The sequence below is a fragment of the Spermophilus citellus genome (genome assembly GCF_964194105.1).
Source record: "Spermophilus citellus genome assembly, chromosome: 15".
NCBI classification, from domain to species: Eukaryota; Metazoa; Chordata; class Mammalia; order Rodentia; family Sciuridae; genus Spermophilus; species Spermophilus citellus.
The window spans coordinates 53,005,345-53,077,433 of record NC_138195.1 but is presented as its reverse complement, the minus strand read 5'-3'; positions in this window follow the sequence as shown (position 1 = coordinate 53,077,433).

The window sequence follows — 72,089 nt, the reverse complement described above, 5'->3', positions numbered from 1 at the left end:
GCAAATATTTTATAGGTAAGCTTAGTTTCAGCATTATCCATGACTTGCCTCTTGATCTGAAGTAGACACAAAAAAGACAATCCATCCTGGGATGAATCACAGAGGTTATTGTACAGGTTATGAATGGTGCACAATTTCAAACTCACAACTGTCCTCAGAATTATCTTCATGTGAACCCAGGTTTTCAAAGTCTCTCAGCAACCTCTCTGCAACCTCTTCAATTAGACTGAGTAGAACCCCAGCTGCCCTAAGCACATTCCCACAGCTTCTTGATTTTTCTCAAGCTGTCCCATCAACACCCATTTATGACTCCATGTACTGTAAGATAATTCTTAATTTTCTTGTACTGAAAAGCCACAAACAGGACAAACAAAAGTCTCTGAAAACTACACAGTGCATTTTACAAGTGATCCTAATAATTGCACAGAACTCTAGTTTATGTCTTTTTCTCCTGCATCAATTCAGGATAATTGCAATGCCAGGCATAGTCCCTAAAGTTTTGAGGTGGGTGTTTAAAAATAACAAAATGCTTTACAGATAACGCGACCCAATTATCTAGGGGTGGAGAGGGGCACAGGCAAGAATATTTGGAAGCCTTTTGATATTTGATCAGAACTAGAACCCATCTCCAAATTCATAATGGATTTAGGTTAATATCTAAAAGAATATTTGATACATACTTAGGATGGTTAAAATTGTAACTATACATAACAAAACTGGTACCGCTAAACACATGCTCTAATTTTCTCTTATAATTAGACACAAAGAAATAAGGTGTGAGTGTTCTTAATTTTTTTTTTTAGAGAGATTGTGAGAGAGGAGAGAGAGAGAGAGAGAGAGAGAGAGAGAGAGAGAGAGAGAGAGAGAGAATTTTTTTAATATTTATTTTTAGTTCTCGGTGGACACAACATCTTTGTTGGTATGTGGTGCTGAGGATCGAACCCGGGCCGCACGCATGCCAGGCAAGCGCGCTACTGCTTGAGCCACATCCCCAGCCCCGAGTGTTCTTAATTTGTCAACAGATTCAGAGCAGTTAGCAGGTCAGTTACAAATGATAAATTCAAAAGGCAGGGTGTCCCTTTCTCATATCCAGACCTCCCAGGATCCTCTCCCTGACCATGCTTGCTTCTGCATCACATGGGCCCATTCTAAACAGTTTCACTGCTTTTCAAACAAATTTCTCTCCCAGTCATTTTCTTGTTCAGATTTTCTACATATTTGTATAAAATCATTGATTTGCAGAACCTGTGAAATGTTTCCAGTTCATGGAATTTGTATAATCAATAACTTCTTAGCTCACAGAGAATTTGTTATTCTTTTATTTTGCAACACTGTTCTTCTATCCCCCTTTCATATTTCCTCTAAGAAAACGTCCTCCTAGTCTCAAACAACTAATATTTTTATTGATACATGGATAATGACAGAATCAAGATATATGGAAAACTGCTTGAGTGTATATCAGGGCCATCCTAATATAGCAAAACTTTGTGCAGCTTTAACAATAATTCACAAAAATCATCAGAAATTTCCAAAACAAAATATTGGCTCATGTACCAAATGGCTACAAAGTACCTACTCATGCTGTGAGGTGCCACATGTGGGACATAATTGAACCAAGTCCTTTCTCTTGCACCCTAGGTGATCACCTCTTGGCAGTTTGATTGGCATACCAAACTTAAGAGATCTCAAGTAAAAACACCTAATGTCTCTGCCAAAAAACTGATCAGGACAAATTGTACAGCCATCCTTAACTCCTCTCATGGAATATCCAACATTTCTGCAAACTATCAGTTCTACCTTTAAAATATTCAATCTTCCTAGTTCTGTATAATTCCATAGCCAGCACCATGATCACGGTCCAGCAGGGATCCTATTCCGGATAATTACAGAGCATCTTAATTGGTGCCTACTCCTCACAATAATCCTGCCACACAATAGTTGATTTTTTACATAAATCTAAAATGATACATTCACATCCACACAGAAATGAATATGTAACAAGGATCAACAATGTCCTATGTGAAGAAATGACATGAAATTTTTTCAAAATTTTTGTTTTGTATTGTCTGTATCATCTACAAAGATATGTTCATGCAATTTTTGGACTTTTGACTTACATTGACTTCAGATATTTGGCAATTCATTTGCTTGGCCAGCTCTTTCCGGACGCTAAATTCTGGGTATGAATTCTGTTCAAATGATCGATTAAGAATCTCCAAGTCATGTTTTGTAAATTTGTGCCGTTGTTTTCCTTTTCCTCTTTCCTGTTTTGTTTCTCCTACTTTCTTAGGACTATCTTCAACTAAAGATGCTGAAAGTACAGAAACAGAAAAAAAAAAAAAAAGATTGTGGTTTGCCAGTAGCATTCAGAGAAAAAATATTATTTGTTCACCAAGATTTTTACAACATGGAGATGTGTCTCACAACTTATTCATAATAATAGAACCAACAATGGATTAATGGCTGATCCTAAAAATCTGAGGAAAATGGGAGAATATGATCTCTAGGATAGGAAAGGATTTTAGGCTAACAGAAATTTAAAATATATAAAAAAATGCTCAGCCAAGATAGTAATTGAAGAAGCACAAATCAACCATCTCACATCTATCTGATAACCAACACTTTAAATGGTTGGTGGAAGAGTAGGGGATGAATAAGATTGAATAAAATAGGGAGGAAGCATTGGGATCGGACAAGTATTGATTATTATGGCCACTTTGTTTTTTGATCTATACTATGAAGTTCAAAGTGAACTTATCAGGAAACATAGCATTCAAATAAAGGATCCCTGAAATTTTTGGAGCATGTTTACATGATCCTTTCCTAACACCTGTCCAATATAATGGCAGTCTTAAAACACTAGACATAGAGCATCAAAGATTCTGTGTGTGTGTGGGGGGGGGGTATTTGTTCTTGTTGTTGTTTAATGGTAGTGATGATTGACCAGGTCCTCAGGCATGCAAGGCAAACCCCCTACCACTGGGTCACACTCAAAATAGAAAAAGCAAAAAGGCTGTTGATGTAGCTTAGTGGTAGAGCTCCTCTGGCTTCAATCCCCAGCACAACAACAACAAAAACAAAACAAAAACGTACAGTTGGGGTAGAACTGTACAGGAATAGAGATTTTATGAGATTGAAGTTAAGGGAGTATTAACGTTAAAATAAAATGTTGTAAACATTAATTTGTTTTTCTGAAAGAAGAATAGCTACAGAATAGCACAAAAGGAAATGAAAAAAAGTCAAAACATGCCACTTCCAAAAAGAAAGAAAGAAACCAAATCAAAGCAATAAGAACAAAGAAGGAAAAAACACACACACAGGAGTAAGACAAACCAAACAAGAAAAATGGCAGTAGTAGCACTCTTCTCTCCTCCTTACCCTTCTCACCCTTCTCTCTGCCTCCAGTGGCTTGGTTTTTTGGTATTTTTTCCAAGAGCAGGGAATAAAACTAGCAGCTGTCCCACTGGCTTTACCACAGAGTTTATAAGTAGCCTCAAACTTGAGGTCCCCCTCCCTCAGGCTAAAGGAGGCACTGCAGTCACAGGCATGCACCCAAGTTGCCCACTACTTGTGCATTATTAACTCTACAAAATAATGGGATTCTTGGTGACAAGCTCATACATGTATAAAAATATGTTTCATTGATACTCTTGCCCTCTTTCTGTCCTCTCCTTTTCTCTGGGGGATCTAATCCACTTGTAAGCCATCAAATCCTCCACAGAAAACAAAAATTAAACATTTACAAATGGTGCTGGGAAAACTGGATATCCACATGCAAAGAATCAGAAAAATCAAGTAAAGGGTTGGATGCTTTACCCATAGGCAAAAATCAACTCATTATGGAAAAATAAAAGCTAAAAGAATGTATAAAACCTACTGCAAGAAAACTTAAGGGGGAAGTTTTATGATATTGAATTAGGCAATTCAATATTGATTGATATTGATTTCATAGATAGGTCACCAAAAGCACAAACAACAACAAAAAGAATTACATAACATCCAAATAAAGAATTGTGCATCAAAGGACAATATGAACAAAATGAAAAGAAACCTGTAGAATAGGAGAACCTCTTTGAAAAATCATATCTGTAAATGGGTTGATATCAAGACATAAAGAACCACAACTCACATAGAACTCTAAATTAAAATGGGCAAAAAATTTAAATAGACATTTGTTCAAACAAGAAAAACAAATTGTCATTAAGCATGTGGAAAGTTGTTCAACATCATGAATCACTGAGGAAGCCAAATCAAGTGCACACAGGGAGTTAACACCTCAGTCTCATTAGGGTGGCTACTATCCAAAAGCCAAAGGACCAAAACAATACAACTGCAGATAAAGAGCATAGACATTGGAACCCCTGATGCACTGTTTGTCGGTGGGAAGAAAAAATGGTATAGCTACTATGGAAAACAATATGGCAGTTTCTCAAAACACAATTTTCAACGACTCTATCATCCAATTTCACTTGCATGAGGAACCTAGAGTAGTCAAACTCATAGAGACAAAGTGTATAATGATATCTCCATGAACTCATGAGGGGATGGGGAATGGGGAATTGTGGTTTAATGGTTACAAAGTATAAGTTTTAAAAGATGAAAAGAGCTATGGAAAGTTGGTGGTAATGCTTAGAGGACAGTGTAATATAGGTGATACCACTGACGTGCACATTTAAAAATGGTGGTGAGGGTAAATTTTACATGAAGTTTAATAAAATAAAATAAAAAACTCAAGGAAATTATCCCAAAAGACAAGACATGAATCTATACACTTTAGATGAACACAGTTCACTTTTATAACAAAGCCACTTCAGGAGAAATGACATAGCCACAAAATAGATTTAATTCAGTTGAGCCCCCTGACCTTAAACCACACCTCTCAATACTGTTCCATTGGGGTTAATTTTTTCACACAGGAACTTCAGAGGGTTCAACATTGACTTCATTCCAGTTGGACTGAGTCCAGAGTTATTTTACTCTCAGTCATGTGCCAAGTAACAATATTGTGGTCAAGGATGGACTGGATACATGATGGTGTTGCCACAGATTATATCATAGAGTTAGTAGTGACATCGGAGTTATCTTAGTTTATGTAAATTCACACTATGTCCACACATCAAAAATCACCTAGTACATTTCTCAGAACCAGTCCCCGTCATTAAACAATTGGACTAATTGAAATCATTTTCATCTTTTTTGACATGATTTTTTAATAAGAGAAATACAATTTTCCCTAAAATACAGGTATAGTGAGTTCTATCTTATGGAGCAATAATAATAATCTCCTTTACATAAAAATTGAACATAGTATTAGTCATGACAGTGAGCTCTGGAGAGTGCATTTGAGCCTTTTCCCTGCCTCAGAGAGGCTGCTGAGAAGAGTAAAGGAAGCGGTGCTTTCAATAGCAGAACCCCATTTCATACGCAGCATCACTTTTCTATCTCCTGTCCTAGAGAACTGTCAAAGATGTGCAGCATGAGGTACTAACCATGAGACTGCAATTTCACCCAATGTTTGGAAACAACACATAAAGGGGGCTTTAAAAAATAAATAAATAAAAATAAAGCACTCTATTCACAGCAAAATCACAGCAAAAATAGGGTGGCCAGCTGAGGACAGCCAAGGTTCCAGGGAGATCCTGGTCTGTTGCTCCCACTCCCCACCCCATACCTCAATAAAAAATGTTTCCAATATTTCTGAAAAGAAAATACACATGCTTCAAAATTCTAAAGAGATAAGGTTTTTCAAATAAAAGCTCAGTAGAAAAAAACAGCACCCAAACAGACAAATCCTTTGGATTATTCTAGCCCCATGGTTAGAAGCAGGTCTCTGTCACCTGATTACCTGAGATCATGGCAGCTTTGTGGAGGTTTTTGCTTTTCAAATGGACTGCAGTTGAGCCATCACTCTTTGCGGGCAACTTTCCAGCACATTATTGCCTCTGAGCCCATGTGCCTAGTGGACTCCTGGGTCCACTACATACGGTTGGGAAGAAGGTCATTTATAAGTTGCAAGGCAGCAGAAGCTGACCCCACAACCTTCTCCTCTTAACTAGGGCTCCTCTAGAAAAATAAATCAGCCAGAAACAAGAGTCTTGCAAGTCTACCTCATCAAAAATCATGCGTGCAAAATTTGAAAATTTTCAGTTTATTTCTGAACTTCACAGAATTAAAAAAAATACAAAAATCAAACAAACAAATAAACATCACTTGTGAATTCAAAAAACAATCCCTACACAAATAAACATCCCTTGTGAATTCAAAAAACAATCCCTAGGACCACTCATTTAATTCTGCCAGTATACTTTCTTGGCCCTCCCCCACCCCTGGGATTCTAGAATCTATTCCAGAACATGGGGCATGCTGGGCAAGTACCCTACCATTAAAGGATACCCATGCCTTTCTTTCCTTTTTGTTTATTTGGTGGGGGAGGTAGCCAGATACAACCCAGGGCCTCATGAAGGACGCCTGTCCTGGCCATGCCTGACTTCCACATGTGGGGCTCTGGTATACTAGCCAAGCCCTCTACTACTGAGCAACAACCAAGCCTATGCTTCTGATTTTTATTTATTTTATTTTAATTTTCCCCCCAGCCCTTTACTGCCTCTGCCCCATTAACTCTTGTTTTTTTTTTATTTTTTATTTTTTTTTTTAAAGAGAGAGTGAGAGAGGAGAGAGAGAGAGGAGAGAGAGAGAGAATTTTTTAATATTTATGTTTTAGTTCTCGGCGGACACAACATCTTTGTTGGTATGTGGTGCTGAGGATCGAACCCGGGCCTCACGCATGCCAGGCGAGCGCGCTACCGCTTGAGCCACATCCCCAGCCCTGTTTTTTTTTTTTTTTTAATTTTTTTTTTTGGGGGGGCGGGGATGCCTGGTATTGAACTCAGAGGCACTGGACCACAGAGCCATATCCCCAACCCTATTTTGTACTTTATTTAGAGAAAGGGTCTCAACAAGTTGCTTAGTGCCTCGCTTTTGCTGAGGCTGGCTTTGAATTCGTGATCCTCCTGCCTCAGCCTCCCTCCTGAGTAGCTGGTATTACAGGCACATGCCACCAAGCTCAACAAACTCTTTAAATCACAGGAAAGAAGAAAAAGTACAAGAACATAAAGAGCTTATCCCTTGACTTCAACCCAGAGCAGTACCTGGACAATTTTATTGGATCCAACCAACCTTGCAGCTCATCTTTTTGAAGTGCTGCTTCATACTTCTCCCCACATTGGAAAGTCAGACATATGGTTTGGCCTGAAAATATCTCCCTATAGCTCTAAAATCTCTTTGCGTGTAACCACAGGCTTCCTTTTAAATATAAGAGCCTTTGGAAAAGCCCTGGTCCCCAATTGCATTGTGCAGCAGCCATAAACAGTTCCATCGGTGACAGGGGCTGTCGCTGGCCCCCAAATCTGAGCCTGCAAGAGATGAAGGCTCCAATAGCCCCACGACCAAACCTAGTGCACCCAGTCCACAGGCTGCCACAAAAAGACACACCTCAGTCCTCCCCAAAGAAACTCACCCTTGGAAGCCATGTGGAACTCTACTCCTCAGGCGTGCTCAGGGGTAAAGCAAGGAACTCCGGAGCAGCATCAATTAATGCAACTCACCCCAGACACGCCCTTGAGGAACCGCCCCCGACTGACACAGCGCACCTGGAACAGGGGCCCAAGGACAGCAGACTCGGCCCCACCCAAGCCAGTGGCCCACCCTAGACCCTGCTGCATATTCCAGTCCTGGCTTCCCTTCATGAGCACCCACTGAAACTAATCTTACTCAGTCCCTACAGCACCCAGATCATGTCGGTACTATTTTATCCACACCTGGAGTTGAGGACACAGGGAACAGAAATGTTAAAGCCACAGTAAGCCCCTGAACTTGAACCCGGGACCTTGTACTCCTCTCTATCACACTATCACTGGACACGGGCTCTGTGAGGACCACTGACTTGACTAAACAAAAAGAGCCACATGAGTTAATATAGTATTGATTAAGGAGTACTGAGATTTGAAGCAGGAGAGACTACAGACTGAAGGTTAATAAGGACATTATAAGACATAAGAGTAATGTTTTATGAACTTGAGATCATTTGCAAAAAAAAAAAAAAAAAAGGTATATATTTATTTTCTCAGTACTAGGGATTGAACCAGGGCAATCTACCACTGAGGTATATCCCCCCACCCGCTTTTTTTGAGAGTTTCCTGCTGATTTGCTGAGAGTGACATTCAACTTGCATCCTCCTAATTCAGCCTCAGGAGAAACTGGAATTACAGGTATGCTCTGTGCAGCCCACTTAATTCATCTTGTTCTTCTTAGAGTTCTGTGATAGGGCAAAAATCTTTATTTCACAGAAAACAGAAATTGCAGGTCTTTATTTTATTTTTCTATAACTCTGGGACTTTGTACTTTGCCACATGGGGGAGAGAAGCTAATACTTGGATAGGTTTTTTTTTTTTTTTTTTTTTTTTTTTTTTTTTTTTTTTTTTTTTTTTTTTTGTACCTCAGTTACAGAAAACGCAGCCAATTCTGGATAGTTGTCTATTATTCCTCTGAATCAGAGAAATCCACCCATCCCCCTTTCTATTGAAACAATTGTTTTGTTTATCTGTGGGTTTTTTGTTGTTGTTGTTTGTTTGTTTTTTAGTACTGGGGATTGAACCTACAAATGTGTGAAAGCCTAATCTGAAGCTGGAACAGATATTTTTCTATATTATTCCCCTAGCAGCCCTATGGGGATATACAAGATTTTGCAGATGATTACTCAAGCACAGAGAAATTAACTAATTTACCTGAAGTCAAACTCTGAGTAGACTGACTACAACAACATAAAGAGATGAAAATAAGGTCTGGTGGGTGTGGTGATGCAAAGCTGTAATCCCAGCAGTTTGGGAGGGTGAGGCAGGAGGAACACCATTTCAAAGTTAATCTCATTAACCCAGCAAGGCCTTTAACAGCTCATCTGGATCCTGTCTCTAAATGAAATATAATAAAAGGCTGAGTATGCAGCTCAGTGGTTGAGTGCCCTGGGGTCAATCTCTGGTTCCAAAACAATTACAAGTAAAAATAAAAATAAAGTTTCAACTGGGCAAGTAAATGGCAGCAGTATAGAAGTTAAATAATAATAATAATAATAATAATAATAATAATAATAATAGCTGAATGAATCTCATTTTCTAACTGGATTCCAGGTTAGATGGTGTCTCAACAACCAAAAATAAAGAAAAAGCACAAGGAACAGATTGATGGGCAGATAAATTCACAAAGGTCATTTCAGCCCCAGTCTCTTAATAAAATATTTTTTAAAAAGCTGGGGATGTTGCTTAGTGTTTAGGTGGCCCTGAGTTCAATTCTTGGTACCCCTCACTGAAAAAAGATGAAATGTTGCTAACAGTTAGAGCCCAGCACACACCAGGTCCTGCAGATGGAGCATGTGATGATGGAGCGTGAACAGCACAGCACAGGCTCACAAACATCAACATTTGGCTGAACTTTTAAAAATAGACATTCCCTCTTGGGCATGGTGGTGCACACCTGGAATCACAACTACTCAGGAGGCTGAAGCAGGAGAACTGCAAGTTCAAGGCCAGTCTGGCAACTTAGCAAGACCCTCAGCAACTAAGAAAGACCCTGTCTCAAAATTTATAAATAAACTAAAAAGAATTGGGATGTGGCTCAGTGGTAAAGTGCCCCTGGGTTTAATACTCAATACAAAAAGAAGAAAAGAAAAAAGTACCATATCTTTTTCTCCATGACCAAAAGTGAACATGTTCAATAAGTTTATTTAATATTCCTATCCAAAAGTTAAAACCCCAACCTATAAATTGGATGAATTTGGCATACTGATAACTCAGCAAATTGGCTTCTAGGACATAGAGTTTTGTTGAGATGATTTGATATCAACTGCCCATTTACCGAATTTGTATTTTCTTCACCTAAATTTTAGCTGCTTGCTTCAACCTCCAACATCACAGCATTTACTTCACTTAACTCTAATAACGCTAAGAAAACTACCAAATATTTTTGGGTTGATACTTTGATCCACCTCTAAACTCTATTCAGGGATATATATATCAGTATTCTTTAAGCCAAAATTCTGCACAAAATTTAATGATCAACATCATTATTCATCATTATTTGGAGATTTATTCCTTCCTTCTTCCTTCCTTCCTCCCTCCCTCCCTTCCTTCCTTCCTTCCTTCCTTCCTTCCTTCCTTCCTTCCTTCCATACTTGGGCATGAACCCAGGGATGTTTTGCTACTAAACCACATTTTCAGTCCTTTTTATTTTCTCTTTTCAGGCAGAGTCTCCCTAAATTACTGTCACTGGCCTAGAGCTAGCAACCCTGTCACAGCCTCCCATGTCCCTGGGATTCTAGGTGAAATTTGAAGACTTTTACTGAGAAAAATATCCTCTGGTGCCCTCTTCACCCACAAAGTCTCCACAGCCTACTGATGATCCCTTCATCCTTTCTTCATTAGTCAATGTCCTGAGGACATTCCTAGTCAGAATCCCTGAATGCAGAATCTCAGAGGATCAATGCAAAATAGACACTTGTCTCTAGTAAATCCCTATTATTGATTTTCCTATCAGCTGAACTACACTGTACAATCCTGAGAGCCCCAGACCGCATTTGTCTACAATTATATCTCTGGGATGAGGCATCAGCCCTGGTGTTACACTGGCCCTCAGAAAAATTTCTTCCATGTTTGGGGCAATGATTGGTGTGGCACATTTGAATTAAACCACTGGTCAGTCTTAAAGCAGGACATGAAACTTACTCACTGCTGTGGGTTAGAGGGCAGCAAGCAAGTCCCCTCTGCAACCTTCAACTCTTTGTAGAATGTAGGCTACATTTTTATAGCTGAAAACTCCAAACTACCAGTAGCTCAAAATCATAATTATGTAGGAAGTGGGTCTGCATGACTCAGTTGAGGGATGAGTACACCCAAGAGAAATGGGGACAATAAGGGGAACACCTTACATTGTATAAAAGAAACATTTTTCAGTGGCTATGTGTTGCTAAACAAGGAGTGCTAAGCAGAATGGCAGAGGCAGAGTATTCTCTTGGGAGAAGTATTTTTTTTTTTTTTAGAAGAAATGGAGTCTTAGGGTAAAATAAAATTTGTGTGGTCAAGGCAAATATAGTTTGGCCCATAACATTCAGAGCTTTTTTTTTTTTTTTTTTTTTTTTTTGAAATAATCAAAACTGTGATGTCTCTTGAATTTTGCAAGGGTTTCTCATGGCTATGTGTACATATTAACTTGACTGATGAGATTTTTATTTATTTATTTATTTGTTTATTTTTTAGCATCTTTGGCTTTATACTCTTAGCAAGAGGGAAAAAAAACATGATTAACTTTGTTTCAGTTTTTTCTTTAGAGAATGGTTGGGGTATTTGAGGGCTGTCCATTCTTTTTTAGAAAACACCTTTGCAGTTTTGACTCAGGTGTGATGAATAAGGTCCCTCCAGATGAGTGTTAGTACTTCTTTTTAGAAATTCAATCATACTCTCCGGGCTGGAATGTGTGTTGGAAGTCATCAGTCTCACAGGGCTGGTTCTCTCAAAGGAATTTATGAGCTTTAAGTTGAACCTGTTGGAGACACTTAGCAAAAGGTTGGATTAGAAGGAGTTTATCTTGTTAAGGGTGAATGAAAGGCCCTGGAGGCATAATATTTTAATCCACCAGAGGTGGTCTCCCAATTGATGCATCCAAACTGATCTCCATTTTTGTGAAGCAACCCAATTACCAAACTACTCTTACTGTCTTTAATTTTTGTTTTATTTCCCTCTTATTTTAGGTATTCCTTACTGCTGTAAGAAAAATGGCAATGAAATGACATGGCTGGGGCAAGCACTTTGGAGCCCCCTTTTTGAAATTTACATATACCTGCTGGGACTTTTAACTCTGTACACTTCTTTTCAGTGATGACAGAAAGCAGTTTTAAAACTTTTTTACTTACTAAACACATGTAGACATGAAAACGCACTGGTGTACATACATATACAAAACAAACAAAGATCTTGTAGCTTTTCAAAAACCTATTAGACTGAGAGCTAACACTTGTAAATTGGCCTCTGAACCAAGCAATATGTGTAAAAACAAAAAATCAGTAGTTGAATAAAATCAGATTGATCAGAAAAACAAATTAACGTAGACAGGACAGATCAAAATTATGAGCTCAAAAAAATATGCAATTTGAAAAGCCTTCCTGGCCTCTGGCCTAATGAGTCCTCAGATATAAAGAGAGTTCAAGAAGAGAAATGAGAGTTTGTGGGCACTCAGACAAAGAAAGATTTTGATTTAATTGTAAGGAATATAGACAAAGGCCATGATTCTAACCCTTCCTGAAAGAATTTCCCAAAGAGGCAGCAAGGGAGGCTGCTTCCATCAGTTAAACAGTTTAACTTTTGGGGGAGAGTGGTCTCTGTTAGATTGGAGTCCCATTGCAACTTGTATGGTGACCTTTTCCCTGGGGACTATGGGACACAATGAAGAGGTGAGGACAGAGTATTCGGCTCTGTTATCTAATATATGATTGACACTTTGGCCCCCTATCTTGGGTATTACCATGGGCTCATGGGGGCTGAGAGGTTCTATGTTTTTTTAATCTTTGAACTGATTCTAAACCAGTTGTTCTGGTCCCTTGGATAGTGACCACCAAAATTTGAGCCTGGGAGTTTGCAACCTTATCACCCGGACTGTCATGGTTGTTAAAAATGTTCTGGCTCACTTCCCCTGGCCAGGAAGTATTTATGCCTGCAAATTTTAGTAAAGCAACATGAGAGAACTAGAAAAAGAGAGAGGGAGCCCTGGAATCATTTTAATTTTTTTCTGAGTCTCAACCTGGGAGAAGCTAAATGGACTTTTTTTTAACCTACAGTTTCAAATTAGTCCCCTGCTGAGCCTGTTGGCAGTCATGCATATTCCTGTGCAAGCCTTAGTAAGGTGCCTGGGGATTTTTGACCATTCCCCCGCCCCCCCCCCCCCAGTGGATGGAAACCAGGCCAGGTTAGGATTTGGGTTTCTCATGACAAAGCTCACAGTTAAAACAATAGGAAGAAAGAAAAGTAAAAAGAAAGTCAAGAATTTGGTAAGATACTGAGCATGACTAAAGTCAGAGGATGGTGGTTAATTGGGTCCCTGATGAGTCCAATCTGCCAAAATAAAAGGAAAGTAATTTCTGGGGTGAACAGTCAGAGGACAGTGTCAGGAACAGTCAGAGACAGACATGAACCAACAAAAGACAGACAGACATGGACAAGAGACTCTCTCCTCTAATACCCAGAAACAACTATGTCTAAAAACTCTATTTACCTGCCCTCTTGTTAAACATCCTATTGAAAAGTGCTTGGGTACAGGCATGAGCCTCACCAGAGCAGGGATTGAAGCATGAGACACTCCAGAGCCTCAATTTTACAGGTGTGAGATACATCAGATACTTTTTAAAACAAAGAGAACAAATGAGGCACCTTCAAACACATATACTTGCATGTCCTCTTCTAGAGCCTCTGTGTTTACAGGCCAAAGCCATACCAGATACTATTCACTGACAGGCTTGAGTCAATGAGGACAGGGAGTCCAGACCCTTGCAAAGCAAACCTCCCACAATTTGGGAAAAATGGTGACCCTCTCCAAGGATCCAGAATCCCCTCATTCTCCAGAGTCACAGCCCTGACTCTGGAAATCTGGATGGGGTCTCCAGATGTTTTGACAATTCAAAATAAATCACCAGGTCAGTCTTGAAGCAGAATACAAAACTTTATTCACCATGGCAGGGGCAGCAGGGAAGCAAGCAACCTTTGACACTTTGCAGAAGGTAGGGTACATTTTAATAGTTAAAAACTGCAAGCAACCAGTAACTAAAACCCAGAGCAACAAAGGAAAAATGACCTAGTTATGGGTATAGTACACACCCAAGAGAAATGAGAACTGAAAAAAGAACATCTTACATTTTGTAAGAATAAAGAAAAAAAAATTCAGCTGCTCTGCATTTCTAGACAGGCTGTGTTAAGCAGGATGGCAGAGATGGGTTTTCTCTTGGGAGGAATTTTTTTTTTATATTTATAAAATGGAGTCTCACTGTAAAATGGACTTTGTCTGCTCAAGGCACATATAGTTTGGCCCAAAACATGATAAAAATTTTAACTCCAGTTTCATCATAGAGAGCTTTGTCAATCTTTTATAATCCCTGCTTCTACTTCAACTCCATCCAATATATACCAGACATTTTTCATTCCATAGTGTAAAACAATCAAAGAAACAACAACAACAACAACAACAACAAAACCCTTACTAACTTGTCTTGGCTGAATGATTACAACAGATTGATACTCAGTGCCCTTCAGGATCACAACTGTTCCTTCTTTTCCAGCCACTTCTTCCTCTACTCAACTTCACAATAACTTCTTCACACCTAATATATATATATATAATTTGAAACAAAACAAACTACTTTTGATTTTCTGAATATAATGTTTGATTTTTATTTTTAAAAATTTGTTTAGATTGCCCCTTTTTTCATTATGATCCTGAAAAAGTGAGTAACAAGGGGTTTGCTGCATCTTAGCACATGCCCATTCTACTTTCTAGCCACCACATTAGAAAATCCCTGTGAGTACTATTTGTCTCTGTTCCCTTGATATAGCACTGAGAATTTGTGTTGGGGAAGGGACCAATGTTCAAAATATTTTTCCTCTAGAAGATAACTAGTTCAGGCATGGTAGGTGCATACCTGTAATCCCTGCAACTCAGGAAGATGAGGCAGAAAGATCACAAGTTTAAGGCCAGAATCACAAGTTAGTGACATCCTGTGTCAAGATAAAAAGACTGGGTAGGGATGTAGCTTAGCAGGAGAGAGCTTGCCTACCAAGCACAATGCCCTAAATTTAATCCCCAGAATCATAAAAAAAAAAAAAGGAAACAAAACCTCAAATCAAATAAACTTAATAAAACAGATGGGGAAAAAGCAAACAAGGAATATTTTACCAGAAACATTGGCATTTAAGAAAAGAACACAAATAAGCAATAGAGCAACCTAATTTTATACCCAAGGCACTAGAAAAACATGAACAACCTAAACATAAATTACCCAAAGGAAAAATATAATAAAGTATTAGTAAATCTGAAATGCAATACAAAAAAGATTGAAACAACAAAAAAAGGTGGATTTTTTAAGTGATGAAAAAATTGAAAATCTTTTAGCTAGTTTAACTAAGAAAAAAGAGAACTCTCCAATCATTAAAGTCTGAAATGAAGGAAGAGATATTAAAATGATGCCACAGAAATGAAAAAGATTAAAGAGGTTATTATGAGCAATTATATGCCAGTACAATGGATACCCCAGAAGTAAACATGCTCCAGGAATATAGCATGCAAACACATGACTAAACACATGAAGAAATAAAAATCTGAAAGGGTCCTTAACTTGTAATGTAATTTAATCTATGATCAAAAAATAGTGAAGAAAGAAAATTCCCAGATCAAATAGCTATACTGGTGCATTCTACCACACATTTAAAAAAAAAAAATTAACATGAAATATTTTAAGTCCATTCAAAAATTATATAACAGAAAGGAATACTTCAAAATTCATTTTCTTAGGTCAGAATGATAGATTTCAGAGCCCAAGACAGTACAAAAAAACTATAGACCCCAAAATTCTGAAAAAATGTTGTAAAAAAATCAAAAAATTGTAACAAACTTAATTCAGGAACACATTTAGAAACTATAAGGCTAAGACTATAACTTGATGAGAGAGTATTTACCTAATGCTTACTAGGCACTGGATTTGAGCTGCAACACACACACACACACACACACACACACACACACACACATGCACATACACACATTTACACACAATGAAATAGAAATAAAAATATCTTACACCATGATCAAATGGAATCTACTCCTGAAATGCAAGGATGGTTCAGCATGTAAAAAATGGTGCAATCTGTGAAATTCATGGAAGAAAGAACAGAAACCACATCATTATTTCAGCTGATGAGGGGGGAAAAGCACTTGAAAAAATTCAACAGTAATTTATGATAAAAAACAATTAAGAGACAGGAAAAGGAGAAATCAGTTTCAGCATCCTGAAAACCATATAGCAAAAGCCCACAGCTGACACCAAATATAGCAGTGAAAGACTAAAAGCCTTTTGTGTAAGATTAGAAAGAAACCAAAGATGGTTTGCCACTTCTATTCAACATAGTACTAGAAGTTTGATGAGCAAGTAGGCAAGGAAAAGAAATAAAAGATTTCCAAATTAGAAAAATAAGAAGTAAAATGATCTCTTCATAGATGAGAGGTAGAAAAACCTAAATATTCCACACAAAACTTTCAGACATAACTTAAAAATTCAACAAATTATATGATTAAAAATAAGTTATATTGAGGCTGGGGATGTGGCTCAAGCAGTAGCACGCTGGCCTCGCATGCGTGCGGCCCGGGTTCGATCCTCAGCACCACATACCAACAAAGATGTTGTGTCTGCCGAGAACTAAAAATAAATATTAAAAATTCTCTCTCTCTCTCTCACTCTCTCTCCTCTCTCACTCTCTCTTAAAAAAAAAAGTTATATTTCTACATGCTGCCAATAAGCAATTCAAAAAAGAAATGAAGAAATAAATCTTATTACAAAAGCACCAAAAAGAGTAAAATAGTTAATAAACTTACCAGGGAGGGAAAAGACTCAAGTATTGAAAATTTCAGAACATTATTCAAATAAATTTAATAAGAAACAAACAAGTAAAAGGTATCTTATATTCAAGGGCTGAAAGTCTTCATATTAATAATATTTTCATATAACCCACAATGCTGTACAGATTCAATGCAATTCTTATCAAAATCTCAATAGTGTATTTGAATTTAAGGAAAAAAAAACTTAAAATTTATATGGAATCTCAAGAGATTCTGAATTGCCAAGCAATCTTGAAATAGAAGAACTAAGAGACCTCACAAATTCTAATTTCAACACTTCAAAATTCTACAATAACTAAAACTATGGTACTGGCATGAAGAGCAACAGACAGACCAATGAAACACAATAGTGAGACAGAAAGAAACCTATATGTATATGAAATATGGTCTTCAACAAGCATGTCAAACTCCACAGTGGGGAAAGGACAGGACCTTCAACACATAGTATGGTCAAAATTGATGCTCTCACTCAAATAATGAAGTTAGATTGTTACTTCACCTCATATGTAAAAATTAACATGAAATAGAGGAAAGACTTAAATTCAGGCCTGAAGCTATAAAAATCCTATAAGAAACGTGCACTTAATGACATGGGGTTCATTTATGGTCTCTTAGATTGACACTAGAACTACAGGGAAGAAAAGCAAAACAAGACAAATATGTCCACACCAAACATGAAAATATAGGGCTAGGAATATGACCCATTGGTAAGTATGTGCTTAATATGTATAAGATCCTGGATTGAAGACACACACACACACACACACACACACACACACATTACTGTTTCTGTTTCTCTGGTTGAACCATGATTTATACATACTTTGCTTCCTCTTCTTCTGGGAAAAAAGGTTGGGGTTTGGCACAGGATAGTTATACAACTTTAGGTAGAAGTGAAACTTTGCTATTGTTCTTATTTGAAGAACTTGTGGTCATTTTCAGTATGGCTTTAGGAGTTTGTATGGGTTCCAGGTTGACATGCCTATTACACCTTAGGTTTAAAGCAATTTTTATTCTGAAGCATCTACTGAAAAATGATTTCCAGTGTCTATAATGCTGCAAGGAAAACAGTATGAAATTTTTATACAAATGATAAGTTTTAGACATTTAAGATGACAGAGAAAATTAGACAGTTTTTTGAGGGATGACTAATGTCATCTGCAGCTAAACACAATTAGCTACATTAATTAGCCTTTATTGACTATGTTTCATGTGTCTGTGTATAGTCCATGTGTATTAGTACTGAGGGGGGTTGGGAACAGGATTGAACTAAATGAAAATATATTTTTTGGATAAAGAAATAACACGGTTTGGACTCACAGAATCCTACCCTTTTGCCAGCTGTCCGAGATGACAAGATGATCTGGGTTCAAAAGACCTGGCTGCAATCTTAAGATAAGAAAATGGTGAATAAATCATGCAACACATGGACATGGGTTTCTCAGATCGAGGATAGAATGGCTCTGTGACTTTAAGAGTCAGATTTAAAAGAGACCAGGCATCTGGAATATCTTTATTTTTATAGGGGGGACCCACAATGGAGATTCAGTGGAATGTTCTCTACCAACTAAGGCAGGGGATAAGATTTCAAAGGTGGAGTCTTGCTTCTTGCTATCTTGTGGTCAGCAGATTGATTGAAATATTGGCAAGTCACACCCACCTCAGGTGCTGTGTGGGATCACAGGCACAGGGAGGGAAGAGGCATATGTGCAGTTCACAGCCGAATCAGCCTGCAGTGCCAGACCTGTCCCCTCATATTGTTCCAATGCGCATAGTTCACACAACACAGCCCCAAAAGAGGCTCATAACACTGTCCAGATAACACAATATCAAGAGAAACATGAACTCCAATACCCCTACAAATGAGACCATGAAAGGTAATGGGAAAACAATGATGTAGACTGGGCTACTCATTCAGGGAGCAGAAATTAACCTAATTAGGGGTAATACCTCTCAAGCAAAAAGGATACCAAAACTTCTCCCCAGAAACAGTTTTATATTATATTTGCTATATCTTTCCTTCCCTTGGTATCACAAACGACAATTTTTATTTTACAGACCCATTTCCTATTCCTTCTATATAATGCTAGTGTGTTTTACTAGTAATTTCGTTCCTAGATATCTACTAGAAAAGGAGATTTATATGAATCTGCCAGAAGCTTGAAAGTGTTATAGACATTAGAGCCCCAACTATTTTGAAAGTCTTTTTTACTTTTTTCAGACAAAGAAGAAGAAGATTATTCTTTGAATTTAAAGGGATGCCATAGTTTAAATCTTCAAAGTCCCCCATAGGCCCAGGTGTTCAAGGATTGGTCCCCAGTGTGGTGCTATTGGGAAATGATGAAAAACTCAGAGGTGGAGTCTAGAGAAAAATCATTGTGTCATTGGGGGTGTGCTCTTAAAGGAGTGATTTTTGTTTTAGTTTTATTCATTTGTTTATATGTGGTGTTGTGAGTCAAACCAGTGCTTCATGAACACATGTTAGGCAAGCAGTCTACAGATCCACAACCCCAGGCCTAAGGTGAGTGATTTTGTTTCAATGCATGCTCTCACCATGAAGTGCTGCCTTTCTCCAGACCCCAAAGCAGTGGGCCAAACTGACTGTGGAGTGAAATCTCCAAAACTGAGAGCCAAAGAACCCTTTCTCCTTGTGATTTGGTAATCTCAGATATTTGTTATAGTAACAGAAACCTGACACACACAGGGATGAAAACTAATAATCCTGACTAGAGAGATGGACCATGGTCTCTTTAATAAGGGCAACATGTTTCTTTCTTATGGTCAGAGGACCAGCCTGGTCAGGCTATGTCTTCTAAGAATAGTAGATTTCAGAGCTTTGAATTCAAGTTTTGTCCTGTGACTTTCATCAATCAATAAAATGTAAGTAGATTTTATTGTGTATAACAATGAGAAAAAGTTATCTTCTATTAGGGATATTTTTTTCTTTTTTAATTTACAAATAACAATCTAATTGTATTTCTGAATCTAATGTAATGTTTGCAGTTATTTATTACCATGGCACTATTTAGAAAAAATGACAGATCTACCAAACTTCTGTAATATTATAAAGCTGTATTGTTAGGGTCTGTAAACTAGTCAGGATGGCGCCTGGCATTTTGCCAGAGGGAGTGGTTTGTGAAGTAACACCAGCAAGCCATTAAGTGTGGAGATTCCTTATTGGTTGACTGCTGTACCTAGTTTATGTTAATTAAGATAAGCTGTGTGGAATGTATATATACCACTCCTGTCCTACAATAAACGGCTCCCACTCCTGCTGTATCAATGTATGCAAGTTGCTCGTCACCCCCCCCCCCCGGTTATTTTGCTGCAGCCGGACTGTGGCACTGTATCATACAATTGAGTCTTTGCAAGTATTTCATGAAATTCCAGAAATACATTTATTATAATTTTCTAACTGAAATGTTCCAAGAGGCTTGTTCTCCTCTCCAGCTCAAAAATGAAGAGATAGGACCCAAGATCCACACCACATCCAGGAACATGAAAAGACATTTGCTCAGGTGCTTACATCATGTACAAAAACTGATTTAGGGATTGTTAAATAAAACATGTGGGAAGCCATTGATTTTGCTTAGGCTCCAGAATAGATTCAACAGACCAAATCAACATGCGGTTGCATTACAGTAGCTGAGTGCTATGCATCTCGAATGGCCCTGTAGATCATGTGCTGAAGGTTGGGTTGTCAGCCTGCGGTACTATTGGAAGGTGGAAGAAACTTTAGGAGGCAACTTTAGGTAGAACTTAGAAACTCAGTGGAGGGCATTAGGTCTTTCAGATCATGTTTTTGAAGGCAATGTTGAGATCCTGACCTTTCTTCTCTGGTCTCTTTTTGTTTCCTGGCCACCATGATGTGAAAAGTTTTGTTCCACTCCAAGCTCCCCATTGTGATTTTGAGTCTTTCCACAGGGCCAAAGTGATGAGACCAAGAGACTATGGACTGAAACCTCAGAAACTCCTTTGAAGTTGCTTAACTCTGATATTTTCTCAAAGCAATGGAAACCTAAGAGTAAGTTTTAGTTCATGTGGGAAACTTTTAAACCACTTAAGTTCTAACCAATTAAATTTACTCTATACCTAACTTCAATGTCTTATAAAAGCTGCCTAAGTATGTTATTGCCCACAGTTCTCAGAACTTGTTCTGATTCTGAGGCCAGCATGATTTGCAAATCATTTTTTTCTTAAATAAACTCATTTCAAATTAATCTTGTCTAATGTTTTACCTATTAAAGGACCAAAACATAGGCTGATCTTCATAAAAGAAAGACCATGGCCCATATTAAAGAGCAATATGTTCCCAGCTCATTCAGACATTCATTTAGGGAATGGGGAATGCCACTTTTGTGTACCCAATCACTACGTGGAATTTTTCTTGATGAGGAAAAGGAGAGCAGGAACTCACAATCCACAAGAGAAGATTATGAACTAGACTGCTCCTGCAAACAAGCCATGAGAGGGGTGTCAGCCCCTGCTCATTATGGAGGCTTCACTAAACTCAAAGTAGAGCCATTGTACATCACCTGGGCCTTTTCTGCATGCAGATCTTTGAGAACAACCCATCACTTTCAACAAGCCTTTGATAGCAGATTGCACAGTCAGCCTCTGGGAGTGAACCATAAACAATTCCATGATGCTCAGGCACAATCATGGGGTATCATGGCATACTGCAAAGGTCAGGCCAGTTTGCTTTCTTATTCCCAGCTTATCCTTTGCAATTTGCAGAGGGAACACACGTCACCCATGTGATTTATTTCAAGCACTTTCTATTGAGTGCAAATGTGTTATTTTACAGCTCAGTCATTTTCCATTAAAAAAGACAATAATCCAAGGATGTCAGTGTGGCCCTGAGGGGTGTGCCTATCCACCATTCAAGTATTCATTTTTATGTGAATGGATAAAGAACATAGATGGTAGATGGATGGATAGATGTATCTCACATGTGTCTAAAATATGGCTGCATTTGAACCAGTGTTGTGATCATCTACCAAACAAGAAGTGATCAAAAAGCTACATGAAGCTGGGCACAGTGGGGCATGAATGTAATCCCAGCAGCTCCAGAGGCTGTGGCAGGAGAATTGCCAAATACAAATCCTGCTTCAACAACTTAGAAAGGCTCTCAGAAACAGAAAGACCCTGTCTAGGTGGGGAGGGGAAACCAGTAAAAACAATTTGCTAGAGATTTGGCCCAGTGATTCAGAACCCCATTTATCACAAGTACCTGAATAAAATAAAACAAAATCTACTTGGAACAACTTTAAATTGATGGGAATACCTGTGAAATTTGATATGGGAATTTGTTTGAAACACATCTTATCTGAGCCAAATGATGACACAATTTTCAAAAGACTGAATCCTTCATTCACCTGAAACTTCTGCACCATGTAGGTTCCAATGAACATGAGAGGTTTTAGAATGATTCTTGCCCACCTGGAGTACCCAGAGAACTTTAAGGAGATATCATGTTGTTACTAGTAATAGCTGAGATACCTTGTCAGGCTACCCATGTGTCACATGTGCCTGTCCTACTATTTCCCTGGGGAACTTAGTTTACTGCTGGAGCTGGAAAGAGTCCTTCAGATACACCTGGCAAGGTAAGCATCATTTGTTTGTGAACAGACACAAACTCCTGACTATGGGCCTCTGAGAATTTACAACTGCACCCCTGAGGATGCAGTCCCCCATTCCAGCCAGAAACTGCACTCTGACCTTGCTCTTCAGTGCAGAAAATCCCCCCTGAGAGCTAGCAAGTGAAGCCTGATTGCGCCTCACTTTCCTAAAGCCTAGTTTGGTCTCCAGAAACCATAAGGTGCCAGTTTCTTCCTGCTAAGGCTTCATCTCATGTAAGGAATATTCTTGAAAGAAACCTCTAAAGAAACAAACAGAAGAGAGAGACACACCCAGCACAGAGGCAAGAAGAAAGTGTGGCCGCTTCTCTCAGCAGCTGCATTTATTATTCCCGAAATTACATAGCCAAAGTTTCCATGACTACATTCTAACTTAGTATTTCTTTAACCCCAAAGGCTAGCTAACCTGCCGGGGTCCTACCCTAGGGGTGTCCAGGGAGTCCTGAAGGATGAGTGGTGTTGGCAAAAAGGATGAGACAGGAGTCAATCCATTGGAGCAATATCCAGAGAGAGGGCTCTAATACAGCTTTCTCTGGATCATCTTTTATTGCAATTTTTCTCATCATTATGGATTCAGAATACATCATTGAATATACAATTCCAAAACTTTGCCAAGATGTGACATTTCCTTAACCATCATTAGGAGTATAGAAAAGTGTAATATCAATTTACATTTTTTCAGGATGTGATCTTTAGTTTTCAATTATTAAGGGTACAGAATCATTAATAAAATGCATCACTAATTTACATTTTTCAGATTTTCCCAGGATGTACTATTTTCCCAAAATATATTCTTATTACCTAATGCCAAACTACATAATCAGACTCTAAGTCTCTTAACCTATCATTAAACGTTATGCTTAAAGTACACCTGCACTTTATTTCTAATCTAAATATCACTATATGAAGGAAGATGTTTACAAAATAAAGATTTGTATGTTATACGCCTTGTAAATGCATGCAAAAGATGTTTTATTATGTCATTTAATATTATTTCAGAATTTCACACTTAAATTAATGTGAGACACATGACAAACATAGCATCTGAAACTCTTCACAATGGTTCCAAGACGGTGGGCAAAGGACAATAACCATAAATGCGATTTCTTCACTACTCCTGTTGTTGCTTAAATTACAATAAAGAGTATACACTGTTTTGTCATAAAACATAATGATAGCAAAATGAAAAGGACTGACAAAAATTCTCTAGCTTTGGCCTGCTTCTACACAAAACACCCCAGGAGTCAACAGGATATTCAGGAAGAGCATCTCCAGCTGCACTGTGTGAATGGTGCCCCCTAGTGGTCTGAGGGATGTAGCCTGCAGAGCTGGGTCCACAGGAGCTGTTGGAGAGACAGGAAACTCTCTGGTGGAAGACTTCAAGGTGTTCTATGTCCTAGAGACCCAAATTGCAAAACTGGTTCCAAGTGAAAAGTTCTGTGATACAGCTGTCTTTGAAGTTTCTCTCAAAAACTCAGATCAACAATATCCAAAGTCTCCCCTGGGCACCCTCACATATCACCTGCATGCCCAGGTGATTGTCAGAGCACACTGGATTCACAAATAGGGGCTCTCATCTCAGTGCAGGAGCCTCCAGGAGTTCTTGAAGTTGCAATAGCAGAAGCTGTGGCTTTAGTACAAATTCTGCTTTCAGTGCCAAATCTCAGGGAGCCCATTTGGGAGGATGGAGGTATCCAACTCAATTATGGTCCAAGAAAGATTCTGCCAAGAATGTGAATTGGAAATCAAATGACACAGCAAAGGCATATGCCTGACACAGTACACCGCAGGCACATTCACTGTGAGCACAGTGGGAGAGTTGAGGGCTGGGGGGGAGATTTTTAAAGGCAAAGGTATAACGAACTACAACACATATTTCCAAATAATAAGTCTTGGCAACTGTAGAAAAGAACAAGAAAGATGTAAGTTCAAAGTTAAACATACAATTTCTGGACACACATCGCTGCAGAAGTCTGTTCTAAAAGGCTGAATTCCAGCAGACTCTTATAAATTCTTGTCAAGCAATCCGGCTGAGATGTCTTCCTTCATAATGTCCTGGCTTGGTTCTTGTTGGTTTGTTGGTGACGGTGGACACACATGAAAATCCATTGTAATACCAATGACACTGTCAAATTTGAGAGAGTCCAGGCTGTCCTGGCAGACTATAATACCCTGAAGATGCTGCTCTGCTTCAGGGAGGAGAGCAGCAGCCTGCAGACCCTGCCATACAAAGGCACTGTAGAAGACCTTATCTCCAAGGTGGACATAATTTGTGAGACAGGCTGCACAAGATGGATCTACCTAAACACACATTGGTTAGAATCCGGCAAGTGCTGTCTTTGTGCCTGTTGCTGTAGCAGTGGCTGCACGAGTCCAGCTTTCTCCAGAGCACTAGGAGAGGCACAGTCAAGGATCTATGACTGTTGGGTACTGCTACCCCTCCAGAAGACTCTGAAAGTTCAGGAAGCTGTGAGCAAGGGCTGTTAGCTGGGATAAAGGTAAATGTAAGAAGGAATGGGGGAGTTGTTTTTTATTTTATTTTATTTTTTTTTAATTTCTAGAGCTTTTGTGATTTTTTTTTTGAGTTTTTGTTTGTTTTTTGGGTTTTTTTGTTTTGTTTTGTTTTTTAAGAAAATTTCCTACACTGAGCATCTTTATGTGCACATTCAAGAGACTCTTAGCTCTGACCCTGATAGCATGATTACAGGATGACTTGTGACAATAGGTCCCTAAAATTCAATGCCAAGGACTTCAGTTAAAATTTCAGCCAAGTCATCAAATGTTTCATACCTCTGCTCAGTTGGGCATGTTAGAATTGGGTCCTGAACTTGCAGTTGCTCTTGGTAACTCTGAGGCTGTTGCAGCTGTGGATTATAATATTCCCAGTCATTCTTCTGCTGTGGTCCCCACAGATCAAAGAGGTCCATGTCCTGCTGCTGCTGCATCTTTCCCTGCACACTACTGACACAGGGCAAAGGCAAGCCATCAAAGAGTTCATACCCTTCACCCCAGACCTGCTGGTTTGGGGACCTGGGCTGCTCTCTAGCAACTTGCTGTCCATCGAGTGCAAAAGGCTCCGGAAGAACACTCAACCCCATTTGTGGAGTAGATGTGCACTGAATCTGAGACCTTGAGTCCTCTCCATTCTTTTGAGAATCCGCATCCTGCTGTTTTGGAACGGAGGGCAACTGCTGCCCCAAGACATCATGCTTCTCAGTCATTAGAAGTGGGTCCTGAACAGGCAGCTTCTCTTGATAACTCTGGGGCTGTTGCAGCTGTAGATTATAATATCCACAGTCACTCTGCTGCTGTGGTACCCACAGATCAAACAGGTCCATGTCCTGCTGCTGCTGCATGTTTCCCTGCACAGTACTGACACAGGGCAAAGGCAAGCCATCAAAGAGTTCATAGCCCTCACCCCAGACCTGCTGCTTTGGGGAACTGGGCTGCTCTCTTGCAACTTGCTGTCCATCTAACACAAAAGAGTCACAGGAGCCATTCTTTTCACTGGGGAGTCCCCATGTCTCCACAGGAAAGGAGCCAGCGTTTCCCTGTGGAGCCTGCTGGAGGCAAGAAGGCTGTGCAGTGGTGCTGTTGTCATATTGCATCTGGGCCTCCTGGTGCCCTAAAACAGGATGATGCCCTTGGACAGGGAACTCATGTCTTCTCCTGGCGACAACTGCTCTCTGTTTCTCTTTTAGTCGTAGTCTGGATCTTTTATTTTGAAACCAAATCTAAAAAGAAAGAAATTATTTTCAATAAAATATTTTATAGTAAACATAGTTTCAGGATTATCACTGATCTGCTCGTTAGCCTGGGGGAGACACAAAAAAGGCAATCCATCCTGGGCTGAATCATGGAGGTGATTGTGGAGGTTATGAACAGTGCACAATTCCAAACACCTACTCTTCCCAGGATCTACCCAAACCATTCTGTCCATGTAAACACAAGCTTTTCAAAGTCTCCCAACAACCTCTCTGCATTCTAGGAGAGCCCCAGGTGCCCTGCATACTTTCCCACAGCCTCTTGATTTTTCTCAAGCTGCCACATCAACACCCATTTATGACTCCAAGTCCTGTAAGGTTATTCATAAATTTGTTGCATTTAAAAGCCATAAACTGAAAAAACAAAAGTTTGTAAAAACTGGACAGTGTATGATACATGTGATCCTAACAATCAAATAGAACAACTCTAATCTACATTTTTTGCTCCTGCATCAATTCAGGACAATTGCAATGCCGACAAGAGACAACAAAGCTTTGAGGTATGTGTTTAAAAATGACAAAATGCTTTTTAGACTAGGTAACTTAATTAGCTAGGGTTGCAGAGGCTCACAGTCAAGAGTGTATGGAAGCAGTTTGATATTTGATCACTCCTGAAACTCATCTCCCAATCAGGATGAATTTAGGTTAACATCTAGGAAAATCTTTGATCCCCACTTAGGAGGTTTAAAATTATAACTCTACATAACACAACTGGTTCTTCTAAATACATGCTCTCATTTTCCCTTCCAACATAATTAAACACAAAGAAAATAAGATGTGAGCATCCATCATTTGTCAACAGTTAGCAGCTGGGTTCAAAATGATGAGACCAAAAGGCAGGTGCTCCCTTTCTCATTTCCAGACTCCCTAGGATCCTCTCCCTGACCATGCTTGCTTCCGCATCACATGGGCTTATCCTAAAGTGTTGCACTGCTTTTCAAACCAGTTCCTCTCCCTGACATTATCTGGTTATGATTTTCTACTTCTTTGTATACCATCATTGGTTTGCAGGATGTTTCAAATGTTTCTAGTTCATGCAACATTTGAAATATAATAAATTCATAGCTGACAGAGAATTTGCTATTCTTTTAATTTGCAACAGTGTTATTACATCCCCTTTCTTATTTTCTCTAACAAAATGTTCTCCTAGTCTCACACAACAAATATTTTCAATAAACATTGGATATTGATAGAAGAGAGGTATATACAAACCCAATTCACTATACATTAGGGCAATCCCAATACAGTAAAACTGTGCAGCATAAACAATAATTCACAAAAATCATCATATCAGAAATTCCCAAAACAAAATATTGGCTCATGTCCCAATTGGCTACAGAGTGCCTACTAATGCTACGAGGTGCCACATGTGGGACATAATTGAACCAAGTCTTTCTCCTGAACCTTGGGTGATCACCTCTTGGGAGTTAGATTGGCATACCATAGTTAGCAGTTTGCAAATAAAATCCACCAATGTCTCTGCCAAAAAAACAAATCAGGACAAATTGAAGTGCTATCCTTAAATCTTATCACTGAATGTTCAACATCTCTGCAAACTCTTTGTCCCAACTTTAAAATATCCAATCTTCCCAGTTTTCCATAATTCAATAGCCAGCACCATGATCAAAAACTGGCACAGTTCTTATTCTGAATAATTACTGAGCAGGTTAATGGGTGCCTACTCCCAAATTTGCCTCAAGGTTGTTGATATTTTCATAAAAGTAACATAATAAATTCACACCCACATTGAAATGAAACTGTGACAAAGATCAACAATATCCTATGTGAAGAAATGACATGAGACATTTTCAAACGATCGTTGTATTTACTGTATTATATAAAAAAGATATGTTCATGCAAGTTTTCCAAATTTTGACTTACATTGATTGAGCTTATCGGGCAATGCATTTGCTTGGCCAACTCTTGCCGGGTCCCAAAATCTGGGTAGGAATTCTGTTCAAATGATCGATTAAGAATCTCCAAGTCATGTTTTGTAAATTTGTGCCGGGGTTTTCCTAACCCTTTTTCCTGTTTTGTTTCTTCTACTTCCATAGGACTATCTCCAACTGAAGATGCTAAAAGGGCAGAAACAAAAAGAAAAAGATTGAGGATTGCCAGTAGAATCCAGAGAAAAAAAAATATTATTTGTTCACCAAGATTTTAACAATGCAGAGATCTGCCTCACAACTTCTTCATATTAATAACACCAAAAATGGATTAACTACCAATCCTTGAAAATATGAGGAGAACATGTGATTATAATATGCATGGTAGAGAAGAATTTTAGTCTAGCCAAAATTCAAAATATATAAAAAGAGACAAATAAAGAGTGTTAAGTCATAACAATAATTGAGAAAATACAGATAAACCAGCTCATATCAATCTGATAACCAATAATTTAAATGGTTGGTGGAAGAGTAGGGGATGAATAAGATTATAAAAAGTAGATAAGAAGCATTGGGTTGGGACAAGTATTTATCATTCTTCCATAGAACACAAAATCGAGACATTCATTTCTGATTGAAAAGAAATGAAATTTAACAACTGGTCCTGAGAAAACTGGATATCCACAAGGAAAGGATAGAGTTGGACCTTTTACCCAATAGGGAAATATTAACTCAAAATTCAAAGAATTATAAATAAAGCTAGAAAAATGCATAAAACTTGCTGCCAAAAAAAAAAACTTGGGAGAAGTTTTCATGATATTGAATTTGGCCATGATTTCCTAGATATATCATCAAAAGCACAAACAAAAAATATATTAGACTATAACTAAATAAACACTTTGCATGAAACGACACAAGAAAGAAAATGAAAGGACAATCTGTGGAACAGGTGAATCCCTTTGAGAACCACACCTGATAAAGTGTTGATATCAAGAAATAAAGAACCATATCTCTGAGATGGGCAAAGGATTGGAATAGACATTTCTCCAACAAACATAAACAAATTGTCATTAACCCTATGAAAAGATGGTCAACATTACAAATAATTAAGAAGGCAAATTCAAATTCACAGGAAAATCTAACCTCACTCCCATCACTAATGCTACTATCCACAAACCAAATAAGCAAAACAAAACAACTGCAGAGCAGGAGCAGAGGAACTGGAACCCCTGATGCCCTGTGGGTGGGAAGACAAAATGTTGTAGCTACAATGGAAAAAAATATGGTGATTGCTCAAAAATCATTAAAAATTACTATATTATCCAGCAATATAATTTGTATGAGATACCTAGAGTAGTCAAAGTCATCAGGACAAAAATACAATGATAATCCTCAGGAACTGGAGAGGGGGCTCTGGGGGGATGTGCTTTAATTGTCACAAAGTACCAGTTCTATAAGGTGAAAAGAGCTCTGTGGAGAGTTGCTGGTAATGGTTGCAGGACAATGACATGTAGGTGATGCCACTGAAGTGTACATTTAAAAATGGGGGTGAGGGTAAATTTTACCTGTTTCATTAAAATTAAGAAAAATAATAACAACTCAAGGAAATAGATCCAAAAGAGAAAATCTGAATCTGTACATGTTACACAAACATAGGTTACTTGGCAGGAAAGTCACTTATAAAATAAATAACCTGTGCCTGAAAACAGATTTAATTCACTCTCAAAGTGGAGCCTCTTTGGCTTTAAAAGCCCAACCTACAAATAAAGTTGCAGGGCACATGCATTTTTCACACAGGAACTTCAGGGGCTTCAACGTTGACTCCATTCCAGTCAGATTGAGCCCAGAGCAATTTTCTCTCAGCCATGCACCAAATAACAATGTTGTGGCCAAGGATGGACTGGATATATGATGCTGATGCCTCATGGCATATCATTGAGTTACTGTTGACATCAGAGTTATATTAGATTTTGTAGGTTCACTCTATGATGTCCACACAAGAAAAATCTCCTCATATGTTTCTCAGAAACAATCCTCACCATTAAGCAATGCCTGATTGAAAACGTTTTTTTCTTTTTTTTAAAGATTTTTATATGAGAAATTCAATTACTCTTAAAAAACAGGCATTTTCAGTTCGGCCTTATGGAGCAAAAGACAATTTTATATAGAAAAAAAAATTTTGAACATAGTGTTTAGTCATCATGGTGAGCTAAGGAGAGTGCATCTGAGGCTTCTCCCTTTCTAGAAGTGGCTGCTGAGAAGAGTAAAGAAAGTGAAGCTTTTAATAATGGGACTTGGAGACAGAGAGTTTCTTCAGCTTTTCCTAAGCAGTACCACTTCTCAACCACTTATTCTAGAAAACCGTCAAAGATGTGCAGCATGAGGTACTGGACATGAGAACGCAAATTACCCAATGTTTTGAAACAACACCTAAATGAGAATTTAAAATTTAAAAACAACAACAACAGAATCATCTATTCACACTTGGGGAGTCCAGGTGAGCACAGCCAAGTTTTCAGAAAAGCTTCCGGTCTGGTTCATCCCACTCCTCACCCAAAAACCCATATACAAAAGTTTCAGATTTTCTGAAAAGCAAATGTTCATCCTTCAATTGTTTGAAAAACGTGAGGTTTTTGGAAGTCAAAAATCAGTAGTAAAAACAGTAACCAAAGATATCATCCTGTGAACTGCAATAGCCCCATGGATAGAAGCAGGGCCTCTGGTGCCTACCTACCTGAGATCCATGATGGCTTTGTGGAGAAATTCACATCCCATACAGACTGCAGTAATTCAACACTGCTGTTGTTTTGGGGGGAGAGGGAGTTTCCTCAACATTTTTGCCTCTGAGACCATGTGCCCAGTGGACTCCTGAGTCCACTATGTACACTTGGGAGGAGGGTCATGTAAGTTGCAAGACAATGACACCTGAACCCACAGCCTTCACCTTTCACCAAGAGCTCATCTACGGAAAGGAATCAAAACTACAACAAATTCTTTTGAATGTCCTATATGCACACAAAGATTGTGCCAAAATCTCTTACACTATCAAATTTCTTTCTTTTTTTTTTTAAGAGACAGAGAAGGAGTGAGAGAGAATTTTTTAATATTCATTTTTTTAGTTTTCAGCGAGCACAACATCTTTGTTTATATGTGGTGCTGAGAATGGAACCCAGGCAGCATGCATGCCAGGTGAGTGCACTAACACCTGCGCCACATCCCCAGCCCTTATCCAATTTATTTCTAAATTTATTTCTAAATTCCACAGAATATTAGAAAAAAAACTGAACTCGATAAACAATCCCCAGGACCACTCATTAAATTCTTCCTGTATATTTTCTCGCCCCTCCCCCATCCTTGGGTTCTGGAGACCTAACTCAGGACCTGGGACATGCTAGGAAGTACCCTACATTTAAGCTATGCCCATGTCTTTGATTGCTTTTAATTTCTTTGTTTTGTGCTGGAGGAAGCCAGAAAGAACCAAGGCTTCATGCACAGGGGCTCCTGCCTGCTCGGCAAGCACTCTGCTACAGAGCAAAACCCCAGCCTATCCTGTTGATTTGATTTTATTGTTCTCTTCACTCTGGGCCCTTTACCACCTCTGTCCCCATTAATATCTAAAATCTCCTAGACTGGCCATGAAGTCAGGATCCTCCTGCCTCAGCTACCCACATAGCTGGGATGATAGGCACACACACACCATGCCTGGCTAAATCTTCATCTCACAGGAAAGGAAAAACAGAATGAAAACCCAAAGAACTTATCCCTGGACCTCAACCAAGAGCAGTACCTTACCAATCTAACTAGATCTACTCACCAATGCTACACATCTTCTAGGCACTCCGCTTAATTGTGCGTGTGTGTCTTTTAAGTGGGACTACCAGATATATGGTTTGGCTTGGAAATATTTCCAAATATCTCTAAATATTCTAAGAAACCTCTTGCACGCAGTCCACACCCTGCCACAAAATATCATAACTCAAACCTCCACTAAAGAACCTCACCTTTGGAAGCCATGTTGCACTTCTACTCCTCACGCTTTCTCCTTGGTAAACTGAGGAACTCTGGAGCAGCATCCTCTAATATAACCCATGCTAGACACGCCCACAGAAGGCTCCACCCCTGAGTGATGACGCAAATACCCATACCACGCCCCTTGCCCCAGGCCCAGACAGGCTCCCGGGGCTGCAGATTCAGCCCCGCCCTAGCCCACAGTACAGCCTAGACTCCTCTGATGACATTTAACCTACCTCGTCCAATCTTGGCTTTTCTTTATTGAGCACCCACTGAAGCTAAACTTATTTAATCTCTACAACACCCATAAAATGTCTGTACTACTTTATGCCCACTTGGAATTGAGGGTACTAGGAATGGAATTGTTTAGGCTTTTCAGAGCCACTGACCTCAAACCTCCTCTCACCACATTCTCACAGCCCACACACACTATGGGTTTAGACAGTCTTGACTCAAGTAGGAGACACATCACTGGATATAGTATTGCTTAAATAGTATTGAGCTTAGAATAAGGAGAGACTATACACTGGAATTGAATAACAATATTATAACACATAGACTAATATTTTATAAAACGTAGATCATTGTTAAAAAAAAACCACCTTTTATTCTTGTTTTCATTAAGGCAGCATGAACATAAAGGCACTCTACACTGAACTACACCCATAGCCATTTTTTATTGTTTTATTTTATGTTTTCATCTCGGCAACTTAATGGCAATAGTGCAGAAATTAACATTTTAAAACCAAAAAAGCTGAAGGAATCCAGTTTTCCAACTTAACTCCACCATAGACAGTTTCTCTGTAACCAAAAATCAAGAAGAGGCCCAACAAACAGATTGATGGACACTTAAATTTATGGAGGGCCTTTCAGAGCCTATGACAGCAGATGGGCCCCAAGCTGTCTACTTAGGACAATCTGCCATTTGAGGCACTGCATGTGCTTTGGGGCACATGGGGGAATATTATAGGAACCAGAAGTGTTGGAGGAGATTGGAGACTGAGACAGTAGAACAACCAAAATTGGGTTGAGCCACCAGTAGTCCCCAAAGCCATGTGCATTGTCCTGGGATCCCACTCCCCCTAGCCACAGCCCCCTCTGCTGATGGCCTTCTTTGCCCCCATGGGCTCTGGCATGTCTAGTTCCAAATTCCAGGTCTCATGCTTTCTTTTGGAACACTCTGCATGGGATCACAACTTAACTACCATGTGATAGGCGGCCATGTATATGAGCTCTGAGGTCTCCAAAAACAACTTCATAAGAAACAAGAAGGAGTCAGATGGGAAGAGGCCTGACTAATGAGAAAGCTAAAGAGGATGACAGTTTCAGGATGTCAAGCAAACAATGAGGGAGATGAAGAGAGGCAGGAAGCTGATTGTGAGGCAGGGATGGAGATGTCAAGGAGGTGGATGGGGTGGTGGTGATAAAATGGGCAGCTTAAAATGATATGGATGGAAATGTTGATACCAGTGAGGATGCCAAGACAACAAGGAGAAAAAAAAATAAGCCAGTCTTCCTGGTGCAGGCCTGTAATCACAGCAACATGGAAGGCTAGAGCAGGAGGATCCCAAATCCAAGCCTCAGTCTCAGCATTTGAGCAAGTCTCAGCAGTATAGTGAGACCTTGTCTCAAAATCAGAAAATGGAAAGAAGCAGAGATGAAGTTCAGTGTTACAGTACCACTTGGTTCTGTCACCAGCACCAAAAGGAGAGAGAGAGAAAATGTTAAATAAATAAATAAATGTCCCATGACCTGGTCTTTCCTTTTTATTTGTTCAAAGTACTTTAGAAAGAAAAAAATGCAGTTTTTATTTTCATTTTATATTTTTGTACATTTTCATAGGCGTCAGGCACTTTTAATAGCCAAACTAGCCTTTAGAGCCTTTATTGTACTTTGACCATGTTCAATATAAACTCAAAAAAAAAAAAAAAAATATATATATATATATATATATATATATATATATATATATATATATATATATATATATCAAAATACAAATATGGCTGCAGTGGTACAATCTGTAACTTCAGTACCTCAGGTGACTGAGGCAGAAGATCAAAATCTGCCTGGCAATGGAGCCAGGCGCTAGCCAATAAATAAGTAAATAATCAAAGTCTTGCTATAAAAGTCAGTGTTAGTGGCCACTGGTTCACTATAGAAGGAAAGTAAAAGTGAGTATCTTATTCTCATTCTGGAAATTTTTGTGTATATGCACTTAGCTGGACTATAAGTTTTTGGTTTGTATGAGATCATCTTAAAGGTCAGAGATTAAACATCCCTTTTGTTCTTTCCTTTATTATTTACAAATTTGAAGCTTTTTAAATTTGTTGTTGTTTTAGTATGAAATCATATTGTCCAATATTATACCAAAATTTTGGTGGTCACTACAATCAACAGCTGACATGTGCTCTCCTGCCACATATAAATGGAAATGTTGATACCAATGACACACAAGGAGAGAAAAAATAAGCCAGGCTTATTTTTTTTAGAGTTCCTCTAATAGTCAAATAAAATGTTGGACTTGGATTGATTTATCTGGATTTTTCTTTTTTATACCCCAATAACTCAAATTTTCCATCACCTTTGTTTCATTCCTTTCTGAGTACCCTGAATTCAAGCCAGGTAGTGACCTCCTTTCCTCCCCTCCTCCATTCAATCCACCTGGACAGACACCCTCACTGCCTTGTTCTCATTCGCTTCTCAACTCCAGTCAGGCTCTCCTCAGAGCTCACTCCATGATTTACACCAAGGAATCAGCTCCAAATGGCCCAATCTGATGGCTAATTTTTGTAAGTCATCAAAAGTTTTAGCCAATCATTTTTGTTTGTTTTCCTAGTTCACACTCTGTATGTGAAGCTTGGCTTCAGAGCATGTGACCTAAGTCCTCCATCCTTGTTACAAATGCCTGTGAAGGTAAGAACCCAGCACATGTCAGGTCCTCCAGATGGAGCCTTGCAATAATGGAGTTTTTAACAGCAAAGTGCAGGCTAAGAAAGAACAACATTCTGCTGAACTCTGTTGTTTTGATTTTGTTGTTGTTGTTGTTGTTGCTGTTTTTGTTTTCTATTTTTTTTCTTTTAATTAGTTGTAGATGAACATAATATGTTAATTTATTTATTTTTTTATGTGGTACTGAGGATCAAACCCAGTGCCTCACAACCATGAGGCAAGCACTCTGCCATCAAGCCAAAATCCCAACCACTGAGGTCAAATTTTAAGAGTACATAATCCCTGCATGGTTGGGGCAGCATACCTGGAATTCCAAGTATTCAGGAGACTGAAGCAGGAGGATTTAAAGTTCAAGGCCAGTATGAATCTTAGTGAGAACCTAAGTAACTAAATTAGATCATGTCTAAAATTTTTACAATAGAATAAAAAGGACTGGGGAGAAGGCTCAGTGGCAAAGTGCCCCTAGGTTCAATATTAAAAACATCAACAACAACAACACAATAACACTTCTTTGTTTCATGATGGAAAATAAATGTGTTCAATAAGGCCAATTGACGTGCCTGTGGAAGTCTCTAAACCACACTCCATGAACTGGTGCATTTAGAAAACTGATGACTCAACAGTTGGCTTGTAGAACATTGAATTTTGTGGAGATGATTTGATATCACTTGACCATTCACTGAATTTTTATTTTGTCCACCAAATTTTACCTGCTTGCCTCATTCTCCCACATCACACCATTTAGTTCACTTAACCATAATAATCCTAAGAAAAATAGCCAATATTTTTTAGTAGATTCTCTGTTCCACTTCTAATCTCTTCAAGGATACATAGAAACCAGTATTCTTTAGGACAAAACGGAGTACAAACTTAAATTATCAACACACTTAATCATCATTACTTGAAGTTTTTGTAAAGTCCTTTCTTTATTTAGGTTGCTTTGCCACTAAGCTATATTCCCATTCTTTTTATTGTTTTGTCCTGAGGCAGGGTCCCCCTAAACTGCTATGACTAAACAAGAGCTAGAAACCCTGTTATAGCGTCCCCTGTCCCTGAAATGCTAGGTAAAATTTGAAGATTTTAGTCAGAAATTATCCTCTGGTGTCCCCTTTGCCCCACAAAGTCTCCGCACTGATTATCCCTTCCTCTTTGTTCATTAGTGAGTCAATGACCTGAGGGCAGTCCTGGTCACAATCCCTGAATGCAGAATCTCACAGGATCAATGCAAAATAGACACTTGTCCCTATTAAATCCCCATGATTGATTTTCCTGAGAGGTGAACTACACTGTAGCAGCCTGAGAGCCCCAGACTTCATTGACCTTCATCATACTTCTGGGACAAGGTATTCCCCCTGGCACTAAACAGGCCCTCAGAAATATTTCTTCCAGTGGGGCATCATTGTTGTGGCACATTTTAATTAAATCACTGGTCAGGCTTGAAGCAGGACATGAAACTTTATTTGTCATGGCACGTGAGAAGTGCAGCAAGCAAGTCCCCTCTGCAACCTCTGACACTGTGCAGCAGGTAGGGTACCTTTACACCTAATTGACCACAACAATTGGAATGACCAAGAGATCTTTATTGTAGCAGTGCAAAAGTACAGAAAGGAGAGAAAGAGAGAGAAAGAGAGAGAGAGAGAGAGAGAGAGAGAGATCCCAGAGTAGAAGGAGACCAAGAGCAAGAGAGGGAGACAGAGAGAGAAAGAGCAAGAGAGAGGAGCCCAGCAGGAGGGAGTATTTATAGCCCAAATCTAATGGGGTCTCTAGGCTGCAAGCTGCCTTGGCGGTATACAGTGATTGGATCATACAGTAGTGTCATTTGCTGCCTTCAGACAGAAGGGGCAGGGGCTAGATGTGGGTTTCCATTGCAACAGACAGGTTTGGGTCCAGTATTCAGCCTTGAGTGGAATTCAGTATTCAGACTTGATGCAAACAGGTGATAAAGGACCCCACAGAGAGTGGTTTGAGTGAATGGGTTATTTTGCAGCTAACATTTGTTCAGCCTGACCTGAAGACAACTTATTTGAGCCTGCCCTGCATCTAACAATGGTCATGTAAATACATTAATGTGACTGGTGAAATGTGGTTTTTCTACCAGCTTGGGCCTTCTAACATAGTCTTAGAAAGAGAAAAAACACGATGAACTTTCATTTCAGTCTTCTTTTTAGAGGGTGGCTGGGGCCATGAGGGCTTTCATTCTTTTTTAGGACACACATTTTCTCTTTTGACTCAGGTGTGATGAATATTCTGTGGGCTGGAATGGGTGTTGGAAGTCAGCAGTCTCTCAGGACTGGTTATCTTCAAAGAAATTAATGGGCTTTAAGTTGAACCTCTTGGAGAGACTTAGCAACATTTTGAAGTAGAAGCAGTTTATTTTGGTAAGGCTGGATGTAGGGCCCTAGAGGAATTAACATTTTAATCTAGCACAGGTGGTCTGCCAATTTCTGGATCCAAGCTGGCTTCCATTTCTGTGATCTGACCGAATCTGATACTAAACCTGTTTTTCTGATATCTAAGATAGTGCTACCAATATTTTCGCCAGGCAACTACACTGACTGTCTTTAATTGTTGTTTCATATTCCGATCTAATTTTAGGTATGCCTACTTCTGTAAGAAAAGGGGAATTGAAACAACATGGCTGGGGCAAACACTTTGGAGTTGGCTTTTAGAAATTTAAATATACCTGTTGGGACTTTTAACTTAGTACAATTCTTTCAGTGAGGACAGACAGCAATTTTAAACCTGTATCATTTAACAAACACATACAGACATGCAAACACATGGTGTGCATACATACACAAAAGAAAACAATAAACAAAGGCTTTGTAGATTTTTTAAAAGATTTTACATTGAGGGCTAATCCTTTTAAATTAGTCTCTGAACAAAACAATGTGTAAAAACGAAACCTCCATAGTTGGATAAAATAGGATTGATCAGAAAAACACATTATCCTCTGCAGGCCATATCAAAATTATAAGCTCAAAAAAATGTACAACTCTAAAAGCCTTCCTGGTGTTTGGCCTGATGTATCCCTCAAATGTAAAAAGCATTTAATAAAAGAAGTGAGGGCTTGTGGGAACTCAGAGAAAGAAGGATTTTGATTTTCTGCATTGTAAGGGAATATAGACAAAGGCTGTGTCCACACCCTCCCTGAATGGATTTCCCAAAGAAGCAGCAAGGGAGCCTGCTTCCATCAGAGTAACAGTTCAACTTTTGAGGGAGAATTTTCTCCTTTAAAATCGGATTCTGTTGTGCCTTGTGTGGTGGCATTTTCCCTGCAGTTTGTGGGACTTATTAGAGAGTTCAGGACAGAGTATTCTGCTTGGGTATCCACTGCAAGATTGACACATTGGCCCCATTTCTTGGCAATTATTATAGATTGATGGGGGCTGAGAGGTATCTGAGTTTTTTGTTCTGGTTCTAAGCCAGCTTTTCCTGGTCTCTTGGATAGCAGTAACAATATTTTAGCCTGGCATTTTGTAGCTTTATCAGCTGTGGACCATGGTTCTTAAAAACCTCCTTGACCAACTCCAATAGATGGGACATATTTATGGTGGCAAATTTTAGTAAAGCAACATGAGAGTGCAATCAAGAGAGAGGGAGAGACTCCTAAAATAATTTTGACTTTTTCTAAGCCTCGGCTTGGAAGAAGTTAAATAGATGTTTTTAAATCTATATTTTCACATGAGTTATCTGCTGAGCCTTTTTGCAGCCATGTATATTCCAGTGCAAGCCTTAATGAGGAGCCTAGGGCTTTTTAACCATTCCCCACACCACCCAGTGGGGGGTCATCAGGCCAGGTTAGGATTTGGGTTTCCCATGACAAAGCTAACAATTAAAACAATAAGTAGAAACAAAAGGAAGATGAAAGTCAACAAATTGACAGCATGCTGAGCATGACTCAAGTCAGAGGATGGTGGATTATTCAGTCCCTGATGAGTCCAATCTGCCAAAATAAAAAGAAAGGAATTGCTGGGGTGAACAGTCAGAAGACATTGTCAGCAACAGAGACAGACATGAACAAGCAAGAGACAGACATGGACAAGGCACTCTCTCCTGAAATACCCTGGCATCAGACCATCCCCAAGGTCTATTTACTGGCTCACTGTGTTAAACACACTGTCAAAAATTGCTAGGGTTCCAGGTCTGAGCTGCACCAGGTCCTCTTTCACAGGTGGGCTTGAATCCATGAACCCAGGGTGTGCAGACCACGAAACCCAGAGAGCTCCCAGAACTTCAGAGGAATGGCAATCTTCTCTGTGAAGCAAGGATCAAGTATCCCTCATGCCCCAGAGCCACATTCCTGACTCCTGAAATCTGGCTGTGACCTCCAAATGTTGTGGCACATTGGAAATAAATGACTGGGTCAGTCTTGAAGAAGGACATAAAACTTCATTCACCATGGTAGGGGTGCAAAGGCAACAAGAAATCTTTGACCCTTTGCAGAAGGTAGGGTACATCTTAATAACTAAAAATTGCAAGCAACCAGTAACTCAAACATTACCAACATAAGAACTTGGTCAAAGTGACCTAGCTAAGGTAGTAGTACATGCTCCCACCCCACCAAAAAAATGGGGGACTAAAAGAAGAACATCTTCCATTGTATAAGAATAAAAGAAAAACTGTTTCAGCTGCTATGCATTGCTTAACAATATCTGCTAAGAAGGATGGGAGAGGTGGGTTTTCTTTTGTGAGAGCTATTTTGTTATATGAAATGGAGTCCCACTGTAAAATGGAGTTTGTCTGCTCAAGGCACATGTAGTTTAACCCATAACATGATGAAATCTTAACTCCATTCCCATCATAGAGAGCTTTCTCAATCATTCATTTTCCCTGCTTCCAACTTCACCTTCATGCAATATACACCAGACATTTTCAATTCCTTAATGGAAAACAAACAAATGAAAAAACCTTCACTAACTTGCCTTGGCTGAAGGATCACAACAAATTGATACCCAGTGTCCTTCAGGATCAGGACCCTTCCTGTTTTCCAGCCTCACCTTCCTCCACTCCCTTGCACAAACATTTATGCATGCCAAAATAAAAAGTTATAAAAATAAATAAGTAAAAGCAACTGCTCCTGATTCTCTGGATGCACGATGCTTGATGTATATTTTTAAAAATTTGATCGCATTGCCCTTTCTCCATTATGGTCTTGAAAAAGTGTGCAACAGGGGCTTACTCCAGCTTGGCATATGCCCATTCTACTCTGTAGCCGTCACACTGGAACACCCCTGTAGGTACTCATTATCTCTGTACTCTGTGATACAGCATTGTGAATTTCTGTTGAGGGATGGGAGCAAAGTTTAAAATTATTTTCTCCCAGAAGATTACTTGGCCAGCCATGGAGAGTGAATGCCTGCAATACCTGCAACTCTGGAAGCTGAGGCAGAAGGGTCACAAATTCTTGACCATCATAGATAATTTAGTGACACCCGGTGTCAAGATATAAAGTATGTGTTAGAAATGTAGGTCAGCAACAGAGAGCATGCCTACCAAGTACAATACCCTAAGTTTAATACTCAGAATCATTTAAAGAAGAAGAAGAAGAAGAAGAAGAAGAAGAAGAAGAAGAAGAAGAAGAAGAAGAAGAGAAAGAAAGAAAATAATGCATTTAAAATGATAGAATTAAGATATAACTAGGGGAGAGAGTATTTATCTAATGCTCACAAGGTTCTGGGTTGGATCATCAATAACACACACACACACACACACACACAAATGAATAACAAATAAACCATCCTACACCATGATCAAATGGGATTTATTCCTGAAATATAAGATAATTCAACATGTGGAAAAGCAATGCAATCTAGTACATTCGTGGAAGGAAGAACAGAAACCACATGATCATTTCAGCTGATGCAGGGGAGGAAAGCACTTGACAAAGTTCAACACTCATTCATGATAGAAACAATTAATAAACCAAGAGTAGAAGACATCAGTCTCAGCATCATAAAAACTATATAAGAAATGTCCACAGCTGACACCAAACTTAATAGTAAAAGACTGGAAGCCTCTCCTCTAAGCACAGGAAGGAAGCAAGGATGCCCAGTCTTGCTACTTCTATTCAACAGAGTACTAGAAGCTCTGTGAGCAAGTAGGCCAGAAAAAAATAACAGACCTCCAAATTAGAAAGAAGATGTAAAGTTGTCTGTTCATGGACGACAGAAAAAAACAGCCTAAATGTTCCTTGCAAAACTTTCAGAGATGACTTCAAAATTCATCAAATTATAGGATAAAAATAACTTATGTTCCTATGTGCTACAAATGAACAGTCCAAAAAAGAATTGAAGAAATAAATCTTATTACATAAGGAAAAGAAGTATGACATAGTGGGTGGTGTTGTGGCTCAGAGGTAGAGCACTTGCCTAACACATGCAAGGCCCAGGTTTGACCCTCAGCACTACGTAAAAATAAATAAATATATCAAAGGTATTGTGGACAGTGACAACTAAAAAATAAATATTACAAAAGAATAAAATAAGTTAAAAAATTACCAGAGAGGCAAAAGACTCAATTTTTCAAAACTTCAGAACATTATGGAAAGAGCTGGAATGAAAAACAAATAAGTAAAAGGTGTTGTGGGGTGTCACATTGAGTGACCACACCTTCCAGTCCTGATGCACCACAGGGATCTGGAAGATCACTCTAGTCTGGCACATTGGTGTCATGACTTGTGTCTCAGTCTTTTTCCCTTCTCAGAGAGCAAGGAGGTCCTCTTTTAGGGGTGTGCCCCTAGGTGGGAGCTACACTCACCTGTTCCCTTGAAGTCCTTCCCTTTCTGGCCTTTTTTGAATAGAAGTTTCTAAGAACAAGAGTCCCCCCAATAAAAGCTCACTTCTGTATATGTTCCCTCTCTCTTGTCACCCTCTTGTGGCTTTCTCATGCTGTCCATTTTGGGAGCCTCAGGAAAAGAGCCAGAGAAGCTGTTCTGAAGCTAGTGTAAAGGTAAATTGTGTCTGTGTTACTTTGTGTCCCTGCAAATTCACACGAGTGATCTTAGTTTAGCTGGCCACACTGGTCAGGGTCAGCAAAGTATCTTAAGTTCAAGAGCTGAAAGACTTCATATTGATAATATTTCCATATAACCCACACTTCTGTACAGATTCAATGCAGTTCTTATTAAAATCTCAATGGTATATTTGTATATATAGGAAAAAACAACTTAAAATTCACATGCAATCTCAAGAGATTCTGAATTGCACAAGGAATCCAAAGATGGAAGAATTAAGAGATGTCACAAATTCTAAATTCAACACTTCACTATTCTACAGTAAAAACGATGGTACTGACATGAAGAGCAACAGACAGACCACTGAAACACAACAGTGAGCCAGGAAGAAACCCATGTGTATATGGAAAGATGGTCTTCAACAAGGGTGTCCAACTCCACAGTGGGGAAAGGACATATAGTATAAATAAAATTGATGTTCATATGCAAAGAATGAAGTGAGATTCTTATTTCACACCATATGTATAAAACAACATGAAATACAAGATAGACTTAAATGAAGGCCTAAAGCTGTAAAAATCCTAAAAGAAATGATAGCTTAATGACATGAAATGGCCTCTTGGATTGGCATTAAAAGCATAGGCAACAAAAACAAAAGAAGACAAATATGACCACATGAAACATGAAAAAGTAGGGCTAAGGATGTTGCCCAGTGGTAAGTATGTGGTTAGCATGTATAAGGCCTGGGTTTAAGCTCCAGTAAATACACACACACAAACACATACATACACACACACACACACACACACACACACACACACACACACACACTACTGATTCTGTTTACTTGGTTGAACTGTCATATATACATATTTTGTTCCCTCTTTGAGGAAAAAGTTTTTCAGTTTGTCACAGGATAGTTATACAACTTTAGGTAGAAGTATCACTTTGCTACTGTTCTTAATTGAATAACTTGTGCTCATTTGAAGTATGGCTTCAGAAGATTAGTATGGGTGCCAGGTTGACATGCCTGTCACTCCTTTGATTTAAAACAATGATTATTCTGAAAATTCTACTGAGAAATAATTTCAATTGCTTATGCTGCTACAAGGTAAACAATGTGTAATTTTTATACAACTGATAAGTTTAAGATATTTCAGATGAAAGAGAATACTAGACAATATATTGGGGGATGACTAATGTAATCTAGGAGCTAAAAACAATTAGCTACATTAGCCCTTATTGAGTGTGTCACACATGTCTGTGTATGGACCATGTGAGTTAGTTCTAGAAGAAAAAAAAATGAACTAAAAGAAACCACATTTTTGAATAAAGAAATGATACTCTCTCTCTGGACTCATACAATTTTAATCAGATGACAAAATACCAAGAGACTCTAATACCCCTACAAATGACACCATGAAAGTTGAGGGGGAAATGAGAACCTAGACTGGGTGACTCATTCAGGAATATGAAATTAACCTAATCAGGGGAAAGCACATCTGAAGCAAAAGGATGCTCAAAACTTCTGCCCAGGAACATCTTGGTATTACATTTGCTGTATCTTACATTTTCTTTGGGGTCGTAAATGATAATTCTTGTTTTAGTGACCTAGATCCTGTTTCTTCTACATAATGCTAGTGTGTTTTAATAATTATTTTTGTTTTCAATATCTAATAGCAAGGGAAATTTATGTGAATCTTCCATAAGCATAAAAGTGTTATAGAAATTTGAGCCCAAACTATTTAAAAATTATTTTCTACTCTTCCAGACAAAGAAGCAGAAAATTCTTTCTTGTACTTAAGGGACTGCCATAGTTTGGACTTGAGAGTCCCCCAAAGGCTGAGATGTTTAAGGATTTGTCCCCAGCATGGTGCTGTTGGGAAATGATGAATGTTCAGAAGTAGGGCCTAGAGGAGATTTGTTGGGTCATTGGGGGTGTGCTCTCAATTTCAAGTGAGTTCTGGTTTTATTTTATTCATTTATTTATATGTAGTACTGATAATCCAACCAGTGCCTCTTGCACACATGCTAGGCAAGTGCTACCACTGATCCACAACCCAGAACTAAGGTGAGCAGATTTTTTAAACACATGCTCTCATCATGAAGTGCAGCCTTCCTCCAGGCCCAAAAGCAGTGTGCCAAATTGACATTGTAGTGGAATCTCCAAAACTGAGCCAAAAGAACCCTTCTTCTTTACAATTTGATTATCTCGGGTATTTGCTATACTGAGAGAAAACTAACAGGCACAAGAATGAAAACTAATAATCCTGATTGAATAGTTGAACCATGATCTCTCTTATGAGAGCAATATCTTCTTTGCATATCTTCATTGGACCAGCCTGGCCAGGATATGTCTTTTAAGAATAGTTGAATTTAGGGCTGGGGATGTGGCTCTAGCGGTAGCGCGCTCACCTGGCATGCGTGTGCTGGGGTTCCATTCTCAGCACCACATACAAACAAAGATGTTGTGTCCGCCGAAAACTAAAAAGTAAATATTAAAAAAAAAAATTCTCTCTTTCTCACTCTCTCTCTCTCACTCTCTCTTTAAAAAAAAAATAGTTGACTTTAGAGCTCTGAATTCAATTTAGTCTTGTGACTTTCATCAAACAATTAAATATAAGTAGATTGAAATGTGTGTAATAATGAGAAAGATTTATCACCTATTAGGCATATTTCTTTTCTTTGTTAATTTACAAATGACAATTTTATTTTATTTATGAACCTAATGTAATGTTTGGAGTTATTTATTACCATGGCACTATTTAGACAAAAGTGACTGATTTACAAAATTTCTGTTGTATGTTAAAACCATATAATACAATTGAGTCTTTGAAAATATTTATTGAATTTCCAGAAATACATGTATTATAATTGCATATGAAGTCCCTTTTGTCAATCAAAATATACTTCCTGTGAAACTTAGAGAAAAACCCATTTCCTTATTGAACTATTTCAAGAGGCTTGTTCTCTTTTCAGGCTTAAAAATGGAGAGGCAGAACCTAAGGTCCACACCACTTCAAGGATCATGGAAAGGCATTTGCTCCAGTGCTTACATCATGTGCAGAAACTGATTTAGGGTTGTGAAATAAAACATGTGGGAAGCCATTGGTTTTGCCTAGGCTCCAAAATAGAATAAACAGACCAAATCAACATGGAGTTCCATCCCAGTAGCTGAGTGCTATGCATCTCAAATGGTTCTAAAGGCCATGTTTGGGTTGGGTTGCCAGGCTATGGTACCACTGGGAGGTGGTAGAAACTTTAGGAGGCAACTTCAGGTAGAAACGCATTGGAAGGCATTAGGTCTTTGGGATCATGTACTTGAAGGGGATATTGGGATCCTGACCTTTCATCTCTGGTCTCTTTTTGGTTCCTGGCTACCATGATGTGAGAAGTTTTGTTCAACCACATGCTTCCCACCATGATGTTCAGCTTTACCACGGGGCCAAAGGGATGAGACCCAGGGATCATGGACTGAAACCTCTGGAACTCCTTTGAAGTTGCTTAACTCGGGTATTTTTTCACAGCAATGGGAATCTAACATTGAGTTTTGTTTCATGTGGAAACATATAAATCACTGCAGCTGTAAACAACTAAATTGTCTCTATACATCACTTCTGTTTTCTATCAATGATGCATAATTATGTTATTGCCCACAGTTCTTCAAATCTGTTTTGATTCTGAAGGCTACCTGATCTACAAGGCATTTTGTTAGTTTATTAAATAAACTCATTTTGAATTAATCTCATCAAAGATGATCTTCTGGCTTATTCAGGCATCAATTTAGGGATGGGGCAATGTCACTTGGAATTTTACTTCATGAAGAAGAGGAGGGCAGGGACTCACAATCAACAGGTCAACAATAATGAACTAGAGTGCTCCTAAACACACAAAGTGAGGAGTGGCAGGGGGTCACCAAGCTAATCCCGATTGTAGGCGGATGACTTTGCAGAGGCCCTGAAACCCAACTTTCTACCAAGGCCTCTCACCCAGCAACCTCTTCCTGCTTGGACACCAAAGGCTGAGTCCAGAGTGGTCCTCCTGAGAGCTTGCAGATGCCTTTTGACAAAACCCCACCTGGACCAACAGAGATCTGCTGATGGAAACCAGCCCTTAGCTTAGCACCGCCCCCAACCCATGGACCCCCAACCCAGCAGACCCCAGAGCCTGTCATAGACGCTGGCCTGCAAAAACAACTTGTGCAATAGAACATAGATGTTATAAACATATACAATGAAAGTAACACACCGCTACGCTTGCTCTAGCCTTGAAAGTTACCAGACTACTTTGAACAACTCTATGACAGTACATTTGATACCTTTCAAAAATGTATTCTTGGAAAAATTCAACTTCCCAAAAATGACTCAAGGAGAATCACTGGGAATCAATGAAAAATACAGAATCAGTCATAAAAAATCTTTTTGTAAAGGAAAGTTCAGACTCAGTCATTAAAAAAATCCAAACATTTCATAAAGTTATACATGTAAATTAGCACAAGATTTTAGAAAATAACAACAGAGATGACATATCTAATTCATACTAAAGCTACGAACCTTTCAAGATAGTGCTGGCAAAAACTTGAGTATAAGGAAATTCCTGAAAATAGGTGAAAAGATGGTAATTGAAGTATTAGGGACCTTAATATAGAAACACATAAATAGGATATATGTATGATGATCTACTAGGCTTTCTCAAAGAAAAACATTTGTCTTTAAGAAAAATCTATGCAGATCAATATGACTGGGTAATAATCTTGCAATCAATGAAAACAGCATTTGAAAATTCAAAATCTACAGAAAGGGAAAGCATAAATAAATTCAGTTAATGACTGGGGTTGAGGTTCAGTGGGAGAGTGCTTGCCTAGCATGGAAGAGGCACTGTGTTTGATTCTCAGCACTGCATATAAATCATTAAAATAAAGGTCCATTGACAACCAAAAAAATTTAAAAATAAATAAATGAATTAGTTAGCTAGTTAGTTAAAAACAAACACAGTTGAGTTTTCTCATAATATTGGTGTAAAAAAAAGGCTTTTACCCAAGTCCAAATGCAACTTTTGAATGTTTAGAGCAGGGGCAGGTGTTGTGGCTCCGAGGTAGAGCACTCATGTATGACACATGAGGCACTGGGTTCTATCTTCAGCACCACATATAAATTAAATATATTGCATCCAACTAGAACTAAAAAAATAAATATTTTTAAAATTTAGGACATATAAATCTAGTCCATGTGTTTTTACTGGGTGAATGCCTATGTGTAAATTCAAGAATAATCATTACTCTTTCAGCTTTTCTTTCATTTTCAGAATTATCATATTATGAAGCTAATTTTGAAACTTGATATTTCAATGGTCATTATATCCTAGAACCTTTTCAAAATAACTGCATTTGTCTGTTATTTTTAACTTTGCTGTGCTAATCTTAGATTTTAAACATCCCTTAAAGCTACAAGTGGTAAAGTTTAGTGAGGCTACTGAGATATATTGGGACCTTTAAGAAGTGGGGCTTATGGGGAGAATTTTATGTCATTGGTGGCAGATCTTCAAGGGGATTATGGGGCCCTGGCCCCTCCCTCTTTCTCCCTATGTCTTCCTGGTGGTAGACAGTTTTACTCTACCCTGATGCATTATCTCCCTTCAGGCCCAACTGACCATGAACTGAAACCTCCAAAACCATGAACCAAGCCTGGCCTGGTCAACCACACCCATAATCCCAGCAACTCACTAGGCAGAGACAGGAATACCACTAGTTCGAGGCCTGCCTGAGCAAATTAGTGAGAATAGGTCTCAAAGAATAAAAACACCCGGGAAAGTAGCTCAGTGTCAAAAAGCCCTGGATTTAATCCCCAGACAATTAAAAAAAAAAAAGTCAAAAAATCCTTGTCACAGATATGAATTATAGTGGTGGAGAACTAACACAGCTAGATGGATTACTTTATCTGAAACTTCTTATCTGGGGGTTCTGTGTTCTCTAAGAAAGGGCCATCGTTTTCTTATGAAAACATCTAGTAGCAGACGTGGTAGACATCTGCAATTTCAATAAACATGCCAAAGAATAGGGATATCTGTGGGATGTCTGTGATTGTGTAAATAACACAATCAAGAACCCCTGTTGTGGACTTTTGACAATGGATGTGAGGAGGTGGGCAAGGTACAACAAACACAAGGGCAAGGTTTCTCTAAAAGTCCTAGTGTTACTAAATGATCATAACCAGTATACACGGTTTGTAGTTAAATATTGTTAGAGTAAAATGGGAAGTGCTACCAAACAGACCTCTGGCCTTGGTCTGCTTCTACACAAAACACCCCAGGAGTCAACTGGAAATTCAAAAGTTGTTGGTTCCTCTTTTTCACTGGCACTGTGTGAATGGTGCTCCCTAGTGGTTTGAGAGATGTAGCCTGCAGAGCTGTTTTTACAGGAGCTGTGGAAGAAACAGGAAACTCTGGAATACTTGAAAGTGTTGTGAGTCCTAAAGAACAAAATTATAAAAATGGTTCCAAGTGGGAAATTCCCAGGTACCCCCCACGTTGAAGATTGTCTCAAAAACTCATATTGACAATATCTGAATGCTCACCTGGGCATGCTGAGACCAACATGCCCAGGTAATGGTCAAATTGCAATGGAATCCCAACAAGGAGTCTTGTCCCAGTGCAGGAGGTTCCAGGGGTTCTTGAGATTTCAGTAGTTGGAGCTGCAGCTTCAATGGAAGCCATGTCTTTGGTGGGGAAAACTCAGGTAGTGCTGTGCCTTTTAGGTGAATGGAGGTGTCTATTTAAATAACAGAGAAAGGTGCTTTCAAGAATATAAATTGGAAATGGAATGACACTGTAATAGGCACATGCCTGCCACAGTATAGTAGGCAGGCATATACTAGGCAGGCATATACCTTCCACATATGCTTGAGTATATTCACTATGAGCACAGTGGGAGAGCTTAGGGCTCAGAAAGGTTTTTAAAGGCAATATTAAAAAGAAGTACAAAAGAAATTTCAAAACAACAATTCTAGGCAACAATGATTAATCACAAGGATTATGTGAGATCAAAGATAAGTATACAGTTGATGGAAAGACCTCCTTGCAGAAGTCTGTTCCTAGAAGGCTGCATTACGGCCAAATGTTGTGAACTTTTCTCAGGCAATTCTAGGTGAGATGGCTTCCTTCATAATGTCTTAGCTTCTCTATTTGTTGGTCTTTGTTGTTGTTAGATTTGACACAGAAGGAAATTTATTTTGATATCAATGATGCTGACAACTTTTTGAGAGTCCAGGCTATCCTGGAAAGCTATTCTGTGCCTGAAGATACTGTGCTGGTCCATGGAGGATAGCAGCAGTCTTCAGAAGCCTCCATACACTGGCACCTTAGAGGATCTTACCTCCAATTGGAAGAAAATGTCTGAGGCAGGGCTGGGCAAGAAGTGTCTTGCACATGTTTGTTTAAATTTGTGTCTGTTGCTGTGGAGGGCCTGCGAAAGTCCAACCTTCTCCAGGGCACTCTCTAATGATTGGAAATACCCAGTCACATGAGCCATCCTCTTCACTAGGACCTCCCTATGTCTTCATAGCAGAGTAGCCAGGTCTTTCCAGTGGAGCCTGCTGGGGGCCACAGGGTCATGCAGTGGTGCTGTTGTCAGATGGCCTCTGGGCATCCTGGTGGTGGAAAACCTGATAAGCTTGGACAGGGGACTCTTGTTGTTTCCTGGCAGCAACTATCCTCTGTTTCTCTCCAGTCTGGATCTTTTGTTTTGATACCAATTCTAAAAAGAAAGACAATTTTATTTTCAATCTAATATTTTATAGGTAACCTTAGTTTCAGCATTACCACTGAGTTGTTTCTTGACCTGGAGTAGACACAAAAGAGAAAATCCTTCCTGGGTTCTCCATATAATGGAGGTTGTAAATGGTGCCCAATTCCAAATTCCAAAGTGTCCCCACAGTCTACAGCAGCCCTTCTGTCCATGAGAACCCAGGCTTTTCACAGTCTCCCAGCAACCTCTCTGCAACTTATGTATTTAGAATGAACAGATCCCAAGCTGCCCTACACACATTCCCACAACTTCTTAATTTTTCTGAAGCTGCCCCATCAAGGTACAGTCATGACTCAGTGTATTGTAAGAATATTCTTAAATGTGTTGTATTTAAAATACACATACAGAACAAGCAAGCTTTTGTCACAACTGGGCAGTGCATTGTACACGTGATTTGAACAACTGCACTGAACAACTCTAGTCTTCATGTTTTACACCTGTATCAATTGAGGATACCTGCAATGCCAGCTGTAGTCCCCAGAGTTCAGTGGTGAGTGTATGGAGATGAGAAAAATTTGGGGGCTGTGAATCAAGTCAAGTTGGCGCCTGGCAGTTTGTCAGGAGGAGTGGTTTGTGAGGCAATGCCATCGAGTCATTAAGATGGTGGGGATTCCTTATTGGCTGATTGCTGTATCTGAATGATGCTAATTGAGTCAAGCTGTGTGTAATCAGTTAGGTATATATACTGTTGTTGTTCTGTAATGAAGCAGTTCCCACTTCAACTTTCAAGTTGCTTGTCACCTCCCAGTTATTTTGCCCAACCGGACTGCCGCAAGAAAATGCTTTTTCGACTATACAACCCAATGAGCTAGGGTTGTAGAGGGGCACAGACAAGAGTGTCTGTAAGCCTTTTGATATTTGATCATTCCTTGAACCCATCCCCAAGTTCACAATAGCTTTAGGTTAAGAGCTGGAAATAATCTTCCATACATGCTTAAGATTGTTAAAATTGTCACTATACATAACAACTGGGACCTCTAAAAACACGTTCTCATTTTCTCTTTCCAACATAATTATAACAGAAAGATGAGGTGCAAGATTCCATAATATGTCCGTGGTGACAGAGAAGTTAGCAAGTAAGGTACAAAAATTAAACCAAAAGGCAAGTGGATTTTGTTCAAATGATCGATTAAGAATCTCCAAATCATGTTTTGTAAATTTGTGCCATGGTTTTCCTTTTCCTCTTTCTTGATTTGTTTCTCCTTCTTCCTCATGACTAACTTCAAGTGAAGATGCTGAAAAAGATGGAAACATAAAAGAACAGAATTTAGGAATATTAGAGGCATCCAGAGAAAGAAAAGTTTATTTGTTGACTAAGATTTTTTAAAGGTGGAGCTCTGACTCACACCTTATTCATAATAATAAAAAAAAGGACTAAGGCCCTATCTTTAAAAATATGAGGATACCATGATATTATGATCTGCAGGCTGGGAAAAAATTCTGGTCTAACAAAAATTCAAAAATATAAAGAAAGAGACTAATACAAAATTCTCAGCCATAATAGTAACTGAGAAAGTACAAATCAATCAGCTCACATCAATCTCACACCAAAAACCTTAAGTGGTTGGCAGTAGAGTAGGGTTGGAATAAGATTAAATAAACTAGGGAGTAAGCATTGAGATGATACAAGTATTGATATTTTTATGACTACCTTCATTTTTTGGTCTATAATATAAAGTACAAACTGAGCTTACTGTTCAACATAACAATCAAACAAATAATATTGAAGTTTTTGCAGGATGTTTACATGACCTTTTCCTAACCCCTCTCCAACAGGATGGTGCCAAGGGCTCGCCAAGTGTTTGTATGGGGGCTTTGATTGTTTGATGGTACTGAGAATTGAGCCAGGGCCTCAGGCATGCTAGGCAAGAACTCTTCCACTGGATCACACTCAAAATAGAAAAAGCTAAAAGGCTGGGTATGTAGCTCATTGGTAGAGCACCTGTGGGTTCAATTCCCAGCACAAAGAAAGAAAGAAAGAAAGAAAGAAAGAAAGAAAGAAAGAAAGAAAGAAAGAAAGAAAAAAGGAAGAAAGATAGAAAGAAAGAAAGAAAGAAAGAAAGAAAGAAAGAAAGAAAGATGAGAGCCTAAAGTGAGGAATTGAACTATAAACAAAAAGAGATTTATGAGACTGCAGTTATTATTAAGATGAAAATAAATTATTAAGATGAAGATGTAACATTATTTTTTTTTTACTGTAAGAAAAATATACCCAGAATTGACATGAGAGGAAATGAGACAAGAGTCAAAACATGCCTCTATTAAAAGGAAAGAAAAAACCCAAGTTAAAGCAGTAAGAACAATCTAGGGACACACACACACACACACACACACACACACACAAACATGACATACCAAAAAGAAAAAAATGGCAGTAGTGGCCCTATTTTTTCCTCCTTCAACTTCTATCTCTCTCCAGTGGCTTTGTTTTTCCAGCATTTTTCAGAAGTGTAACAGATAAACCCAGTAGCTGTTCCACTGGCTTTACAATAGAGCTTCATCCCAACTCTTTCTTATTTTTCATTTTGAGACAGGGTTCAACTAAGTGGCCTCAAACTTAAGATACTCCTGCTTCAGGCTCCAGGAGTCACTGAAATGACAGGCATGCACCTCATGCCCCACTACTAGTGCATTGATAACTGTACAGAATAATGGGATTCTGGTTGACACTCTCAACACCCTCATACACAACTCACTCTTTCTGTCCTCTCCTTTTCTCTGGGTGACCTAATCCACTTGGAAGACATCCATTCTTCCGTAGAAAACAAATATGGAACATTTATTCTGAGTCCAAAGAAACACTAGGCAGGATTTAACAAATGGTGCTTGAAAAACTGGATATCCACATGCAAAGGATCAAGTTGGGCCTTTTACCCCACAGGGAAAAATTAACTCAATGGAAATAAATAAATTAGAAAAATGCATAAAATCTGCTGCAACAAAACTTGAGGATAAAGTTTCATGACATTGAATTTGGCAATGATTTCTTTGCTACATCACCAAAAGCACACACACAAGTGTTGAGACCCACAGCCAAAGGGGCCCAAGCAATCTTCCAGCTGCCAGCAAACTTCTAGCTGCCGGTTGATGATTGGCTCACAGCAGCCCCAGCAAGATCTAGCTGATTGGCTCCTCTGCGGTGATGTTCATTGGGCTGTTTCCCTGCCCTTCAGACTGCCAGCTGATGATTGGCTCACAGCGCCCCCAACAACATCTAGCTGATTGGCTCCTCCACGGAGCTGCTCATTGGGGGACTTCTTTGGCTCCGCCCATACGACCCAGCCAATCAGCCTCAAGAGCAGGAGGATTGTGGGAGGTGGTGAGGTTTGTGTGGTGGTGAGAGGCTTGTGGGAAGCAAGTGGTGGCAGTTGGGCTCTGAGGGTTTTTTCCTGAGGAGCTGTTTTGTTTGGCGTTTGTAGTTTTAAAAATAAAGTTAGTTTCTTTTGACAAGTGGCTCCTAAATTGTGCCCAGCCAGACTGTGGCAACAAGTACATTAGACTACATCTAAATAAAGAAATAACGGACACAATGAAGTAAAGAAAAGGGCAGTCTACAGATTAGGACAATCCCTTTGCAAATCATTTCTGACAAAGTGTTGATATCAAGACAAAGAACCACAACATACACAGAACTGTAAATTAAAATGGGAAAAGGATTTGAATAGACATTTCTCCAAAGAAGAAAAACCCATTGTCCTTAAGCATGTGAAAAGATGGTCAACATCACAAATCATTGGGGAAGCCAAACTCAAATCTGCAGGGAGATAACACCTCACTCTCATTAGGGTGGCTACTATCCACAAACCAAATAACCAGAGTAAAGGATCCACAGAACAGGAGCAGAGGAACTGGAACCCCTGATGCACTGTTGGTGAGAAGGAAAAATGGTGTAGCTACTGTGAAAAATGGCATGGCGGTTTCTCAAAAACATAATTAAAAATGACTCTATTATCCAGGAAATTCACTTGTATGAGGTACCTCAAGTGTCAAAAGCACAGAAACCAAAAGTACTATATGATAATGTCCAGGGGCTAAGGAGCAGGGTAAGGAATGGGGAATTGTGGTTTAATGATTACAAAGTACAGGTTTTCTTTTCTTTTCTTTTCTTTAAATTTCGTTACTTGTAAATGGCAGTAGAAGTACTCCTTTTTTCACCTCCCTCATTTAAAATATTTTTTTTTACTTGTAAATGAATCTTTTATTTATTTATTCATATGCAGTGCTGAGGATCAAACTCAGGGTCTCACACATGCCGGACAAGTGCTCTACCACTGAGCCACAACCACAGCCCACAAAAATATCAGTTTACAAAATGAAAAGAGCTCTGTGGACAGTTGGTGGTAAGGTTTACAGGACAATATGGTATTGCCACTGAACTGCACATTTTAAAATGATAGTGAGGGTAAGTTATACATCCACTATGCATCCCAAAGGATGCTTCTTGGGATGTTGAGAAGGTCTGAGAACCCAGGACTTGCACAGAGGAAGAGCTTAGTAAATATGTAATGAAAAAAGAAATTCAAGGAAATCATCCCAAGAGAGAACACCTGAATTTATTCACCTTAGACAAACATAGTTCACTTATAGCAAAGCCACATCATGATAACTAACCCACTCCATAGAACACTCTGGGTGTGGAGCCTCCCTGGCCTTAAAGACCACACCTTGCAATGCTGTTCCATCAGGATTAAGTTTTTCACACAGGAACTTCAAGGGGTTCAACATTGGCTCCATTTCAGTTGAACTGAGCCCAGAGTTGTTTTACTCTCAGTCATGCACCAAATAACGATGCTGTGCTCAAGAAGGGACTGGATATATGCTGACAATGACACCAAGTATGTCATCAAGTTATGACTGACATTAGAGATATATTAGTTTATGTAAGTGCACCCGATGGTGTCCACACAACAAATGTCTCCTCATGCATTTCTCTAAGTTAGTCCAAATCATTAAGCAATGCCCAAATGGAATCATTTTTGGTGCTTTTTGATGTTTCTTATTATAAGAAATACAGTTCTCCCTAAAATACAGGCATAGTAATTTCTCTCTTAAGGAACAAAGGATGATAATCTCCTTTTAGAACACATTCAACATACTTTGTAGTCTTAATAGTGAGCTCTGGAGAGTACATAGGAGGCTTATTCCTGTGTAGGAAGTGCTGGTGAGAAGGGTAAAGGAGGCAGTGCTTTCAACCATGCCACTTAGCAGAAACCTCCCCAACAATTCATATGCAGTACCACTTTTCTACCTCTCATCCTAGAGAACCATCAATGAGCTGCATGGAGCATGACATACTAGCCATGAGATGCAAGTTCCCCAATTGTTCAGAAACAACACCTAAAATGGGATTAAAAGAATAATAATAAAACACTCTATTCACAGCAATGTCACATGTGGGGAGGCCAGCTCATCACAGCCAAGATTCCAGGGGAGCTTCTGGTCTTGATTCATCCCACTCCCTACTCCATAACTCAATATGAAATGTTCCCAGCATTTCGGAAATGCAAATGTGCACACTGAAAATGTTTGAAAGACATGAGTTTTTTTCAAATAAAGCTCAGTAATAACAAGCAGTAACCAAAGAGACAAGTCCTTTAGATTGCTCTACCCCCAAGCATAGAAGCAGGAACTCTGGCACCTGCTTAGCTGAGATTCATGGTGGCTTTGTGAAAGATTTCACATCCCAAAGGGACTACAGTTGAGTCATCACTGTTTGAAGGCCCTTTGATGCACATTTTTGCCTCTGAGATACTCTGGCCAGTTGACTCCTGAGTCACTATGTACAGTTTGGGAGGAGGGTACATGTATAAGTTGCAAGACAGCTGACTCCTAAACCTTGTCCTCTGAACTAGAGCTCCTCTAGAAAAAGAAATCAGAGATAGAACCAAGACTTTTGCAAGTTCACCTCATCATAAACCTTGCAGGTAAAATCTCTTCCACTATTTTAGGCTTGGAAAGTTCCACAATTTAATTCTGAATTGCACAGAATAAAAAAATAAAATAAAATCATTTGTGAACTGGGAAAAACAATTCCTAGGACCACTCATTAAATTTTGAGTGTACTTTCTCACCCCTCTCCAACTCCTAAGATTCTAGAGAATCTGGGGCATGATAGGCAAGTACCCTACAATTAAGCTATACCCATGCTCTTTGTGCATTCTGTAGGGGAGGAAGCCACATGGAAACCAGGGCCTCCTGCCTGCAGGCCTTATGCATGCAGGCCTCTGGCAAGCTAGGCAAGGACTCTACTCTTTAGCCACAGCCTAGCATATCCTGTGGTTCTAAGGAACTAACCAGTGCCCCACCAGTGCCTCACAGTGTTAGAGCAAGTGCTCGAACACTGATCCAACAGTGCTCTAACACTGATCCACAAGCCCATTCCCCCCCACCCATAAACTTTCAAAACACCTAGACTGACCATGAACTCAAGATCCTCTTGCCTCAGCCTCCCTCCCGAGTAGCTGGGATTACAGGCACATACTACCATACCAGCTAACTCTTTAACTCACAGGAAAGAAGAAAGAATACAAGAACCTAAAGAATTTATCCCTCCACCTTAACACAGAGCATACCTAGCCAATTTTAGTTGATCTACCTAATCATTCTCTCATACCTTTGACATTTCCCTCCATTTTTTTTGATAGGAATTCCAGATATATCTCTTGACCTGAAAATACTCCCATATATCTCTAAATTATAAGGAATCATTTTAATATAACCACGAGCTTATTTTTAAATATAAGAGCCTTTGGAGAAGCCCTGTTCCCCAATTCCAGTGTGAGCAGCCATAGACAGTTTTGTGGTGACAGAAGCTGTCCCTGGAACACAAGCCTACCCTTGAAAGGTGAAAGCTCAAACATACCCACTCCCCAACACTAGTGCATGAGTCCACAGCCTGCCCCAAAAACACATATCTCAGTCCTCCTTAAAAGAGTCTCACCTTTGGAAGTCATGTTGACTCTATGGTCCTCAGGCCTTCTCAGTAGTAAAGTGAGGAACTCTGGAGCCGCATTCATTACTATAGCCAACCCTAGACATGCCCAAAGTGGCCTCTCCTCAGACACAGACAGCCAACATCCCCCAAATCCTGCCCCAATCCCAACAAGGGTCCTGGGAAGGACACTCTGCTCCACCCTAATCCACACAAATCCCTAAACACCTCTGTTTACCTGAACATAACCTATCTCTTCAAATCCTATCTTCTGTTTAGCACTCCCTGAAACTAATCTTGGTTGGTACTATTTAATCCCCAATTGAACTTGAGGACAATGGGAACAGACATGTTTAGGTCATAGTGAGCCCCTGACCTTGCACCTCAAACCTTGCGCTCCTCTCCATCACACTATCACAACCCACACTATGAGGCAGAGCAGTCTCCATGCAAAGATGAGCCACATCACTTGCTATAGTATTGATTAAGGAGAACTGAGCTTGGAACAGGAGAGACCACAGATTGGAATTGCATAAAGGTATTATACCACAACAGATTAAACTTTTAAGAGCCTTAGATAGTGTTAGGCCAGGATGCAAAGAAAAGACCACATGCTTCAATTAAGATCAAATTAAAGCAAGCTTATTATTTCAACTGGCCGGGCTGGGCTGCCTCTCCCAACACAAACCACAGGAACAAGACAACACTGCAGGTTTCTTCCAGCCCAGATTTATAGCCCAGAAAGTTACCCAAAGGGAGAGTTACAGACGACAAAACTCTGATGAGCATAACACAAATGCTAGTTTATATTTTTGCTGGCCTGAACATCAGAATTTATGAAGGTCATTAGAACATCAGAGAGTGTCTTTGTATGGCCAGGGAAGGCCAAGATTTAGGAGGTGTCACTAAAGTTTCAGAGACAGCTGCTATCTGATGAGGGAAAGCCAGGCATGGGTGAGTTCAAGATATGAGCAGGCATTCCAACCAAGATCAGAATTTGTAGTCATTTTTCGTAAAGGCAAAATTAGTTTTTTATGTCTTTGTGGCAAGATGGCTCCCAATTTTTAAGAGGGAATCTGGCTGAGTTTATCAATAGTTTGTCAATAAAAAAATTCCTTCTCAGTACTAGAGATTGAACCCAGAGGCACTCTACCACTTAGCTACATCTCCCACACCTTCCTTTTGGGATAGGGGTGGAGGCTCAGGGTCCTGCTGATTTGCTGATGGGGACAGCCAACTTGCAAGTCTCCAGCTTCAGCCTCTGGAGTAGCTGAAATTACAGCTATGCACCACAGTGCCTGCTTAATTTATCTTGTTCTTCATACAGTCTTCTGATAGAACAAAAATCTCCATTTCACAAAGAAACTGCATGTCTTGCATTTTCTTCACAACTCTGGGAACCTGTACTTTCCCAAATGTGTGGGAGAGGTAATGATTCTTGAAAGTCTTTTTTGAACTTCTTGTGTAGAAAATCAACCAATGCTTAATAGTTTATCTCCTTCCTGAATCAGAGAATCTACATGTCCCTCTTTCTATTGAAGGAATTTAACAATTTTCTTTTCTTTTCTTTTCTTTTTTTTTTTTTTTTTTTGGTACTGGGACTGAACCTACAAATGTATGAAGGCTGACTCTGCAGCTGGAACAGATTATTTTCTGCCTTATCTCTTAGCAGCCCTATGGGGATATACATAATTATACAGATGAGTCCTGAAACATAGAGAGATTAACTAATTTAACTGAATTCAAACCTTGGGGAGGCTGACTACAACATAAAGCAGATGAAAATAACGTTTGCAGTGTGTGGGTGGATACTTATAATCCCAGAGGATTTGGAGGCTGAGGCAGGAACATCACGAGTCAAATGCTAAACTTAGCAACTCAGGGAGGCCATACACAACTCAGGAAGACTCTGTCTCTAAATTGTTATAAGGCAGTCTATATGGACAATGACGAAACAGACTCTGTTTTACTCTGAGACTTCATATCATGTAAGAAATGCTTCTCCAGTGGGAAAGCCCCACATCTGTACCCAGTAATAGTTACCTAGCATAATATACTTGGCAACACAAAATAGCAAATCTTTTACAATGTGAAATTGTTCTCTTTACTTTACCTTTTCTTGGGGGGAGCAATATACCTTGTCAGAAATTAATTGCCTAAACATAAGTAATCTTTCTCTAACTTGTACTCAACTAGGGTCATTTTGATTCATTTCCCTTCTTCTTGCTTGCTGCTCTGCCAACCTGGAAAGTCCTGAAGAAAATACCAATGTACCCATTGAATTGTCTCACTAACTGCCCAATTCAGCTTCTGAACTTGCTAGCTTACAGAACCCAGATGTAGTTTTTGCCTTTCAATATCTTAAAACACTCAAGTTTGGGGCTATTCCTTGCAGAGACAGTTTGGCTCTTGTAGGGAGAAGATATAAAAATGTAAATAAGTATATTTATTTTTTAGGCAATATAAATATAGTCATTTATATTGGCTAAATAAAGTCTCTTCAATTTGACAAAATGGATTTGGTGTGTATTTTGAGTGACCTGGCCCACAACAAAATAAAATATACAAAATGGCTGGGGATGTGGTAGAGTTGTTGAGTGGCCTGCGTTTAACCCCAGTACTCAAAAATAAATATAATATAAAGTTTCAACAGGGCAACTAAATGGCAGCCAGCAGTGCAAAACTTATATTTAAAAAATTCTAGCTGGACATGGTGGCAAACACCTGTAATCCCAACAGTTTAGGATGATGAGACAGGAGAATCACAAGTTCAAGCCAGCCTTAGCAATAGCAAGCAACTCAGTGAGACTCTGTCTCTAAATAAAACACAAATGAGGCCTGGGAGTGGGCTCAGTGGATGAGTGCCCCTGAGTTCATTCCTGGTCTAAGGAAAAAAAGCTGAAGGAATCCAGTTTTCTAACTTGATTCCAGGATATATATATATATATATATATATAGATATATATATATATATATATATATATATATATATATATATATATATATAGTGTCTTTGTAACCAAAAATGAAAAAAAAAAGGTACAAGGATCACATTGATGGGCAGTTAAATTCATGGAGGGTGGCAGCAGATGGGTCCTATGCTGTCTGCTTAGGACAACCTGTTTTTGGAGGCAATCATTTGTGTGCTTTGGACTACATGGGGGATTATTTTGGGAGCCAGAAGTGTTGGAGGACCTTGGAACTGAGAGAGTAGAGCAAACCAAAATTGGATTGAGCCACCAGCTGCTCCAAAAGCCATCTGCATTGTTCCAGGATCCAACCCTCCCCTAGCCACAGCCCCCTCTTCTGGTGCCTTCTTTGACCCATGGACTATGGCAGGTCTACCTCCAATGTCCAGATATCATGCTTCCTTTTGGAACCCTCTGCATGGGATCACAACTTATCCACCATGTGATAGGTGACCATGTATACCAGCTCTGAGGTCCCCACAAAGGACTTCATGAGAAAAGAAAAATTGTGGGGAGTCAGATTGGAAGAGCCCCTGCTAATGGGTGTGCTAAAGAGGATGGTGGTTTAAGAAGGCCAAGCAGACAAATATGGAGATAAACAAGGGTAGAAGGTGAAGGTGAGCAAGGGGATGGAAATGCAAGGAGGTTGCTGGGGTAGCTATGGCAAAGGGTAGCAAAAATTATATGGCAACATTGATACCAATGAGGATTCCAGGAAAGCAATGAAAGAAAAAATAATCCAGGCATGATGGTACAGGCCTGTAATCCCAGATACATGGGAGGCCGAGGCAGGAGGATCACAATTTGGAGCCTCAGCCTCAGCATTTTAGTAAGACTCAGCAGTATGTTGAGACCATGTCTCATAATCAGAAAATGAAAAGGAGCAGGGATGTAGCTCAGTGGTAAACCACCACTGAGTCAGGTCCCAAGCACCAAAAAAAAAAGGGGGGGGGGGAGAGAGAGAGAGAGAGAGAGAGAGAGAGAGAGAGAGAGAGAGAGAGAGAAAGAAGAGTTTTTAAAAATATTAAAAGTCCCATACGTGGTCGTTTTTCACATGTTGTCTTAATCTAAAGGTGGTCACTTCCCTGTAGAGAGGCCCACCCACCCACTTTAGTCAGCACCACCACCAGAGGTAATGTGCTCTGCTGCCATTCAAACAAAACCACAATGCGATTTTGCAATACAGGAGACTCCTATGGTTTTTAATCCGTCAGAATACCTTAAAAAGAAAAATTTGCATTTAGTATTTACATTTTATATTTTTTTCTACTTCCATAGGGTCAGGCATTTTTAATGATCACAAATAACCAAATCAGCCTTCAGACAGTTCTGATTTCATTGTGGTGTACCATGCTCATTATAATCTCAAAGGAGGGAAAAAATGAAAACAGGGGTTACAGTACACCAAACCTGCATCCCAGCAATTCAGGTGGCTGAGGCAGAGCATCCAAAGTACTGCTGGGCCATATGGCCAGACCCTGTCTCAGAATAAAAATAAAAATCAAAGTCTTAGGATGTTATTCAATGTTAGTGTCCCCTGGTTCACTCTTCAAGAGCAAAGGGACAGGAAGTTTCTTATTCCCAGCATTCCATTAACTATAGTGTCTGGGTACTGAGCTGGACTATAATTAGATAGTTTCTATGAGGTATTCTTAAAGGTCAAAGATTAAAAAAAAATTCTTTTTTTAAATTCTCTATAAAATTGCTACTTTTTAAAATTTGTTGGTGCATTGGTGTGGAAACATGTTGTCCAATATTATACCAGAATTTTATATTGGTGAGTTCTTCTAACAGCCAAATCAAAAGGTTGACCTTAGATTGATTTCTCTGACTTTTACTTTTTCCCCAATAACTCAACATCCCCATCAGCTTTGTTTCCTTCTTTTCTCAGTAGCCTGAATTCACACCAGGATGTGACCTTTAGTCCCCTCCTCCATCAAGCTGCTTCCAAAACCACCTGGACACACATCCCTACCCCCCACCCCACTGCACCCCACCACACTGCCTTGTTCTCATTCTTTCCTCCCCTCCAGTCAGGATCTCCTCAGAGCTCACTGCATGAATTACACCAAGGAATTAACTCTAAATGGCCCAATCTCATGGGTAATTTTCCTAAGTCATTAAACATATTAGCCAATCACTTGTTTGTTTCCCAAGTTCACATTCTTTATAGAAAGTTTGGCTTCAGAACATGTGATCTGAGTCCTTCATGCTCCCTACAGATGCCCATGACTGAAAAAGCCCAGTGCATACCAGGTCCTATGGATGGAGGTATGTGATGATGGGGCTGTGAACAGCCCAGCACAGGCTCAGAAACATCAACATTCAGGTGAACTTTCAAAAATACATAATCCCTGCATGGCAGGGTGGAGCACACCTGGAATCACAACTACTCAGGAGGCTTAAGTGTCAGGTCAGGTGAGGCGAGCAATGACCAAAGGAGGCAGATTTAAAAAGGCCGCTGAAGGAGTCTTTATTGAGATGTCACTCCGCGCACGTGGATCAGACCCACAGAGTGGACAGGAGAAGGGTCTAAGGAGAAGTGGCATGGGAGCTCCACCAGACTGGGATTTTATAGGGCTCATGGCAGGAAGGGAAGGCCTTGAGACAGGAAAGGGGATTTTTAGAGTCCCTTGACCTGCAGGAGTTGACTGAACTCCAGGATTGGCCAGGGGGTCCTGTTGATGGACAGGAGTTAGTCAGGAGATCCCACTGATTGACAGGCATTTCCACCTACACCTGATTGATGTTTCTTTTCTGCTTGGGCTGCTTTGTTCTAAGTCACCACCAGGTCGCCAACACCAACCTAACTTCAAACAGGAGGACTTCAAAGTTCAAGGCCAGTCTAGAACTTAGAGACACCCTCAGCAACTAAGCAAGACCCTGTCTCAAATTTAAAAATAAAATAAAATGGGTTAGGGATGTGGCTCAGTGGTTAATTGCACTTGGGTTCAATATTCAATTAAAAAAGAAAAGTAACAGTTCTTTTCTGTATGACAAAAAGAGAACATAATCAATAAGGATATTTAATATGCCTGTTGAAGTCAAAACCACACCCCATAAATTGGGTGAATTTGGCAAACTAATCACTCAGCAAATTGGCTTCTAGGACATGAATTTTGTGGAGATGCTTTGATATCAATTACCCATTCACTGAGTTTGTATTTTCTCCACTAAAATTTTAGCAGCTTGCCTCATTCTCCCACATCACAGCTTTTATAGTTCACTCAACTGTAACAATGCTAAGATAAATTGCTAAGATATATTAGTTTTACATTGTTCTACTTCTAATTTTCTTTCAAGGATATATGTAAACCAGTATTCTTTAGGCCAAAATCATGCACAAAGTTTAATTTTCAACATGATTAATCATCATTATTTGAAGAGTTTTTTTCTTATTTACTTATGTAGTACTTGGGCTTGAACCCACCTGAGGGCACTTTGCCACTAAGCTACACTAAGCTGTGTGACTGGCCTAGAGCTAGCAACCCTGCTGCAGCCTCCCAGGCCCCTGGGATTCAAGGTGAAATTTGAAGATTTTTAGTCAGGAAAAATAATCTGGTGCCCCCTTTGCCCCACAAAGTCTCCACACCTTCCTGATTTTCCCTGCTTCCTTTGTCTTTACTTAATCCAATGTCCTGAGGACATTCCTGGTCACAATCCCTGAATACAGGATCAATGCAACATAGACACCTGACTCTACTTAATCCCTATTATTGATTTTTTTTGTCAGCTGACCTAGATTGTACCCAATACAAGATCCCCCAGGTTGCATTTGTCTTCTTCGCTGTTGTATAGCTGGGATGAAGCATTATAATGGCACTAAATGGGCCTGCAGAAACATTTCCTCCATATTTGAGGAAAGGATGAAATCTGTCCTCCACTCCCATCATATAGAGCTTTGTTAATCTTTCTTTTTTTCCTGCTTCCAACTTCACCTTCATCCAATGTACAACAGACATTTCCAATTCCCTGATGTAAAACAATCAAACAAAAAACCTTCCCTAACTTGCCTCGGCTGTAGGATCCTAACAGGCTGATACTCAGTGGCATTCATGATCAGGACCCTTCCTACTTTTCCATTCTCCTCTTCCTTCACTCAATTTCACATTTGTTTCTTCAAGTCAAAACAGAAAACAAAGCACAAAATACTTCTCCTGATTGTCTGAAAATAAAGTGCTTTTTATTTAAAAAAATAATTTAGATTTCCTGCCCATTATGATCCTGAATAAGTGTGAAGGAAGGAATTTCCTACATCTTCACACATGCCTATTCTACTCTCTACCCATTTCATCAAGACACCCCTGAGGGTAGTATTTATCTCTGTACCCTGTGATACTGCACTGAAAATTTGTGTTTGGAGATGGGAGCTAAATTTAAAATATTTTTACCTAAAAGATAACTAGGTTAGACATGGTGGGTATGTGCCTATAATCCCTACAACCAGGAACCTGAGGCAGAAGGATCACAAGATCAAGATATAACTCAGCAATTTAGTGAGACCCAAAGAGTTAACTAATTGCCCCTCAATAATTTAGCTGATTGCCTATTTTTTCTCCTTAATTGGAAGTGTTCTCTTCATCATACAATAAGTGCTTGTATATAAGAGCTCTATTAGTGGTAATAATTTCCCATTGATCTATTTATTGGGTTTTGCATGTTGAATAACAAAGGTTTTTATTATTACAGGTTTTTATTATTACAGTTGATAATACTGTGTCTTCATGCCTCATAGGCCTACCTTATGGGGAAAAAGAAAACAATTCTTGTTTTCCATGTTGAAGTCATCAAACCATCCTGAAAGGAGAAGTGTCCAGAGGTAAGAAAGTCCTCTGCCAGCCAGGAGGGGACAACAGCACAGGATGTCTTGAGGTTACACAATTCAAGTTCCCTGTTTCATGTGAAAGTCAAATTTAAATGAAATTTACAAATACAATTTACATAATTTTTAACAAGACAAATAGAAAACAAAGTCCTGGTCTAACCAATTATGGAAGCTCATTTGGATGCCTCCAAAAAGTAACTTTATTTTGGTTAATTTAGCTAGAGTTGCATTCAATCACACTGGATATGAGATGAAATCATGTTTGCCATCCACTTCTAATCAGAATGCTGGCAAGAACTACAAAACACTCCCCTCACCACACACACACCTTGTTTTACACTGGGAGAAACTAAGGAAAATAAACATGTGAACATTCTTACCTGGAGATTCAGTGTTCTGTAAGAAAAGATAGCATTATCCTGTGGAAACATCTAGAAGCTGAATTGCTAGGCATCTGCCACTTCAATCAACTTTCCAAGTGACTGTACAAATAAGACATTCCCCCTGTTAGAGGTGCTATTTATCTACCTATGCTCAGTCTCATTATATGAAGGAAAATATTTACAAAATAAAGGTTTGTATGCTACACACCTTTTAAATGCATGCAAAACAAGTTTTATTTTGTCATTTAATATCATTTCAGAATTTCACACTGAAATAAATGTGAGATACACGACAAACATTGCATCTGAAACTCTTCACAATGGTTCCAAGAGGGTGGGCAAAGGACAACCATAAATGCAAGATTTCTTCACTACTCCTGGTGTTGCTTAAATGACAAGAACGAGTATAGCCTCTCTCATAATCTAACATAATGATAGCAAAATGAAAAGGACTGACAAAAAATTCTCTATCCTTGGCCTGCTGCTACACAAAACACCCCAGGAGTCAACAGGATATTCAGGAAGATCATCTCCAGCTGCATGTGTGAATGGTGCCCTCTAGTGGTCTGAGGGATGTAGCCTGCAGAGCTGGGTCCACAGGAGCTGTTGGACAGACAGGAAACTCTCTGGTGGAAGACTTCAAGGTGTTCTATGTCCTAGAGACCCAAATTGCAAAACTGATTCCAAGTGAAAAGTTCTGTGATACAGCTGTCTTCGAAGTGTGTCTCAAAAACTTAGATCAACAATATCCAAAGGCTCCCCTGGGCACCCTCACATATCACCTGCATGCCCAGGTGATTGTCAGAGCACTCTGGATTCACAAACAGGGGCTCTCATTTCAGTGTAGGAGCCACCAGGAGTTCTTGAAGTTGCAGTAGCTGAACCTGTAGCTCAATAAAAGTTCTGCTTTCAGTGGGGACCTGGGCTGCTCTCTACCAACTTGCTGTCCATGTAACACAAATGGTAGCCCATGTAGGAGGATGGAGGTATCCAACTCAATTATGGTCCAAGAAAGATTCTGCCAAGAATGTGAATTGGAAATCAAATGACACAGCAACGGCATATGCCTGACACAGTACACTGCAGAAACATTCACTGTGAGCACAGTGGGAGAGTTGAGGGCTGGGGGGGAGATTTTTAAAGGCAAAGGTATAACGAACTACAACACATATTTCCAAATAATAAATCCTGGCAACTGTAGTAAAGAACAAGAGAGATGTAAGTTCAAAGTTAAACATACAATTTCTGGACACACATAGCTGCAGAAGTCTGTTCTAAAAGGCTTAATTCCAGCAGACTCTTGTAAATTCTTGTCAAGCAATCCTGGCTGAGATGTCCTCCTTCCTAATGTCCTGGCTTGGTTTTTGTTGGTTTGTTGGTGATGGTGGACACACATGAAAATCCATTGTGATACCAATGACACTGTCAAATTTCAGAGAGTCCAGGCTGTCCTGGCAGACTATAATATCCTGAAGATGCTGCTCTGCTTCAGTGAGGAGAGCAGCAGCCTTCAGACCCTGCCATACAAAGGCACTGTAGAGGACCTTATCTCCAAGGTGGAGATCATTGTGAAACAGGCTGTGCCAGATGGATCTACCTAAGCACACATTGGTTTGAGTCTCCCAAGTGCTGTCTTTGTGCCTGTTGCTGTGGCAGTGGCTGCCTGAGTCCAGCTTTCTCCAGAGCACTACGAGAGGCACAGTCAGGGATCTATGACTGCTGGGTACTGCTACCCCTCCAGAAGACACTGAGAGTTCAGGAAGCTGTGAGCAAGGGCTGTTAGGTGGGATAAAGGGGGTTGTAAGAAGGATTGGGGGAGTTGTTTTTTATTTTATTGTATTTTTTTTTAAATTTCTAGAGCTTTTGTAATTTTTTTGAGTTTTTTTTTTGTTTTTGGGGTTTTTTTTGTTTTGTTTTGTTTTGTATTTTAAGAAAATTTCCTACACTGAGCATCTTTATGTGCACATTCAAGAGACTCTTAGCTCTGACACTGATAGTATGATTACAGGATGACTTCTGGCTATAGGTCCCTAAAATTCAATGCCAAGGACTTCAGTTAAAATTTCAGCCAAGTCATCAAATGTTTCATATCTCCGCTCAGTTGGGCACGTTAGAATTGGGTTCTGAACTTGCAGTTGCTCTTGGTAACTCTGAGGCTGTTGCAGCTGTGGATTATAATATTCCCAGTCACTCTTCTGCTGTGGTCCCCACAGATCAAAGAGGTCCATGTCCTGCTGCTGCTGCATCTTTCCCTGCACACTACTGACACAGGGCAAAGGCAAGCCATCAAAGAGTTCATACCCTTCACCCCAGACCTGCTGGTTTGGGGACCTGGGCTGCTCTCTAGCAACTTGCTGTCCATCCAGGGCAAAAGGCTCTGGAAGAACACTCAACCCCATTTGTGGAGTAGATGTGCACTGAATCTGAGACCTTGAGTCCTCTCCATTCTTTTGAGAATCCGCATCCTGCTGTTTTGGAACGGAGGGCAACTGCTGCCCCAAGACATCATGCTTCTCAGTCATTAGAAGTGGGTCCTGAACAGGCAGCTTCTCTTGATAACTCTGGGGCTGTTGCAGCTGTAGATTACAATATCCCCAGTCACTCTGCTGCTGTGGTACCCACAGATCAAACAGGTCCATGTCCTGCTTCTGCTGCATGTTTCCCTGCACAGTACTGACACAGGGCAAAGGCAAGCCATCAAATAGTTCATAGCCCTCACCCCAGACCTGCTGCTTTGGGGAACTGGGCTGCTCTCTTGCAACTTGCTGTCCATCTAACACAAAAGAGTCACAGGAGCCATTCTTTTCACTGGGGAGTCCCCATATCTCCACAGGAAAGGAGCCAGCGTTTCCCTGTGGAGCCTGCTGGAGGCAAGAAGGCTGTGCAGTGATGCTGTTGTCATATTGCATCTGGGCCTCCTGGTGCCCTAAAACAGGATGATGCCCTTGGACAGGGAACTCATGTCTTCTCCTGGCGACAACTGCTCTCTGTTTCTCTTTGAGTCGTAGTCTGGATCTTTTATTTTGAAACCAAATCTAAAAAGAAAGAAATTATTTTCAATAAAATATTTTATAGTAAACTTAGTTTCAGGATTATCACTGATCTGCTCGTTAGCCTGGGGGAGACACAAAAAAGCCAATCCATCCTGGGCTGAATCATGGAGGTGATTGTGGAGGTTATGAACAGTGCACAATTCCAAACTCCCAACTCTTCCCAGGATCTACCCAAACCATTCTGTCCATGTAAACACAAGCTTTTCAAAGTCTCCCAACAACCTCTCTGCATTCTAGGAGAGCCCCAGGTGCCCTGCACACTTTCCCACAGCCTCTTGATTTTTCTCAAGCTGCCCCATCAACACCCATTCATGACTCCATGTCCTGTAAGGTTATACATAAATTTGTTGCATTTAAAAGCCAGAAACCGAACAAACAAAAGTTTGTCAAAACTGGACAGTGTATTATACATGTGATCCTAACAATTGAACAGAACAACTCTAATCTACATTTTTTTTCTCCTGCATCAATTCAGGATAATTGCAATGCTGGCAACAGTCCACAAAGCTTTGAGGTATGTGTATAAAAATGACAAAATGCTTTTTAGAATAGGTAACTTAATGAGCTAGGGTGCATAGGCTCACAGTCAAGAGTGTATGGAAGCATTTTGATATTTGATCACTCCTGAAACCCATCTCCCAATCAGGATGAATTTAGGTTAACATCTAGGAAAATCTTTGATCCCCACTTAGGAGGTTTAAAATTATAACTCTACATAACAAAACTGGTTCTTCTAAATACATGCTCTCATTTTCCCTTCCAACATAATTAAACACAAAGAAAATAAGATGTGAGAATCCATAATTTGTCAACAGTTAGCAGGTGGGTTCAAAATGATGAGACCAAAAGGCAGGTGTTCCCTTTCTCGTTTCCAGACTTCCTAGGATCCTCTCCCTGATCATGCTTGCTTCCACATCACATGGGCTTATCCTAAAGTGTTGCACTGCTTTTCAAACCAGTTCCTCTCCCTGACATTATCTGGTTATGATTTTCTACTTCTTTGTATAGCATCATTGATTTGCAGGATGTTTGAAATGTTTCCACTTCATGCAACGTTGGAAATATAATAAATTCATAGCTGACAGAGAATTTGCTATTCTTGTAATTTGCAACACTGTTATTACATTCCCTTTCTTATTTTCTCTAAGAAAACGTTCTCCTAGTCTCACAAAACAAATATTTTCAATAAGCATTGGATATTGATAGAAGAGAGGTATATGCAAACCCAATTCACCATACATTAGGGCAATCCCAATACAGTAAAACTCTGTGCAGCATAAACAATAATACAAAAAAATCATCATATCAGAAATTCCCAAAACAAAATATTGGCTCATGTCCCAAATGGCTACAAAATGCCTACTAATGCTATGAGGTGCCACATGTGGGCCATAATTGAACCAAGTCTTTCTCCTGCACCTTGGGCAATCCCCTCTTGGGAGTTAGATTGGCATACCATAGTTAGCAGTTTGCAAATAAAATCCTCCAATGTCTCTGCCAAAAAACAAATCAGGACAAATTGAATTGCCATCCTTAAATCTTATCACTGAATGCACAACATCTCTGCAAACTCTTTGTCCCAACTTTAAAATATCCAATCTTCCCAGTTTTCCATAATTCCATAGTCAGCACCATGATCAAAAACTGGCACAGTTACTATTCTGAATAATTACTGAGCATGGTATTGGGTGCCTACTCCCAAAGTTGCCTCACAGTTTTTGCTTTTTCATAAAAGTAACATAATAAATTCACACCCACACTGAAATGAAACTGTGACAAAGATCAACAATATCCTATGTGAAGAAATGACATGAGACATTTTCAAACGATCGTTGTATTTACTGTATTATATAAAAAAGATATGTTCATGCAAGTTTTCCAAATTTTGACTTACGTTGACTGAGCTGATGGGGCAATGCATTTGCTTGGCCAGTTCTTGCCGGGTTCCAAAATCTGGGTAGGAATTCTGTTCAAATGATCGATTAAGAATCTCCAAGTCAGGTTTTGTAAATTTGTGCCGGGGTTTTCCTAACCCCTTTTCCTGTTTTGTTTCTTGTACTTCCATAGGACTATCTCCAACTGAAGATGCTAAAAGTGCAGAAACAGAAAGAAAAAGATTGAGGATTTCCAGTAGAATCCAGAGGAAAAAAATATTATTTGTTCACCAAGATTTTAACAATGCAGAGCTCTGCCTCACAACTTCTTCATATTAATAACACCAAAAATGGATTAACTACCAATCCTTAAAAAATATGAGGAGAACATGTGACTATAATATGCATGGTAGAGAAGAATTTTAGTCTAGCCAAAATTCAAAATATATAAAAAGAGACAAATAAAGAGTGTTAAGTCATAACAATAATTGAGAAAATACAGATAAACCAGCTCATATCAATCTGATAACCAATACTTTAAATGGTTGGTGGAAGAGTAGGGGATGAATAAGATTATATAAAGTAGATGGGAGGCATTGGGTTGGGACAAGTATTTTTCATTCTTCCTTAGAACACAAAAATTAGACATTCATTTCTGATTGAAAAGAAATGAAATTTAACAACTGGTCCTGAGAAAACTGGATATCTACAAGGAAAGGATAGAGTTGGACCTTATACCGAATAGGGAAATATTAACTCAAAATTCAAAGAATTATAAATAAAGCTAGAAATAATGCATAAAACTTGCTGCAAAAAAAAAAAACTTGGGGAAGTTTTCATGGTATTGAATTTGGCCATGATTTCATAGATATATCATCAAAAGCACAAACAAAAAAATATATTAGACTATAACTAAATACACACTTTGCATGAAAGGACACAAGAAAGAAAATGAAAGGAGAATCTGTGGAACAGGTGAATCCCTTTGAGAACCACACCTGATAAAGTGTTGATATCAAGAAATAAAGAACCATATCTCTGAGATGGGCAAAGGATTGGAATAGACATTTCTCCAACAAACATAAACAAATTGTCATTAACCCTATGAAAAGATGGTCAACATTACAAATCATTGAGAAGGCAAATTCAAATTCACAGGAAAATCTAACCTCACTCCCATCACTAATGCTACTATCCACAAACCAAATAAGCAAAACAAAACAACTGCAGAGCAGGAGCAGAGGAACTGGAACCCCTGATGCCCTGTGGGTGGGAAGACAAAATGGTGTAGCTACAATGGAAAAAAATATGGTCATTGCTCCAAAATAATTAAAAATTACTATATCATCCAGCAATATAATTTGTATAAGGTACCTAGAGTAGTCAAAATCTTCAGGACAAAAATATAATGATAATCCTCAGGAACTGGAGAGGGGGCTCTGGGGAGGTGTGCTTTAATTGTCACAAAGTACCAGTTCTATAAGGTGAAAAGAGCTCTGTGGAGAGTTGCTGGTAATGGTTGCAGGACAATGACATGTAGGTGATGCCACTGAAGTGTACATTTAAAAATGGTGGTGAGGGTAAATTTTACCTGTTTCATTAAAATTAAGAAAAATAATAATAACTCAAGGAAATAGATCCAAAAGAGAAAATCTGAATCTGTACATGTTACACAAACATAGGTTACTTGGCAGGAAAGTCACTTATAAAATAAATAACCTGTGCCTGAAAACAGATTTAATTCACTCTCAAAGTGGAGCCTCTTTGGCTTTAAAGGCCCAACCTACAAATAAAGTTGCAGGGCACATGCATTTTTCACACAGGGACTTCAGGGGCTTCAACGTTGACTCCATTCCAGTCAGATTGAGCCCAGAGCAATTTTCTCTCAGCCATGCACCAAATAACAATGTTGTGGCCAAGGATGGACTGGATATATGATGCTGATGCCTCATGGCATATCATTGAGTTACTGTTGACATCAGAGTTATATTAGATTTTGTAGGTTCACTCTATGATGTCCACACAAGAAAAATCTCCTCATATGTTTCTCAGAAACAATCCTCACCATTAAGCAATGCCTGATTGAAAACGTTTTTTTCTTTTTTTAAAAGATTTTTATATGAGAAATTCAATTACTCTTAAAATACAGGCATTTTCAGTTCAGCCTTATGGGGCAAAAAACAATTTTATATAGAAAAAAAAATTTTGAACATAGTGTTTAGTCATCATGGTGAGCTAAGGAGAGTGCATCTGAGGCTTCTCCCTTTCTAGAAGTGGCTGCTGAGAAGAGTAAAGAAAGTGAAGCTTTTAATAATGGGACTTGGAGACAGAGAGTTTCTTCAGCTTTT